The following is a 65,820-nucleotide window of genomic DNA, read 5'->3' on the forward strand; positions in this document are numbered from 1 at the left end:
TTATGAAATATTTTTTTTAAAGGTTTATAAAATTTTAAAATTCTATTGATGGCGGGTATTAGGAACATATCGCAACCAACATTGTGCTGACTCAATTCTGTAAATACACTCTATTTTTACCAAATTCACTGAGGCATATTCAGATCAGAAAGCTGACATGCAATTTATTGATAATCTCGAATCTGTTTACATTATATGGTTTGTTTTTGGATTTTTCCCTATTTAAGGAGAAAATATTTAATAGTTTTATTGAAACGACCTTAATTTTGATGAAATAGCTGAGCTTATTAGATACATCTGTTAAAATTGTATATGTATGCCCATTTTTAAATCGTCAAGAATTGACCTCCTGGAATTAGGTCCTAAAACCTTGATGATAGCCTTGCTCATTTTTGTTCTACAAGTATAGTTTTCATTTATATTAGAGTCGTTAAATATTATGGGGAAAAGATTCTACCAACATTGTGATGATAAGTATCTCTGTGAATGTTGTACTACAAGATAAATGATTACAATTCGCAACTGTAGTTTCATCTGTATTATTTCTTATTAATGGAGTACCTGATTATGTATTAAAACGTGATAATTAAGCGTCTTTCCCTAAAATGTTATACACACACGATAGATTTCTAATTGCGGTCGTTTTGTGGGACATTCGCATAAAATATTTTTTAATTGTAAAATTAAAATAGTTTTTTTTATAAAATTTTATCTTGTTTACATTCTTTTATATTTAAAAAAGATCGTTGGTTTTTTTTTATAAATTAATATATTTTAATAAATCAAGATGTTAAAATAGTTACCGAATTTGTATTTATATAAACTAAATAAAAAATAACAGGCGGATAATTAAGTCAATTGCGGGCCTTCGGTCCGCTAACAAATATTTTAAACAATTTTCATATTTCTACCGCAATTTTTATATTTCTCCCGCATAATACCAAATTTCTTCCCCAATTTGAAAATCTTGACCTATCAAACCTGGTCTCGAGTAAAATTTTTAACACAAGTATATTTTTGACATTATTACAAAACTATTATTTTAAGATATAATATACAAACTAGAGGTGGTGCGACAATAATATATAAAATCTTAATTGCTTTCTTCATATCACTCAGATTCTTATCGTATAGTTAAAAAAGGTTTAATTTCTAATATGGCATCATTGCCGTGTAAACTACTCAAGCCTTCAATATATTTGCATAATTTCTTCTAAAGATTGTGTTTTTGTTTGATCAATTTATCTAATATAATAAATTCTGATATAGGTTAACATCGTGAGTGTCATGGCCATGACTTCAAATTAACCAGCATCTATTATTTGTGTGGCTATGTTATTTAAGTTTATTACTACAGCTATTGGAGCATATAATTGCATATTTTAGATATGCTATATCAACTGTGTAGTCTTTTATATATCACTAAAATTGGAAGATATTGTTTAAGAAATTTAATATCTCACCATGATTTTCTCGATTACTTATCTAGCTTCCATCATATCATCTAAAGGGAAGCTCTAACCACCATATAGTTCTATGATTTGGATTGGTGATTTATATTCTCTTGTTTAAGAATTGTCGATTTGGTTAGGCCTATAAGTTTTTCCTATTAGTTCATTCTATAAAACATTGTCAAAAATGGTAACAGAGAGTTATATTAGTTACATGACCTTTTGTCAATGTAATTTGCTAAGAATTATATTATATTATGCAGTTTTTAAAAACCACTATCAATTGAGGCATATGTATGAATTAATTAACGTTTTTTTTTATCACTTGTAAATCTTTAGACCAATGATTTAGATTTTGTATTAAAAATTATTATTTTTAGAAATGTCTTGTATTGTTTTAATTATTTATATGCTAGTTTATTTTGTATGCATAATATAATAAATGACAAAATATGAAATTCAGAGTAATTATTCAGAGTTAGCAAATATTAAAAACTATAATATATTATTATACCTGCCGAAGGCCGGACAAAAGCAGGCCGAAGGCCTGCCCTGATAGCGTTTTACCTTTGAAAGCTAGAGACATTATTTGAAAAGGGGGTAGGTTTTAGGGGTTGCCTCCAGTAAATTTATGTAATGTAGACGCTGCTCATCAGTTCCCTTCATTTTAAACATTATCATAGCAGCGGAAAGGCCAAAAATTAGAAGTCATTATCTTTTAGATTCATTTTAACCTAATAATTATTCTCTAATAATTAATCCCATCATTAGATTGATAAAATGTTTATCAGATCAATGGATATTGTGGATCCTCTTTTAAAATTTTGCAATCGAGCTAAATTGTTGCGTTTCGATACCATAATTTTTTTAGGATAAAAGGCCTTGTTTTCAAAATTCATTGTTTTTTCCTATGAAGGATGTTTTTTTAAATATGTTTTTAAAATTTAATTATGAATTTAAATAGTTCACATGTTTTATATTTTTATTAGTATATTTTTTATAATAAAAGTTTTTAAATGTCAAAACTAGTGTAGGAAATACACCTTTATATATAAAAGTTGGATTAATTTTTTTTAAGAGTTGGGCTATCTGTGATATATAAAGCTATCTAGGCAGTCTATGTGTTATGCGCTCTAGAAAGGAGGGGGGGGGTTTGGATAGTGGAAAATATGTTTAACATTATAATAATTATAAAATTATTCTCCTTTTCCTTCGAATAAATAAATTGTAAGCTTGATATAAAATTTCAGTTAGATACTATAATAATATCTAATAAAATTACTAGAATAACAAAAATCTCAACAAAAAAAAATATCAATCATTTTATTTTCGTAAAATTTATATATCTATGATATTCATAATATTAAAATTTTGAAATGGGAAAAAATTCTCTCGATAAAGCCACATTATTAATTAGAAACAACTGTAACCATAGCTTAGAGATAAAAGGACAATCAAAATGGTGCTATAAGGTATGATATATAAAAATTTTACTAATATAAATTAATTTATAGTGTTCCCTAAATTTTATCGCAAATATTCCAGCTTTTAAAAACACTTCTATAAGGGTTAATACTACTCATCCTTCCTCACTCTCCGTTCATTACCAATATAATAATAGTGATAAAACAAAATGCGAGTATTTTTTATGAATTATATATTTTTATTTCTGATTTTAATTAGACTTCAATATCATTTTGGTGAACGTGGCATTTATCTACTTAATGTAGATAATAATGACATCAATTGTCAGTTTAAAACGGTATTAGATCCTATAAGATCTAACTTTCCTGTCACAATTTTTTCAGTTATATTAATTTTATTAATTTCATTCTGGAATGCTAAGTTAGTAATATTTTTATACAAATTATATCTACTATTTTTAGAAAAATTGGAATTAATAATATAAAAGAAAAAATTAAAAAAAAATTTGCTAAAAAAGTAAATTTAAAAAAAAATGATTATATATTAATTTATTCAATATACATTATTAATTTAATGGCTTACTTTATATCAATATGTTACTAGAAAAAGAAATTTAAAAACAAATCTATAGGTTTGGCTTAATTTTTATTTTTATACCCATCTCTCAGTTGATATTTATCATTTAAATCTCACTGTAGTCTCTTTCTTGAGGGCATTTTATTTATAGAAGATTGCCCAATGGTTGCATTATGCTATTGTTCCTATTGACAAAAGGATTAAGTAAATTTAATTATTACTTACAAATTTTGAAATGACAAAGTTAAGACTTTATTCTGAGATAATTTATAAAAATTTGGAAAATAAATATTTTTAATATAAAAATGTTGACAATGAATATATCTCAATATTAAGACTGACAAATAAAATTTCATAAATTATTCTTAAAAAATATATGTATTCTTTCTTTTATTTAACCTCAATAATATTAACCTATTCTAAAAAACTCTACCCAAAAAAGAATTGTCTTATATTCCCTAAAATACCAACAAACCATCATAACTTTAATGTTTATTAACATCATTATTAACACAAATTGGACTGTGCTAATATTAAAGATCAGACTTGGGCCAATATTTAGCATTTAAAAATCATTGGATATCAGGCAGATATATTCAAAAAACTGATATCTTATAAAGAAAACCTATCCGATGTGATATTTATTATTATTTTTGGTTATTTTTTTGATTATATTTATAATTTTATTTTAGACATAATTTCATAATGATAACAAAACAACTAAAGAAAGCAATAAATACAATTTATTCGTAGTGTTTTATGAAAAACTGAATTATTTAAGAAAAAATATGTTATTTTATCTACAACAAAAAAAGGATTTAAAAATATCAAACAAGTCACATTATTTGTTATTGGTTTCATTTGACCAATTTTTAAAAATGGCTAACTCAAGATATTAGCTACAAAATATTTAAAGCTTTGAGATTTTGCCCATAGATGGTAAAAAGGCTCAGGCATCATGACAAAATTTCTAGTTATAGCTAATAATAGTTATGACTAGCTTCTTGATTTTGCCCTTTTTAAAAGGTGGCTAAATGGAGGTGTTTAACAACTTTATATTATTTTAAATTAGTTATTAACTTTTGGAGAATAAAAAAAACAAGATACACTTAAATCATTCATGAAAGTTAGCTATTTTTTTGAACAGACACATATTTTATTATGACATTAGTTCAAAGATAGATAAATTAACATCAATATATATATATCGTTAAAAGTTAATGGAACAGGTTTGTAGTAGGATTGGACTAGTGAAAAATTTGTAGATTGGTGCAGCCCTAAAAACAAATAAAAACTAATATGAAAAAATAGATAAAATTATTGATACATTATTTTTTTTAATTATTGAAACAGCTAGCTAGTGTCCAAAAAATTGGCTTAGGCTCAAGCCTACTCAGGAGTTGGGTCAAGCCTTTTAACCCTTTATTGCTATATTTCAACATTAAAAAAAATCCTCTATTGCTCACCTATAAAAACTTGAATAATAATCACTGAGATTGTTTAAAATGTTATTTTTTGATATTTATTGAAATTTTATAATTATAAAATACAAAAATTACAAAATAATTTATAACTGGAGGAGGGACATATTTTTCCCACTGTGTATTATATACATTATTTTTTGTTCTGAAAAAAAAATCAATTTCTTTTAGCGTTAATACATAGCGAAACTTTACAAATAGAACATTCCCAGGATGTCCTAGAACATTCCCAGGATGTCCTAGAACATTCCCAGGATGTCCTAATATATTTTCCCAAGGGATTACGAATCACTAGCAAGAATATAGAAATATGATCTGATCCCTTTTCCCTTGTATCATCAGCGACATATTTTTTATGAAATTTTGAAGGAGTTGATATTAGATTGCTTTGCAAGGATGATGATACACTCAAGTCAAGAATCTTTTGAGATAGAAGATTTTGGATAATTTTTAATCGAAATAGAGACCTCTTATATAATCATCAGAGCCGTAATCTGATAAAAAATTTGGTGGGGGTATTGTAATTGCCCTCCAATTTAATTCAATTAGGTTGTCCTCGACTTCCTTTGAGTATATTTCAAAAGAAGAATCCGAATCAGTTGAACATATATCAGACAAGAAAATTTTTTTGAAAAATTTTATAAAAATATAATATTTTTAAAATATAAATGTAAAATAAGCATTATTATACAATGGGACATAAAATGACCAGATACATTTTTTGTAACTGCCAAAAAAATAAATGATCATTTTTAAAAATATTGATATTTTGTTTAGAATATATAAATGTTTCTTATCATTTTTTATTTATCAAATATACCAGAATTTTGCTAAAGTAGTTTTAAAAATTTTATAAAAAAAATTTTACATAAAATAAAATAAAAAGGTGGGATTGATAAAATAGTAAAATTTTTGCGCACGAAAATATTTAAATAAACATAAATAATATAATTTTTTAAATGGGGTAAATTTATACCATCTGTGTATTAAATAAAATAAAAAAATCAAGCTGGGTTAAATATGTCCCACCATGTCCTTTTTTAGGTGGGACAAATTTCAACCGGCTGTGTAATAAAGGGTTAATTATTGGAACAGCCAGCTAGTGTCTGAAAAATTGGCTTAGGCTCAAGCTGGCTCAGGAGTTGGGTCAAGCTGGCTCAGAACTTGGCTCAAGTCCTGAGCTCAGGAGTTGGCTTGAGTCCAATTGTGAGCCAAAATTTATTTATTTAGATATTTTAAAAGAATATAATAAAAATTAGAATTCGTGTGCCGCCATATTAAGTTCCATCATTTATATTTTAATAATATTTATATTTTTTTGTTTAAAAAATTTTTTTTAAAACAATAATTTATATTATGTTATGAAAATGGATTTATTTATTTGTTGTTTTTTTGATAAAAAAAAATGATATGCTGTATTGTAATTAATATTATTTATGTTACAATTTATTAGTGATTTTCATGCCCAAAATTTAAGCAAAAAATATTTTTTGAAGTTCAAAAAGATTTTTGAACATATTTTGATTTGATAAAAATTTTAAATCTTGTTTGTAAATAAGTCTTTTTTAATGATTGTGATCTTTTATAGTTTTTTTAATCATTTTTATATTATCTATTTTTTAAATATATAAAAAGAGGTGGTTTTTTCTAAATAATATATTTTTTTAAAATAGTTATTGACAAAAACAAGAGAAAAAGAGAGATTCAAATGTTAACTATATCAAAAATTACTAAAACGAAATTCTAATATAAGAATAAACTCAGAATGAAAACTATCAAATTAATGAACTAAATTATGACTTAAAAAATAAATGCAACACGAACTAAAATTTGGACTTATATCTTTATTGAATAAAATGTATTCATCATCTTTATTAAATAAAAAATATTCATCAAATTACAAAGGTCAAAAATTATAAGCGCAAAATGTTATCATAATTCAAAAAAGGTTTTATTAAAATTAAAAAAAAGTTATCAAAAAATAAAAAGTCACAAGTTTTACAAAAATTAAAAAAGTAATCTTTTTTTCTTACAAAAATATAATATCAATTAATTTCTAATATTTAAAAATGACTGACATTTTTCTAACTAAATACAAAAACATAGATAAATAAATATGATTGACATTATCTTATAAATGTATTATTTATGACAGTTATATCAAACTTTTTTATGTTATTTTACATGATCTTTTGAAGGATAATATTTTAATGTGACAATTGTCATAGTTATTTTTCAACATTTTTGAAATTTTTTGGCACAAAAGTGTGTAAATAATATTTATATTGTAAAGATTTTAAATTATAAATTCAATGAAGATGTTCCTTGGAAAAATGACAATTATCATAATCGGTATTTTTAAACATATTTGATTTTTTTGACGCTTATGGGCAAAATTTGTATTAACATGTTAAATTAAAATTTCAATTAAGATGTATTATATAAAAGTGACAATTGTCATAATTGTTTTTTTTAAAGTTTTTTGAATTTTTTTGATGCAAATGGGCAAAAATAAGTATTGCTAACATAAATAAAACTTCAGTGAAGATGTACTCTAGATGAGTGATAATTGTCATAATCGTTATTTTTAAATTTTTTTTATTTTTTTTGACGCAAGTGAGTAAAAATATAGATTGTCAACATGTTAAAATAAAATTTCAGGGAAGATGTACCATAGAAAAGTGACAATTGTCGATCATTATTTTTAAAGTTTTTTGAATTTTTGGGTTAAAATTAGTGTTATAATTTATTTTATAAGTAAAGAAATTAAAAGATAATCATTATTTTTTTTAAGCTAAAGATATTTTGATAAATAATCATTTATTAACTCAAGATTTTATTTCTTTATTCTTTCAGTAAATATTAATTCATTTTTTTATTAAATATTTTTAAAGGTGGTTTTAATTAATATTAAGTATATGAATTTTTAAATGTGGTTATTTAAATAATAATTATTTTATCAGATAGCTGCAGAAATATTATTTGAATGGCCCAATTAAAAAAATTTTTTTTTTATCCCGGCTCCTATTTTCAAAAATAAACTAGGCCTGGCCAGGATTTAAAAAAAAATATTTAGACATAGTCCGTGCTTTTTTAATGTTGTTTTAGGTCTAACTAACCACCATCTTTCAATTGTTATAGCTCATTATTAATATTTCTATATTCAATATCAACAAAGATTTTACCTTATAATATATATATACATTTTGTCTCCTGTTGGAAAATTCTCTCGTTGAGCCACTTGAGTGGCCTCCAGAACTCTTAGATAGCTCACATGCTTATTTTTAACTACAAGTATAAATATATTTAAAAATTCTTCCACTCCAGTCTAGTGCTTTGTTTTGGATAATTTTATGAATAATATTTTAGTTTTAAAAATAAATTATACATTTTAAGAAAATATTAAAAACACAAAAGTATCAGAGTAATTTTTCTTTAATGCCGCTTTTATTTTATTTTATATTTTCAATTAATGTCTAAAAGTTTTATATATTTTTTTTATTGTTTATAAAAATGTGTTAGAAAGTAAATAACATTCAATACTGGAAAATTCACAATTTAAAAAATTTTTTTATTTTCTTTTTAAAATTCTTGGTTAAATCTTTTCCATTTTTACTTATAATTTACTTAATTTGAAAACCAATTTAAATAAAAAATAGCCACTATAGTTAACTTCACTTATTTTTTACTTGAAATATTTTATTTAATTATTATATTAAAAACTATTAGGCCAAAATAAACCAAATATATGAAAATATATTTAAATAATAAGCCTTACAAAATTCTGAGTCAATTTTCGACTCAAATACAAGCTGAGTTTAGAGCTAAGCAGGCTTGGCTCAGCCATTTAATAACACTAATCGCAAATTAATAAATTTCGGCTCAAAAGTCGGCTTGAGCCAACTCCCGAGCTAGCCTACTAATATGGCTCAAAGAGCCGAGTTAAGCCTGAGTCAATTTTCGACTTAAAAACTAGATGAGTTTAAAGCTAAGCCGGCTTGGCTCAGCCATTTTACAACACTAATCTCAAATAAATAAATTTCGACTCAAAATGTCGGCTTGAACCTACTCGAGCCAGCCGACTAATATGACTCAAAGAGCTGACTTGATGAGTTGATTTTCGACTCAAAAACTAGATGACTTTAGGGCTAAGTCGGCTTGGCTCACCCATTTAACAACACTAATCGCAAAAATAAATTTCGGCTTAAAAATTGGCTTGAGCCAAATTCTGAGCCTACTCGAGCCAGCCGACTAATATTGCTCAATGAGCAGGCTTGAGCCTAAGCCCAATTTTCATCTCAAAAACTGGCTGAGTTTAGGGTTAAGCCGGTTTGGCTCAGCCCTTTAACAACACTACAGCCGGCCACCTAAAATGAATGTTAGTCATTGGGTAGCACAGGATTATCAAATTTGCCTTTTTATATTTTTTTAGGAGCTTGATATTCATAGGAAACTGGAAATGTATCAGCTCATCTTTTCTTTATCTGGATCTTGAGTCTAACCCCATTAAAACTTTATGTATGGATAAAGCATGGTAGCTAATAGCAATTACATACTCATATAATGATTTCCAGCTTCATAAGATCATAAATTAAAATTCATCCAAGACTTCATTTTCATTTCTTATTTCATTATCATACGGAAATCTCTAAAAAGCAAAATTTCAAAAAAAAATTTTTAAACAATTTTTGAAGATTTTTTGATCATATTAAAATACTTAAAAACCTTAATGAAGTCTTTATGTCCATTGTCTTGTATATTTTATTTTGAATACAAAAACACCTTTCAAATATTTTGATATCTTATCAAATGTATGCACCATTTAATTTTTCATGGACAAAATTTTTGTAAACACAAACTATGGAAAAATATGGTATTGTTGGTTAATGATTTATCAACTAGTTTAATTTAAATTAAATAGACAATTTAAAATAATTTTAATTTATATGAAAATTATATATTTTTTTTATTTTCAAACTTGAACTTAAAAATATTGAGATTTAACTGTAATTTTAGATAAAAAGTAATGACTTTTTTCTGATCCGGACAAATTTTCGATACATTGAAATGTCAAAGGTATTGCTGATACCTACCTAACCCTCAAAAATCCCTTTTTAACCTTGTTATAACTTATATGTTATAAAAGTTATCATATTTGAGTAAGATATTATTTGAATATTATATGTTTTAATATTATATAAACTTAAAAGATCAATTGAATTAATTAATTTTATAGTCTACAAAGCATTTAGTAAAGATTACTTTCATCATCATGTACATTTTAAAATATAGAGCGTAGAAAACCTTACCAATATAAACTAATAAAATATCAACTCTCGGAAATTTCATGATATATATTATATTACGAACAAAAAATTGCATTATACTTCTTTTATCAAATTGAGTAGTATAGTTATTATTTTCTTAAGAACTTAACAATTAGCCCCTCATGTTTCATATTGAGCCTTTTTTTATGCTGATCAAAATGTAACTGCCAGAGGTTTTACAAAAATTAATCACATTATACTGGATTCTGTGGGATAGTGATTAAAAAGTTTAAACATTACAAATATATCCAAACCAGCTTTTTGTTTAACCAAATACACCTATTGTTATTATAATCATTCTCGTCCTGACAATGAAGTTGATCAGGATTTTAGTCGGAGTGGGGGAACCTCCTAAGTTTACTGGACGGCTTTAGAGCTCATTTTTGAAGGTTGCATTAAAAAAATTATCTTTTACTTGGCAAAGGGATTTTGATTTTTTTGAATCGATCGGAATAAGCTTCCAAATCTTTGCTGATTAACCTTAAGCTAGCATTTCTTAAAGGCTAGACAATTCGAAAAAGATTTGAACCTCAAAAGGATTTAGGGTAGAAACTTATTTTTTTTATTGTGCTCCATGATATTTTAGGGTCGATAAATTTTCATTTATGATCACATTTTCCCTTATCACAATTTCAAAATTATAAGTTTTTTAGTGTAAATTATAAATAAAAAATACGCAATTAATATTGCTGACAAGGTTATTATAAGATTTATTCATTGAAATAAATGATTTATCCTCAAACGTTGCAAATAGGATTAAAATTAAATAAGAGATTACTATTTATGTTTCAATTATATTTAAAACTGATCAAAAGATATTTCATAATCTGAATAAGTGATAACATTCACCAGCATGATAGTTGTTAACTGCAGAAGATCCATTTATATGTTAATGGTCATATTTTTTTACTTGAAATTTCAAAACTTAAAGTGAACATTTTATTTTATGTAAGGTGCCATGCCAGATTTAATATTGTTTTTTATTTTTGCGAGTTGCAAAATTAGCCAAATCTAAAACAATTGTCCCGACATATTTATTGAAATAAATAACTTTATAAATTTTTTGGGAAAATAATAATTAATTGTTTTTGTAAGGGAAAAATCGAGAAAGCTAAAATTATGAACTTTAAAATTTTTTATGAAAAAAACAAGAAATGATTAGTCATAGTCACCCATTTTGACTATGAATTAAAATTGGCATTTTATTCTATTTCAAGTTTTATTTTTTTTGAGTTTTGAATTTTAAATTATTAACTATGTGTTATTTATTCATTATTTTTGAATTAAAAAAAGTGGAGATAGGGGTTTCAATCCGAACCGCCTCATTGTGAAAGTTTTTTGGTCTGGCTAAAATATTTTCCACAATAGATTTGCGATTAAAAAAATATCCTATGACAAAAATACCCCCGAAACAGTGGGAAAAATATACCCTCATGTGGGTGATAACCTTTTTTTCTCACTTTCAAAGGCGAATATAATATTTATGGTAAATAAGTAGGTCATCAAGTAATATATTATTTATTTATTGGAGAATGGGGGGGGGGGTATTTGAAATTTGAGGTAGCTCATCAATTGTTCAGAATGAAATAGAATTAAAAATTTTATAGTTAAACAATTTAAGGGTTATACAAAAATTATAACATGAAAATAAGGAGAAAAATACATAGAATTATAATGGCTAAAAATTCGGGCAAAAGCACACAGAACAAAAATAATGCTGTTAAACGGCTCGATTTTTTAAAATGGCTAACCTAATATTTTAGGCAAACAATATTACACAAGCTTGGAGATTTTACTTATTGATGGCAGAATGAATTGTATGTCTATTAACGAAATCTCTAGGCTTGCATACTATTGGCTAAAATATTGGGTTACCGTTTTTAAAAAATCGAGTCGTATAACAACACAACCCAAGGACAAGAAAACACAAGAATATCCCAATTTTAGAAAAAAATTTAAATGCTTAGAAAAAGAGTAATTTTAAAAATATCCTTCCTTGAGCTTTTTTTTTTTAAAATTTGGATATTTTTGTCTTTTTGTTCAGTATATTTTTGTCGGGGATTCAAAGCAAAATCATATGATATTAATTATATTGTTTGCTAAATTATTTAAGCATATACTTCGGAAATTTAAAAAAAATTTACCTTCACGTTTCCTTAAACCGAACCGTTATAATTTTCTGAACTGTAACGAACCATTAAAAAGAAAATATAAAAACAGCGAACCGAACTGTTACAAATTTTTAAAAGCGCTTATAACGGTTCAGTTTAAACCAATTCATAACGGTTTTTAAAAATATTTTAAATTATTAATATAAATTTGAAATTTTAATCTGGGGACAATTTAAATTCGTGATTTCTTTTCAAATTAAAATTTTTTTACAATTAAATCGCCATTATTTTTATATCAATCATTACCAAGTTTATTTATACTTAATATACTCAATTGCAAATTACTAGTTAATAAATAATTTTCATGATTAAATTAAATAAGGAATTGTAAAAGTATAAATTAAAAAAATTTTCTCTAAGATTAATATTTTCTTAAAAATTAAATTTATAAAAAGCGGAATGGACCGAAAAAAATCGTTATAAATTCTGAACCGAACTAACCGTGGATGTCTTAAAAAAAACCGAAATGGAACAAAAGCTTTATAGAATTTCTAACCAAAACCTAAACGAACCGAACCGCCATATATAACGGTTCGAAGCCCTGATTAAAGGTGCCACCTTAAGATTTTTTTCAAAAAAATCTTCATAATGCATTTGCACTTCCGCACTGCCATATTTTATTCTAAAACGCTTTTAAAGAATGAGTTAAAGATTTATTCTCAAATTTATTATCACTAATCTTTTGCTCTCATTTGGCATCTGAAATGGATTTTTTTTTCTCACTTGAGAGGAGTGGGATGAGGCTATCGATAGTGTTCATTTTTCTTATTTTTGAGTTTCTTATATATTATTTAGCAAATTAGTTGGTTTTTTTAAATAAAAAAGGAAATATTTTATTATGTAATTTAAGGGAGGACAAAATGAAAATGGCCTTCCAATAAATACTCAATGTGATACTGTACAAGTTTACGATACAAACATTTTGGTGATTTCTGAGCAACAACCTCTAATCATGACTCCAAGTCATTCGATAAGCAACGTGAATACCATTATTGGAACAAAATTTCCGACCTTGAAGTGCGAACAAGTGATGACTGGTAAAGAAAGCGCTACAGAGATACCATATAAATTCACTCTTAAAGAAATAGCTGCTATTCATAAACTTCATAACGACAGTTTGTTCAATAATTTTATTTTTAAGTGTAAAATAATATAATATACTAACTCAATATTGGGAAAAGTATAACTATCAATTATCCAATACAGAATTTAGAATATTTATGTTTAAGTCCGGCATTGATACTTCTCAAAACCGGTCCTAGACGTTCAAATTTTTTCGAAAGCTCAGGCATGATCCGAACTACGTTCTTATATTAAGAAATTGGTAAGTCGTCTGACTTGGATTTTAGGTCTCTTTTATCGAGATTCTTTAATTGATAGAAACTTTTTCTTGAAATATAAGGTCAGGCAGACTAGATTATTATTATGACATAGAGAAGATCAAACGAAGTATAACGTTTATGGGACGCGTCCCATTTTTTTAGAAAAAAACAACCGGATATCCGTCTAATTTTTTATAACAAATTAACGTGTTAAAATTGGTATTTTTTCTGAAGTCTTCAGTTGTCTCCATTAAATTTATTATAGAAAATATATATTATATTCAAATTTTGTTTATCTTACTTCATTAGTTTTAAATATGTAAGCGTTTTATGAAGAACATGAGTAAATTATACGTTATGCCACATCAGAGTAGCATGTTTTCAACCTTATTTATTGAATATATGGGGGAAAATGACGATATTACTTTTTTTTGCCACTTGAATTATTTTTAAAAAATAAAAATTTTCAACAATAGTTAAATACGCAAAACATCTTTTGAAAATAAAAAGTATGTAATATATTCATCCGTTAAATGTTAGGAACTGAAATCACGACAATTTACCATTAAAAAAACTATATGAAAAATCAACGCATAATTATATAGAACTAAATTTTATTGATTCTTATTTGATTATTTTATTTTTATTAATTTTTTTTTTTGTTTCAATAAACAATTTTACGAATTCTTTATATAAAATTCTTTCCCAGGCTGGAGTAATTCATAACTAAAATTGATGTTTTATAAATCATTAAATAAATGATTGGAAAAAAATTTAATGTTATGTGGAGTTTTTTTTATGTAAACAATATTTCTTTATATTAATAAATTGTCTTGGTTTCAGTAGTTTGTATGGGTAAAAAGTTAAAGTATTAGTCATTCATCTCTGAAAAAACTAGTGTCTACACTGTTTAAGGCCTCGGTTGAACGATGCGACACGCATTATTGGGTATTTTTCAAAAGCAAGCAAATAATATGTAAAATTTATAACAACTACGATGCGATGAAATAAATTACATCGCTATGGATTATTAAGATTTACCTTTGATTTATTTACTTTTTAGAAATACCTAACAATGGGGGCCGCATCGCTCGAGCAACTCGCGCTTACTATAAACAAGGCCTAAGGCTCCATTTGTATGTATAATAAGTTCAATGCTAGTTAAGCGATGCAATTTATCGCTAAATGATAGCGTCGCTCTATCATTTATCATTATTTAAATGAGGTTTAACTCTTTTTAAAAGTTTTCAGGATCTTGAACTTAAAATATCTAAGTTCTTAGAATATGAAAAGAGTATTTTATTATTTTTCTCCAATGGCATGTTCAGTATTTCATTTTAAGCGCTGAGCTATAGCATATTTGTGGACAAATTCTGTCCAATATATAACGTCCCTGAGACGTGTCTCGTCTCGGATATACTATCTTTGGGACGCACCCTATTTTTTTTCTACGTAACATAATAAATTTTTCATATAAAATCTGTGATTACGCCTTTACATGATTTTAGTCTATTAAATTTTATTACTTTTTAGACGATGAAATTAATGCATTGGATACCAATAATCACCTGTATATTGATAATGAAGATAACAATACGAATATGGTAATAGCTAAACGCGACGCCATCTTGGATGTGGTCGATTTTGAAAGTGTTGGGAAAAAAATAGATAATCCGCCAGTGATCGAATCAAAGTCCCCACCATATAAAGAGAATAGTAGATTGACGTTTTTGGACACTTTTAGAGGGTAAGAATTTTTTTGAAAAATATGTGTTTAAATTACTAACGGGAACCTATTTTTAAGTGAAATAATATAAACCTAGAATTTTTATATATTTTGTATATTTTTTTATCCATATAAAATTAATATCTGACCATAAATAAAGAATATCAGTATTAAATACAAAATTGATTAATATTTTTTGATCAGTTAAGAAAATAATTTGATAAGTAAAAAAAATAATTTATCAGTAAAAATAAAATTTGTTCAGTAAAAAAAAAATTCACGTTTCTTTATAACTAATAATGAAATTGACTTGTGACGACAGAAGTCATTGAATGTCCTAAGAACAATGCTTTTTTTAAAAAACTTCTCACACCGATTTATGCGCATTTCTTAGAGTATTAGGCATCTTTCCCCATCACGGAACATGAAATTTAAACTTATTAGATGAGGTTCGGGCAGTAAAATTAAAAGGTTAGATATGGGTTAGGTTATGGTCTAACTAAACTATGAATACTCAGGGGTAATTCCATGACAAATCGACCGATTCCGACAACCATCTCAAAAATGAATGAAATTTGGCATGTTAGGTATTTATGTTGTTAATGTTAATAAAATCAATTTTAGAGCGCTAGCTCAACCAGATCCAAAGATATGAACCTTCATGAATTAAATCTTGTTTTTTAAAAAAAAATACTTAAGATAGAGTTACAATTAGAGGTGGACGCGGGCCTAATTTTTTATTCACGGCCCGCCCGCTCAAGGTGGCAATAAAAAAATTCACGCTTACCACTAAATAATTTTCGACCTGCTCGCTCACCAAAGGCGATATTTTGCACGCTCGTCACGCCCGAAATTCACGGTGTTTTAAATTTTTCAAAATTATTGCTATAATTTTACACTTTTTTGAATTTATTCTATTTATTTCTCTAATTTCATAATCCATATTAATAACAAAAAATAAATACAATCTATAATTTGAATTTTTTATTTAGAAAAAGAAGAATGTTTATCTTTTTTTTATTTCAATTGTATACGCCTTTCCTCTAATAAGAGATTAGCTACAGAAATAATCTTTCACTAGAAGCCAAACTTGCCGGGGCTAACAAAATTTTACTCGCTAATTTTCTCAAAAAAGGAAATCCTGCTTCCAAAACTTCAAAAGATAGGAACTAAATAGTTCTAATCCATTTTTGAGGGATCTCTTCATTTCTTAGTTTTATTGTCTTGTTATTTGTTTTATGAGCGATGAATCTTTTAAGTTCATCCTCACAGCTTTCACTGGTAGATGTTAGTGCTTCATCTGAATCATCTAGAAATTCTCTAAATTTTTCATTTAGAATATACGGTCTTTTATGAGTGTAGTGTAAGATGAATTAGGAAAGTTATAAATGATAGTTGGCATTGATCATTTAGAATATACGGTTTTTTATCAATGAAAAGAATGATAAACATAGGATGGAAAATCCTAGGAAAGTTATAAATGATAGTTGGCATTGACTTATGCATATCATCTAATTTTATATCATTATTTTTAAGGTTGTTTTATATATATAATCCTTTTCTTCTTTTATTAAACTTAAGACTTTTGAAATTCGGATCTAGAATTAAGCCTATCTTATGTAATGGCTGGATAATAAATCTTTCTTTAAAAGAAATCTTGTTTTGTTTTTTAAGGTTTTGATTATTATTGCATCACTTTCAGAAGGTTAACAAAATTTTTTTTATTTTTGTTTCCATAGATAAATTTAATTGAGCATTCTTTAAATATTGATAAAAATTTATCTAACTCGCATATGTTGTTGATATCAATTGGGGCTAATTTTAATTCTTGCTTGCTAAACAAGTATACCATTTCAGAATATGATTTTAAGAAACACTGTATCATGATATATACAGAGTTATCTCTTTATTAAATATTGTTTAAGGGTGTGTCTTAGCATTCTATTAGCTGTAGATTGTTTGAAATATTATACTCTTTTTTTTACACCATTTATATTTAAGACTATTTCTTTGAACAATTGTCAAAAATTCCAAAATTATTGCTGATCCAAGATTAGTGATATAATATCTCTTTTACCACATTATGTTAAATATTATATATAACTGTACTAAAATTAATATATATTGCAAGATAAAGAAATAATAATGACAGTTGCATAATAAAAATGAGATAACTATAAGTACCTAGGAGATTAATTACATATCAGAGATAAATTTTATTTCTTACCAAATATTCACAATCATAATTATAACAAAAGTTTCAAGAAACGTATTTGCAAAAAGGAGAATAGATATATGCAAAAAACATATATAAGATCAATAAAGAATTAAGAGACCTGTAGAGGTCAAAATCTTAGGTCCAGAAAGGAATTTTTCAAGCCAAAATCGGCCCGGATTTTTAGAGTTATATATTATTTTTCGGGCTGGGCCTATGAGTCTCTTGTAGTAATTGTTGATTTAGTAATATAATATAAATTTGATTCTATATTTCATTATTGAGTAAATAAATATCAAATTATCACCCCCCCCCTAAGGACGAGGGGGGGGTTCTAAAAATTTTTGCTCTCCTGAAAATTTTACTGTAGGATGACTGCATCCTACCTCTACTCTGAGAATTTCTGACGATCATTTGTCTCCCCCCCCCACTATGTTGGAAGCCATTGAATTACAGTTAATAGTAAGTAATGTTTGTAAAAAAGAATGATTTAATACCATTGAAAAGAATGTGTTGATAGATCTAAAATAAACTATTTTAAATATATAAAATAAATATCTTTTAAGACGAAATTGGATCTTTAATTATTGTTAAATATAGAAAGCTTGTAAAGAATAAATTTATAATAATAAAAGTCAACGTATAAAAAAATTTAATTTTATGATATATCGATGGAAGATATGTTTTATCAATAAATGCTATTTAAATTTTTTAATAAAATATTGTTTTAAATTATTTTTATAATGGTTTTATTCATTAAAATATTCAACGACTTCTATAAATATACACCAATTTTTTTTACAAATTTGTTTCAAACTTTCCCTTTTGCATGTAATATAAATTAGTAATTATATTTCAGTTAATCTATAAGTATTTGATCTGTTCAAATACTCTAAGAAATCGCAAGGAAAAAAATTAAAAATATAGACAAGAATTAGGCATTTTACAATGTGATGTTGATCAAAATATATTGATATCATAAATTTCAGAAGTAAAAGCTGCATGTTTAATAGCAAATTATGTGTAAAAAATTAGCTTCCTTAAGAAACAATTAAATCAGGCCTTAAGTTAGTGGAATGGGCTTTGCCACCATGCCCCTTAAGAGATGGCATTTTACTAACAATTACTAGTTCTACTTCTTCTTCAGAAAGAAAAATTGATCGATTTGGGTAATCTTACTAAAACAGAAATTGATTGAAGATCTCAACAACAGGGTCAAAAAATATTAAAGAAAATTATAATATTGAATATGAATCAGAATAAGACTGATACGGAGAGCGAAACATTAGTTATTCAATGACAATGAATTTAAAAAAATATTATAAAATTAATAATATTGATTCATTTTACTATTATATGTAAGGACCGGCCAAATACAAACCCTGGTTTTTATAAATTATATCTTTAGATATTGAATTGGGAGATTTTAAGTGGTTTCTCAAAATTCCCTTCGAAATTGGAACGCTCATGTTTATATCCATCTCTGTCTTCATTTTTGACATCACGTATCTTTTACCACCCCTAAGATAATCTTTTAAATTCGGCCTTGAATGCTTGGAAATCTTTGGCTTTGCCAGAAGCCACAGACTTAACACGCCAATCAATTTTTGAGCCGTTGATTAAAAATTTTCTTAAAATACTCTCATCGAATTTCCCGCTTCAATTCATATTTAACTATCATAAAATACCCATTGTACTAGTGTTTATGAATAGTAGGGAGCATTACCAACTCGTATAGGTCTTTTTATCAGATGAACAATTAGGAGTTGTCATATTAAATTGGATGTGGCATCGTTCCATCTCATGAGTTATCATATTAAATTGGATGTGACATCGTTCCATCTCATTCAAATGTAAAAAGTTGGTTGATTCCAAGTGACATCGTCTTAATTGTATATATAGTAAAGGCCGATATGCAAGGTATGCGGCTATTAATTCAATATAGCCATAATCTTACGAAGATCCGAATACCAAACATCCTGGAGCCTGCTAATTTATCATCAGTTGATGGCCTGAGCCCAGATGGTTTAACTTTAGTAACTTAGTCCTTTAGCTAAATCCTTGATTTGAGTTCACAATCACATACATTTCTTCTTTTCCAGAAAATATTAATTTAAATTAGGATAATACTGCCGAGACAAAATTATAAATAAATTCTCTAAATTTATTAATTAGGCTTTTATACCAATCCTTATCTCTTCCCTTGGACATGTGTCATGTGAAACTAAGTTTTTAAAAAAAAATATAGGCGGATAATTAGAGCCATTCGTTTTAAAAGAAATAAATTATTTAAAGAAATCCCGGAAACGATATCCAAAATTCCCTAGTATTCAAAATAATTTCTAACATTTTTATTAATTCGAAAAATGTTTCCCTTCCCTCGAGGCATATTTTTTCGGTCAATTTTTTTGCATTCTTAATGAGATTGTAATAGAATAGTTGCCCTAAAAAACAAATTAACTTTGCATCACAAAAATTGGCTTTTTTCCTATTAAATATTTATTTATTGGAACCAATACGATTCACTTGTGCCGGGAAAAAGAATTCTCGGTCTGGGCAGGTTTTTTTGATTTTTTTTTTGCAAACTTAGGATGGGAATTTTACATTAGTTGACAATTATTCAAATAATTAATTATAATCTTTCATTCCACTAAAAAAAACGCAAAAATTAGGTTTTCCATAGTGATGATGATATTTAGCAATTACGGTGGGGGAAAATACTGGTATTTCAATCACGCGCCTTGGAATGGATTTACTATCACTGATCTCGTATTTCCTTTGTAAATATTTGATATTTCATATATTCTTATAGGGCATACGTCCAAACCCCACAAAATAATATGTTTTATATATCTTTACCTGTTAATTGGGCGGATGATGGTAAAATGCCTAAACCTTTTATATTCTTATTTTAATCAATTCGTGCTTTATATCTTTACTAGATAAACTAGAGAAGTAAAGAAACATGATTCAACGTTACAGTTTTTTTCAGAAAGATACTTAGGGTTTCTGGAACCGATTCCGAAGGATTCGAGATTCGGCAGAAAATTTAATATTGCATCTTATATTTTCTAGTATCAATTGAAACCAGTGACCTAATTATATAATTTACTTTGATATCTATTGCGCATTTAAACTATAACACAATATTTATGATTTTATGTAAAGTTTTGTGTTTGCTATGGGTTTTTCCTTTGTGATATCGCTGAGAAAGAAGTTCAGCGCAAACTTCATATTGAACAAATGGAAAATTGTAAGGCAAGTGATTATACGGTCTTTGTTGCTTTTCTTTCTTGGATTCATAGTGAGCAATATAAAAGGTTTATTTTATTTATTTTACTCAAATTATTAAATTACATGAAAGTTTATTATGCAATCTCATCATTTTATAAACCATAAATCATTAACCACTATTTTGGTATAGTTCCCATCTTGCAAGATGACCCAATCATGAACCGAGCCGCTTTTGAATAGTCTGCAGTTTTAAAATATTTTATAAAAATGTATAACATTTGAAATATAATTTTAACGTTTAGCGGAAAATTTATTAGAATTTAGAATAATGGGCGTTCTCCAAAGGCTAGCATTCGTGTATCTCCTTCTGTCATCTATCCTATTGCTTCCTTTATTCCCTAAGGTTAATTCTTATATAAGCTCAATTAATATATAATATACAGAGTTGATAAAATATAATTTTTGAATCAGGAGCAGACTGGCGTGGTTTTGGCTTCTTAGCTAAATTACTTTATCGACCAACCCTATACCCATCATCTTGCTGGCCTTCGTCTCTCATTTGCACCGGGTAGAAACCTTTTTAAAGGCTTTTTTATATTTTTGGTTTGACGAAAACATGTCCAAAACGATGGATTAAAAATTATATTACATATTATAGCTATTATAATTTTTTATCCATAAAGAGAAAAAAACAGAGCATGACTTGGTAGAGCTAATAATTTATTTTAGGAATTTTTCATATAAAATAAAATGTACCTGCACTTCGTCCAGAGCCAAATGCCAAAACAAAAAGTTTGGAAGAACTAAATTTAATACCAAATAGGCAAATTTAATCATGCACGAAAAAGTCATTCTCATTCTACTACTTTTAATAAATGAATTTAGCCGTTTTGGTTGTCACTATTTCCTATAAGTTGTTGTATTTTTGAGATTTTTTAGATCACTTCACAATATAAAATCATACTTATGGTATATATAAAATTCTAGACATTTTACAGAGGCCTGTGAAAGCCCGTTTTTTTTGAAATTTTTATTTCCTTTATTTCTCTAATTTTTATTTGGGTTTCCTTAATTGTGGTTTTTAAAGTGTAACCGAATTTATTTCCCCCAGGCTGTCAAAAATCCCATGGCCTATACACATAAAATAGTTAAAAATGATACATATTGCACAGAGAAATAGACTTTATTGCACATATTAAATCACTCATATTACAAATATTTAATAAATTTATCATTTAGTTATAAATATGGACAATTAATAAGAATTTCTTCTAGTTCAATTTGCTCCAACAATTCTCTTTCAACGGGCATCAATAAAAAAATTCCTCCAATATATATTGTCAAATACTCCCCCCCCCCTTTTCACAATTCACTTACATAAGTTGATAATGTCAAAATACATTGGCAAAAAAATGAGATTAATTAATATTTTTTTCATCAAAATGTCACTGAGGCAAATATTGTGTATTCATTATAGGCTCTTTATTCACCGAAAACCTTTTGGTCAGACTATTTTTAATTTGATCAATTATTGACTCGAGTTCATCTTTGCATTTGTCACTGTACGTCCTCCTTGTTCAACTTAATCTATTTGGCATTTCATTATGCACTCATATATCTAATAGCTTTAAGTCGAAAATCTTTTAAATCTATAGCCATTTTTATAGATTTATTGTGGATAGATATGAGGGTTATAAATGATATGGAGAATTTGTCATTTTTAATGATTTCCCAAGCTGATTAAATATCTATAATTTTTCAGATAAAAGTGACCTCCCTCATTCATTATATAAAATTTCCAAAAAATTGAGCTTAGCGATTTATATTTGCACAAATTTTTAATCAAGATTGAGTTTAACAATCAATTAATACTGTATTATTATTAATAAAACATCCATGCCAAGCTGATTAAATTAATTATATTATACCTAAGGTTTTGCTTAATTCCAATGCAACAATATTTAATATTATTTACATAAAATGTATAAATCAATTAAAACTTATTATCATTCAAACGGAAAATGGATTTTGTATAAATGAATAATATAGCCAAATGATAATCCTCGATGTTATGTATTGATTAAAAGTATGGGGGGGGGCTATAAATAAAAAAAATAGCCATAGATATTATAATATATATCTAAATGCTAAAAAAATGAAATTTTAATAATATAAAACATGAATTAAAGAAAAAAAGCTATTTTTTATTTTTTAGGTCTCATTTTTCTTCTATCAACTATAAATATCGACATTTTTGCAGCCAGGTAGCCAAAATGCCCACTTGGTCTTATGGTCAGTCCGCCACTGTTTTGAAATTTTTTTAACCTTTATAACCCCACCCTGGGCTTTATTATAGGGTAACGTAATAAAATAGTACCGAATTTGCATATTAATTCTATTTTCCCTAAATAATTTACTATATTTTTGAAAAAATGATTCTTATATGATCATATATGATGGCGTACATATTTATAGTTTAATGTTGAAAGTGGCAATCACGTGAGACATATTTTTCGCGTAACCATACATAATTTATATAAACGAAGTATTTATAAAAATGTGACATTTCATTTTTTAAAAATGTTTTTTAGAACCGAATATTATTTCGTCATAAACTGTCGGACATATTGGAATTTTTATCAATGGCTTTATTATGTTCATTGCAACTTATTTATATATTCGGCAAAGCTCTGAATTGCCCTAGGTTTGACGAAATTTTTTTTTAAAAAATTATTTATTATTTATATAATCAGCTGTAAGTTAAGGTTTTATTTATTTTTTTCAAGTTTTATTTAAAAAAGAAACAATATATGCTTATGAAGACGGTGCAGCCCGAATTGACCCTTAGTAATTTTTGAAATGGGTTTTCGACCCAGCCGGATGTACTATGATAAGTTCAATACAGTGATATTAACAAAATGGTATTTCTTTCACTATGAGTAATGCTCTCATTACCATTATTGACAAGAGTAATACACATGATAAAAGTAATGTATATTAAAGGTCCTCAAGGCCTGGCTCGTTTCGGCCTCTTAAGATTTTTGCTCTGCTACCTCCCATTATTTAAATGTTTGCCCGGTTGTAAGAACCCTATAAATAAATTTCTAATTCGGCTCGAAAAATTTAACGAAAAGTCTGGCACAGTCTTTTAAAATTTTATAAAATCGAGGCCCGGCCCTTTAATATTAATATGCTAAAAAATGATGGAAAGATGTTACACTCGATTCCAAGCTCTAAAAACCATTATTTCATGAACTCAGAACAAAATTAAGATTAATTTTGCACATATACAGTTTACAAAAAATATTTAGCTACTAAAAAATATCGAATAAATTTTAAGTAATGGCGATAATTGGGTTTGGAATATGTTTTTTTATAACAAAGGTAAATTTTTTTTTTATTTACTAGAAAAGGTTCAATAGAAAATTAAAATTTGCTGAAATATTTATAGAACAAAATTAAATAAAATATATAATTTATTATTTTAATTCAATTACAAAAAAAAATATATGAAATAAATCTAGCGCCAACCAAATCTAAACATCAACTAATTAATCCTGCTAATATGCTTTAATGCCCTAAGGCCTAAAACCAGGAATTTTTTTATTGGAAGAATAAAATATTTATTATTATTCTAAAAAAGATTAGGGTTAAAATTGAAGGCAACAATGATGCGGGTTAGAATTAATATTATACTAAAAAATGGATGTTATTACATATAATAAATATATTACCCTATAAAATCATGTGTCTAACCAAACCTTAAAAATTGATCTAAAACTATATAATATAATATTTATTACCGAACCAAATTTTTTAAAGAAATTTAAAGCAGCTAACGGATCCTCTATAAACCTATATAATCCGAATTTGCATTTATTTTATAAGTATTAAATAATATTTCTTTTTATTGTGTCTTATCTTCTCTAGGCCGTTATTTTAAACTAATATGTATTTTAAAAAAATGAATCTATTATGTAAATAATACACTTGTAGTATTATTTAGTATATCCCTAAAAACAATATATATCAATCTATATTGTTAAATAAGTATATATAATCATTTTATTGTCTGATCCTAGTGTATAATTTTCTATTCCATATTTCCAAATAGAGGTGGGCGCGGGCCGTGAAATCGGCGTGAGTGTGAATAAATTTTAAATTCCAAGGCGTGACGGGCCTTCCCAAAATTTTCCCCGGGCGTGATCGGGCGTGAACATAAATTTCCCGTGAATCACGGAAATTTAAATTTTTAAAATTGTTTTTTATAAATATAAATTTGCAATTTTTTAATTATATTATATATTTTCTTATTTAATTTAGTTATTTTTTAAAAAAAAATAATTTATGAAAACTAAAAATCTTCCGCATTATATAAACAACATCCGGTATCATTTTGTTAGTTCAATTTTCTTTTTATGTTTAGGTGTTTTTTATCGCGAGACTTTATGCTAAATTTTGCTTAAACTTTTTACAGAAAAGTCAGTTATATTTTATTTGTAAAGATCTTCAATCTTTAAATGCAACAGAAAGTGAAGGATTTTAAAGCTAGGCAAGAGATAAATGTTGGTGTTACATATGGATAACAAAATATAAAAGTTGTGAACCGGAAAACTCTCATGAATACTATAGGTCCAAAAATATACCATAAAATAAAATTTAAGATTAAAAGCATGATCAATAATAATTACTTGTCCATAATCACTGATATTTGACGGATGACTATAAAAATCTAAGTTTTTTAACCATTACAGGACATATTATCATTAAGGATTTTAAATTAAAAACTTGGCCACAAGGGCAATGGATGAAAAAAAACGTCAAAATTAAAAGTGTAGTCAATTCAATTTTAGGAGAATATTCAGAAGTAGAAAATTATTTAAAATGTAGTTGTGAGTGATAACGGAGCAAATCTTATAAGTGCATTCAAAGATGACGAAACGCTAGCATGTATATGCCATATACTAAATAATATTATGCATTATATTTTTGACAATTGTTTAACTGAAATAGCCTTAAATATAAATGGTGTAAAAAAATAGTACAATATTTCAATCAATCTACAGCTAATATCAAACTAAGCCACATCCTTAAGATGTAAAAGCGAGAATAACGAGATGGAACTCTAAATATATCATGATACACAGAGTTTCTTAAAATCATATTCTGAAATACAGGTGTACTTGTTTAGCAAGCAAAAATTAAATAAATTTGCCACAATTGATATTAGTATCATACGCGAGTTAGATAAATTTTTATCAATATTTAAAGAATGCTCGGATAATCTGAGAGCAGATTCTCCTCCCACAATAAATGAAGTTTTTCTATGGAAACAAAAATTAATAAAATTTTGTTAACCTTCTAAACGTGATACAATAATAATCAAAACCTTAAAATACAGAACAAGATTTCTTTTAAAAGATTATTATGCAGCCACTACATAAGGTAGGCTTAATTCTAGATTCGAATTTCAAAAGACTTAAGTTTTTAATAAAAGAAGAAAATGATATATATATAACAATCATAAAAATGCTAAATGATATAAAAATAGATGATATGCATAAGTCGATGCCAATTATCATTTATAACTTTCCTAACTTATCCTAAACTCATACAAAACCGTATATTCTAAATGGTCAATATCACTTTCCAAATTCATCCTACACTCATAAAAGACCGTATATTCTAAAAAAAGAGAATTTCTAGATGATTCTGATGAAGCATCAACATCACCTATGAAAGCTGTGAGGATGAACTTAAAAGATTCATATAAGATAAATAACGACAATATTTTGAAGTTTTGGAAGCAGGAATATTCATTTCCTTTTTTGATAAAATTATCGAGTAAAATTTTGTCAGCTGCAAGTTCGGCTTCTAGTGAAAAGTTATTTTCTGTAGCCAATCTCTTATTAGAGACGCATACACAATTGAAATAAAAAAAGATGGACATTCTTCTTTTACTAAATAAATTTCGATTTATAGATTATATTTATTTTTTGTTATTAATATGGATTAGGAAATTAGAGAAATAAATAGAATCAATTCAAAAAAGTGTAAAATTATAGCAATAGTTTTGAAAAATTTAAAAACACCGTGAATTTTCTGGCGTGACGGGCGTGAATCAAAATATTGCTTGTCGTGGAGCGGGCGGGTCGAGTCGAAAATATTTTAATGGTAAGCGTGAGTGAGCGTGAATTTTTTATAGCCACCGTGAGCGGACGGATCGTGAATGAAAAATTAGGCCCGCGCCCACCACCTCTATTTCCAAAGACAAAATAATATATTCAAATTACAACAAAAAAATAAATAAATCTGTTTTTTATTTCTTTTTCCATGGTCCTTTTGTTTTTCTCCTTTTCATTCGTCACCTTACATATTTCCATATATGACACTACTATAATATTACTAATAAATATTAATCTTTCTTAAAATGAACGATACTTTTATCATGGTATTACTTTTATCGCATTGTTCCTTGTGCCCTACACCGGCCTATAAATTTTTTTTGCCCGGCTTGGCTCGTAAAATAATGCTATGATCTGGAATAGATTATGAAGGAAAAAGACTTAAATTTAAATTTCCTGTCCGAATTTTTTGGAATTTGGGCCATAGCGCTCCGATTTTAATGCTTAAGGAATAAATTTTATTAATTTATTTTCAGCGAATTTATGTTTAATAAATTAACATTGTTTTTCCTATTTTTTAACTAAAAAAACCCAGAGGTTATAATAATCCAGGAGGCCTATACGATAATTCATCGTTTAAACAGTGTGTAGGTGGGATAACTGGATATATAGATAGAGTTATTTTGACTCCCAAGCATATGTACCAACATCCTACATTTAAAGTAAGCCAGATGGGTCTATTAATTTTTACTAAGGAATAATCATTTAATTTGATTGAGTTATAAAATTTGCACACAGCTCGGCCCAGCCTAAAAGATATTTGACGCAGTCCGATCTAGTTCGAAAGCATTTTGGGAGTTTGGGTCGGGCCGCGCAATCTAATATAGATTATTCGTTATATTTATGATAAATTATGCAAACCGCTATTTTTATTTTAACGCAAGGAATTATATATGACCGATATCCCTTTCGACCCTGAGGGAATACTGGGAACTTTTTCAGCTACAATTTTAGCCTATATTGGAGCACGAGTATGTTTATTTATTAATAAAATATTTATTGCTGTTTCTTAAATAATAATATTTTTTATAAAGATTTTAATTATAATTTAATAGGCATTTTTCAAGCTAAAATGAGTTTGAATAAAAATGATTTGCATAATTTTATATACTTTATAGTTTTTCCCAACAATGGTGTGTAGTTACGTATTATTAAAGAAAGAACCCTATTAACAATGGCATATATATACCACTCAACAGTAACGCGTTATTTTTTTTAACTTTAAACGGCGCTATTTATTGATTTTTTAAGTATCTTAATTAATTAAAATATTATTACTTAAAATAAATCCTTTTATTTATGAAACTGGAAATTATATTTTACAAGATAACAAAATTTATCTCTGATATACAACTGTTAAAAAAAATAAGTAGCAAGACAAATCTAATAAAATATTTAATGATATATAAATAATAATTTGAATAATTTTTTAAAATAAGAAATAAAAGTTAACTTAATAAAATGCTATGATATGAAATAATATAAAGATCCAAATAATGTAAAGTTATTTGAAAAACAATATCAAATAAAATGTTTTAAGAAAAATAATTAAATAATGTAACTTATAATTGAATATGTTAATTTATGGTTTTAAACATAATCTAAAAATGCTTATTAAATTTTATTAAGCTCATATGTTTTAAATTATTAAAATTAACCATCTCAACAATTAAATTTTCAGACAACCTACAGAGGTCAAATTCTTTAGTCCCCGGATTTATAAAAATTCCCCATTAGCTTGTGTAACTAATTTTCGTTTTAGAAATTGGTTTTAAAAGATCAAAAATATCAGAAACGAATGAATGACTAAATGATTTCATCTCATAAATTTTCCAGATGGTAAATAATTCATTTTTTAAAAAAAAATTCGGCCAGGTCCGAGTTTTACACATTTTTAAAATTTATAAATTTCGGTAAGACTTTGGGTTCTGTAAATTGGTTCAAAATCCGGGTCAGGCACAAACTTAAAAAAATTTCTAAAAAATAAAAATGCCAAATGATGTTTTCGCTTTTTATTCAAATTTTTCTTTGTTAATAGCGGTTTGTCAGGGTAAGCCAGTTTCTATTATGGTCCTGGGCATCGTGATTTGTGTGACCCATTATTCTTTTAGTTTTTCTCGAGTGTTGTGGTCATAACGTGATTTTGGAGCGGTTATTCTTTACGATCGCGTTTGATTCCTGAAATCACACTTTTAGGTGTCTTAAGACGTTACCACTTTCCCACCACTTTGAGATAGAAAATATGATTTTGAAGGAGTTTATTTAAATAAAATGATAATTAAAATTTATCTCCGACTACAAAACAATTCGATATCTTTTATTTAGCTTAATAAAAATGTACTAAATATTTTATAATTTTTTCAATTATGAATTCAGACCAGCCTCGGGCTTGAAAAGTTTAGTAATAATTAGTAGGCTTTTACTTTGAACCTGCATCTGATTTTTAAATATAATCTTTCCTTAAAACAGCAGTATAAAATGAGTTTTTATTTGACCTGGAAATTGCCATTAAACGGAGAAGAAGATTAATATACGCCTAATTTTTACCAAACGATAAATTTATTCAGGCTGCCAAAGTATTCGTATTATACAACAAATCCCAAAATTATAACTCGATTATGAAAATATGGGGCTTATCAGCTTGCATAATGGTAATTTTAATTTAAAAGATAAATGATACTTATTTGTAACATTTCATAATTATCACATAACTCTCTTCTTTAAGGGGGGGGGAGTGACTAATCCACACTACACCAATAGCTTTTTGCTCCCGAAATATTTTATTGTAATATTTTTCGAAAGAAATCAGGTATGATTATGACCGTATCAGGTCAATTCAGCGAAACTTTTATCGCGAAAAGTTTTTATAGCGAAGGTAAAATCGCGAAACCAATTCTGCGAATTTGTCTCCGCGAAATATTTATAGCGAAGACAATTTCGCGAAGCCATTGTCGCGAATTTATTAGAGCGAATACATTTTAGCGAAACATTTTACGCGAACACTTTACAGCGAATTTTTTATCGCGAATATGTGCGCGAAGTCATTATCGCGAGCGCATTACCGCGAAACAATAAATATATTGCGAATGCATTTATTTAAAAGAAAACAACATATTATTTATTATTTGATGTTTTTTAATAAAAAATGATATGCTACTATTGTAATATTATTTTTGTTACAATTTATTATGATTTTCACGCCATATTTCTTGAAGTTCAAAAAGATTTTTGTACATATTATGATAAAAATTTTAAATCTTCTTTTGTAAATATATCTTTTTTGAGAATTCTTTTGTGAAATTTATTATAAATAAATATACAATTTTTAGGTGAAATCTTTTATAGTTTTTTTTTATCATTTTTGTAAAATTATCTATTTCTTAAGTATATTAAAAGAGGTTTTCTAAATAATTTTTTTAAATATTTATATTTAACTTATTTATGTTATTTTATGATCTTTTTAAGGATAATATTTTAATGTGACAATTGTCATTCGTTATTTTTAAGATTTTTGAAATTTTTTAACTCAAAAGGGTAAAAATATCACTTATATTGTAAAGATGTTAAATTATAAATTCAATGAAGATGTTCCTTGGAAATATGCAATTATCATAATCGGTATTATTAAACATATTAGATTTTTTTAACGCTAATGGGCAAAAATATGTATTTTTAACATGTTAAATTATAATTTCAATTAGGATGTACCATATAAAAGCGACAATAGTCATAATCATTATTTTTAAAGTTTTTTTACAATTTTTTGACGCAAATGGGCAAAAATATAAGTTGTTACATATTAAAATAAAATTTCAGTGAAGATGTACCATAGATATAAGTTAAAATTGTCATAATCGTTATTTATAAAGTTTTTTGAATTTTTTTGTTGTAAATGGGTAAAAATATAGATTGTAAACATGCTTAATTAAAATTTCATGAAGATCTACCATTGAAAAACAATTGTCATAATCGTTGTTTATAAAGTTTTTTGAATTTTTTTGTTGCAAATGGGTAAAAATAGATTGTAAACATGCTAAATTAAAATTTCATGAAGATCTACCATTCAAAAGTGACAATTTTCATAATCGTTATTTTTAAAGATTTTTGAATTTTTTTGACTAAAATGCGTTAAAATAAATATTGCTGGCATGTTTAAATAAAACTTCAGTGAAGATGTAACCTAGATAAGTGACAATTATCATAATCATTATTTTTAAATTTTTTTAACGTAAATGGGTAAAAATATAGATTGTAAACATGTTAAATTAAAATTTCATGAAGATGTACCATAGAAAAGTGACAATTGTCATAATCGTTATTTTATAACTTTTTTGAATTTTTTTGACGTAAATGGGCTAAAATAAGTATTGCTAACATGTTTAAATAAAATTTCAGTGAAGATGTACCATAGATAAGTTACAATTTTCATAATCGTTGTTTATTTTGAATTCTTTAGTTGTAAATGGGTAAAAGTATAGATTGTAAACATGCTAAATTAAAATTTCATGAAGATATACCATTGAAAAGTGACAATTGTCATAATCGTTATTTTTAAAGTTTTTTGAATTTTTTTGACCAAAATGGGTTAGAATAAATATTGCTAGCATGTTTAAATAAAACTTCAGTGAAGGTGTACCCAAGATAAGTGACAATTGTCAAAATTGTTATTTTTAAAGTTTTTTGTAATTTTTTAACCAAAATGGGTATAAATATAGATTGTAAACATGTTAGATTAGAATTTCATGAAGATGTACCATAAAAAAGTGACAATTGTCATAATCGTTATTTTATAACTTTTTAAATTTTTTTTGACGTAAATGTGCTAAAATAAGTATTGCTAACATGTTAAAATAAAATTTCAGTGAAAATGTACCTTATTTAAGTGACGATTGTCATAATCTTTATTTTTAAAGTTTTTTGAATTTTTTTGACGCAAATGGTTAAAAATATAGATTGTAAACATGTTAAATTAAAATTTCATGAAGATGTACCATAGAAAAGTAACAATTGTCATAATCGTTATTTTATAACTTTTTGAATTTTTTTGACGTAAATGGGCTAAAATAAGTATTGCAAACATGTTTAAATAAAATTTCAGTGAAGATGTACCCTAGATAAGTGACAATTGTCATAATCGTTATTTTTAAACTTTTTTGAAATTTTTTGACGCAAATGGGTAAACATAGATAGTAAACATGTTAAATTAAAATTTCATGAGGATGCACCATAGAAAGGTGACAATTGTCATAATCGTTATTTTTAAAATTATTTGAATTTTTAGACGCAAATGGGCAAAAATATAAATTGTTTATATGTTAAAATAAAAATTCAGTGAAAATGTACCTTATTTAAGTGACGATTGCCATAATCGTTGTTAATAAGGTTTTTTGAATATTTTTGTTGCAAATGGGTTAAAATATAGATTGTAAACATGCTAAATTAAAATTTCATGAAAATATACCATTGAAAAGTGACAATTTTTATAATCGTTAATTTTAAAGTTCTTTGATGTAAATGGGTTAAAATATAGAATGTAATCCATTTTAACCATAATAAAATCTTAACATTAAATTTATATTATGTTGATTGTATCATATTACTAAATAATATTCATATGGTTTTTAAGTTCTTTCTATAAAAATGCTACCCTGAATTCAGACTCAGCACTATTTTGCCAGGAGTATACAAAAATATTTGCTAACTGTGAATGCAAGGTTATACATTTTTATAATGTAGAATTAAAATTTATTAATTAAAGGAATAAGATTGTGAATCCATAGCTTAAAAGTTTAGAATTTAACATAGGTTACAACTATCTTTAATAATCACTTTGCATATTTTTATCAAATTTTAAGCAGGATAAAAGAAACAACGATTATGAGAATGAAAATATCGATTTGTTTTTTTTGTTTGGACTGAAATTTTTTTAACATGTTAACAATTTATATTTTTGTCCAATTGCGTCAAACAATTCAAAAACTTTAAAATTAACGATTATGACTATTGTCACTTATCTAGGGTACATCTTCACTGAAATATTATTTTAACATGTTAGCAATTTATATTTTAGCCCATTTGCTTCAAAAAAATTTAAAAACTTTTAAAAATAACGATTATGACAATTGTCATTTTTATAAGGTCCGTGAAGTTGGCCCCACACTTTTTGATTTCAATGGTTTATCAGTTGGACTGATTTGTACCGTTTTCAGTTGGATTTGTACCAGCACCGTTTTTGAGATATTCAAAGAACAAAATGGGGGGCCAACTTCACGACAGGCCCCCAACTTTTGAACTTAAAAATAAAAAGTGCATAGGTCGATAGAGAATGATTTGTACCGTTTTCAGTTCGATTTGTACCATCACCGTTTTTCAGCTATTCCGTTAAAAATATGGCACCAAAAATAAAAAACACTCATAATTTATTTTTTTTAACGTTCATTATTTATTTCAGTAATCAAATTTTAAACCTTATATTATAGCGTGAAGTTAGCCCCCCCCCCCGATATTCAAAATGTGAGATTTTTCAAATTTTTAAAACGGGATTGATTTGTACCCGATTTGTACCGTTTCAAGCTCGATTTGTACCATCACCGTTTTTGAGATATTCAAAGAACAAAATGGGAGGCCAACTTCACGACAGCCCCCCAACTTTTGAACTTAAAAATAAAAAGTGCATAGGTCGATAGAGAATGATTTGTACCGTTTTCAGTTCGATTTGTACCATCACCGTTTTTGAGATATTCAAAGAACAAAATGGAGGAAGGGGGGGGGACTTCACGACAGCTCCCCAACTTTTGAATTTTAAAATAAAAAGGGTATAGGTCGATAGAAAATGATTTGTACCGTTTTCAGATTAATTTGTACTATACAATTTTCCAGCTATTTGAGCGTTTAAAATATGGCGCCAAAAATAAAAAACACTCAAAGTTTTTTTAAAAAAAATTTCTTAACGTACAACGATTGAGAATTTTTTTTCTCTTCCTAATGATACCTTAAATTAAGTTTTAGCTCCATTATATATTTCGGAAATCAAATTTTAAACCTTATATTATAGCGTGAAGTTAGCCCCCCCGATATTCAAATTTTTAAAACGGGATTGAATTGTATCTGATTTGTAGCGTTTCAAACTCGATTTGTACCATTACCGTTTTTAACTATTGACCATTAAAAATATGGCACCAAAAATAAAAAACACTCAAATTTTTTTTTTAAAAATTTCTTAACGTACAACGATAGATAATTTTTTTCTCTTCCTAATGATGCCTCAAATTAAGCTTTATCTTCATTATTTGCGGAAATCAAATTTTAAACCTTATATTATAGCGTGAAGTTAGCCCCCCCCTCCGATATTCAAAATTTGAGATTTTTCAAATTTTTAAAACGGAATTGATTTGTACCGTTTTAAACGCGATTTGTTCTATTACCGTTTTCCAGCTATTTACCGTTAAAAATATGGCGCCAAAAATAAAAAACACTCAAATTTTTTTTTATAACCTACAAACGATAGAGAATTTTTTTCTCTTCCTAATGATGCCTCAAATTATGCCTTATCTTTATTATAAAGCTTTGTGTATATTTTAAATATTTTTACAAACAAAGTCATTAACATGTTGTAATATTTTTCAATTAGTATACATGTTGATATATTTTTAACGTGGGTATTAATACGATAAAATTATCAGTGACCCGGAGTGAACCATAACGAACCGTTAAACCATTATAAACCGTTTATATAATAATTTTTTGAAGGAGTAAAATTATAAAAAAAAGTTAAGCCGGTTCAGTTTTTATAAAAAATTTTCTATCGTTTGTACGTTAAAAAATTTTTTAAAAAAAATAAATTTTGAGTGTTTTTTATTTTTGGCGCCATATTTTTAACGATCAATAGCTGGAAAACGGTAACAGTACAAATCGAGTTTGAAAGGTACAAATCGGCTACAAATCAATCCCGTTTTAAAAATTTGAAAAATCTCAAATTTTAAATATCGAGGGGGCTAACTTCACGCTATAATATAAGGTTTAAAATTTGATTACCGAAATAAATAATGAAGATAAAGCTTAATTTGACATCATTAGGAAGAGAAAAAAATTCTCTATCGTTACGTTAAAAAAAATTTTAAAAAAATAAATTTTGAGTGTTTTTTATTTTTGGCGCCATATTTTTAACGGTCATAGCTGGAAAACGGTAATAGTACAAATCGAGCTTGAAACGGTTCAAATCGGGTACAAATATATCCCGTTTTAAAAATTTGAAAAATCTCACATTTTGAATATCAGGGGGGGGGGCTAACTTTACGCTATAATATAAGGTTTAAAATTTGATTTCCGTAATAAATAATGAAGATAAAGCTTAATTTGAGTCATCATTAGGAAGAGAAAAAAATTCTCTATCGTTGTACGTTAAGAAATTAAAAAAAAATTTGAGTGTTTTTTATTTTTGGCGCCATATTTTTAACGGTCAATAGCTGGAAAACGGTAATAGTACAAATCGAGCTTAAAACGGTACAAATCGGTACAAATAATTCTCTATCGACCTATCCACTTTTTATTTTTAAGTTCAAAATTTGGGGGGCTGTCGTGAAGTTGGCCCTCCATTTTGTTCTTTAAATATCTCAAAAACGGTGATGGTACAAATCGAACTGAAAACGGTACAAATCGGGTACAAATCAGTCCAACTGATAAACCATTGAAAATCATAAAGTGTAGGGCCAACGACCTACTTTTATATGGTACATCTTCATGAAATTTTACATTTTTCAATCTATATTTTACCCTTTTGTATCAAAAATTTCAAAAAACTTTAAAAACAACGATTATGACAATTGTCACTTATCTATAGTCCATCTTAATTGATATTTTATTTTAACATGTTAGCAATTTCTATTTTTTCCCATTTGCTTCAAAAAACTTTAAAAATAACGATTATGACAATTGTCACTTATCTAGGGTACATCTTCACTGTAGTTTTATTTAAACATGTTAGCAATTTATTTTTTGCCCATTTGCGTCAAAAAAATTTAAAAAACTTTAAAAATGATTATGACAATTGTCACTTATCTTGGGTACATCTTCACTGAAGTTTTTATTAAACATGTTATCAATACTTATTTTGGCCCATATACGTCAAAAAAGTTTAAAAATAACGATTATTACTTTTCTGTGGTACATCTTCATGAAATTTTAATTTGACAAGTTTACAATCTATATTTTTACCCATTTGCATCAAAAAAATTCAAAAAACTTTAAAAATAAGGATTATGACAATTGTCACTTATCTAGGGTACATCTTCACTGAAGTTTTATTAATACATGTTAACAATACTTATTTTAACCGATTTACGTCAAAAAAATTTAAAAAACTTTAAAAATAACGATTATGATAATTGTCACTTTTATATGGTGCATCTTAATTAAAATTTTAATTTAACATGTTAAAAATACATATCTTACCGTATAAAAAATCTAATATGTTTAAAAATACCGTATATGATAATTGTCATTTTTCCAAGGAACATCTTCAAAACGAATATAAAAATTGTCAGATTAAATTATTATCCTTAAAAAGATCATATACATAAATAAGTTAAATAAAAATATTTAAAAAAAATATTATTTAGAAAACCCACCTCTTTTAATATACTTAAAAAATCGATAATTTTACAAAAATGATTAAAAAAAACTATAAAAGATTTCACCTAAAAGATTGTTTATTTATAATAAAATTCCAGAGTTGTTAAAAGATACTTTTTAGATGTATCTAGATACCGATACAATTTAAAATGCATCTATATACAGATACAATTTAAAATGTATCTATATACAAATACATTTTATATTATACTCTTAGATAAGGTTTGAATATACCTAAATTAGGATTCTATTATGAAAATTCATGAAATGATCTAAAAAATTATTGACTCGATACCACATTTATCAAAATATAACTAAAATAATGATTTAATATAAATAATTATTATATATCATTAATAAAATAATATAATATATGATTAAATGATTATAAATAATTATTAGATTTCAGTAATAAAATATTTTCAAAATTTTGGTCATTAAGACATCTATACTAAAAAGTCTTTCAACAGGGGCGCTGGAAGGGATTGTGGTGTTATATTTAATGAATAACATTTTTATATCAGGATATTGTTTAAAAATACTAAAATCTATCTCGGCATTCATTTTTGAAAAAACTATTTAAAATTATTATCAGAATTTAAATCATTAACAATTATATCTCCGCTGGGATACTGAAAAAAGATATTAAATTATTGGTTTTTTTACACAGGTTTATGATTCTGATATTCCAAAATCCTGAGCAGTAGTATAAAGATCTGATATTGATATTGGTGCAACTGTTTCTTCATCTTCCAGATCATCTATGGATTCACTAATATTTTCAATTGGCTTGAAAACTCTATCATAAATAAGTAATATTATGTTTATATTTATAATAAAATAAACCTAAAAGACTTAATAAAGTTTTTGCATTATTAGTAATGCTCTTTGAGATTTTATTTTGTATGCAATAATCCTTTGCTATATCTTGTAAATTTTTTGCTATTTTATCATATGTATGCTTACCAGTCATTCTTTTACAAGCCAACGCTACATTTTTTCTTTCCAAACTTGGATCTATATAGTGTGCAGTGACTCCTATGTATGAACTAAAAATTAACATTTCTTAAAACTGCTCAAATAATTTGTTTGTAATTAAATTATTATACAAATTTAAATGTTAGCTATACCGGCGATAGGCACTCCAACAATCTGCTGTTGTACATATTAACGATGGTTCTATTAGACTTTTAATGATTTCTTTTTTTTCATTCTCCCATCTTTGGGAGATTCTAGCAACCACTGTCTGTCGGCAAATTATATTTTTTTTGTGGAGCTAATTTTTGATCATTTTTATAAATGATGGATTTTCAACAATTGAAAATGGCTGAATGCTATTTATAATAAAATCAGTTATTAAATCATCTAAAGTGGTTTGGGTTAAAGTCTGAGGTCTCTTGTAAAAAAACAATGGACGATGAGCCTAGTCCAATATTTTCTTTAATAGGTTTTTTCTCCTTCCCCTTTTTTATTTAGATTATGAGTGTTTGATGTTTTCTCTTAAAATTTAAAATTGTAAATATTTATTTAGTATCTATACCCTTAAATGTTTTACAATGTTGCAAGTTGAGGTAATGCTAACTGAAATTTGCATATTTTTTGGTAGACATGGCAAACATTTTACTAACAGAGATTTGTTTTCTTTATTTTGAGATATTATTTTAAAATATGGTCTATAAATTGGCCATGGAAGAATGTCGTCATTTTCGTCATCAATATTAATCTTAAAAATTAATATAATAGAATAAAATAAAATACCAATTCCATTGCAATTAAATGGCAAATTCCTTGAGATGGATTGTAATATCAGAATTTGCTTGTTATTGATAACTCGGACATAATATTTAATTAATATTTTTATATTCTTTTTTATATATAAGTTTTAATATTTTATATATATATAATTTTTATATATTAATATTAAGTTATATGCTCATATGAAATAAAATAAATTTTACATTCAAGTATTTTTATTTATAATATAAAAAAGCGTTAAATAGAAGTTTATCAAATTGTATCTTAAAATGTATCTAAAAACAGATATAGATACCTCTAAAATAATATCTAGATACAGATACTTTAATCAAAAATCTATCTAGATACAGATACCACATTTTTATATCTAGATACTTGTATCTAGATATTTTAACAACTCTGTAAAATTCACAAAAGAATTCCTCAAAAAAGATTTAAAATTTTTATCAAAATATGTTTAAAAATCTTTTTGTACTTGAAAAAATATTTTTTGCTTAAAATTTTGGGCGTGTGAAAATCACTAATAAATTGTAACAAAAATAATATTACAATAGTAGCATATCATTTTTTTTATTAAAAAAATATCAAATAAAAGAAATCCATTTTTAATTTCATAATATAATAATATAAATAAAAATAAAAAAATAATAATAGGCCGCGTTATATTTCGCTAAATAGTTTTCGCTATATTGTCTTCGCGATTTATGTTTCGCGATATTGACATCGCTATAAAATTTTCGCGATAAAAATTTCGCTCTAATGTATTCGCTCTAAAGGTTTCGCCATGAGAGTTTCGCTATAAAAAATTCGCGATATTTGTTTCGCTATATTCACGGAAAAATATTCGCTAATATGGATTCGCGATAAAAGTTTCGCTATAAAATTCATTCGCGATAAACGACATTCGCGAAAAAGTGTTTCGCTATAAAAGTTTCGCTGAATTGACATGGAACCGATTATGACATATTTTACAAGTTATTATATTTTTAACTGATTTAATATATTTTGTACTTCAGTTTATATACTTTTTACAAATAATCTAAATACATCAATTAATTAACATACACAATTAACAATATATTTGAAACAATTAATCATATTATTAATTGCCTTTTGATGTTAATTAATTCTATTACATCTACTTTCTCCTTTTTGGGCTCTCGAATTTAAACAGTATAAATTGTTTTCTTATCCTTTTTGGATAACGTCTACTTGTATTTTCCTCTACCACGGGTTGATCTATACTGTCGATTTCCATCTTATCATTTATGCTAGTATATTGGTTATTGAGTCTTGTATCGGATCTGTCTTTGGTCATCGAATCTTGCATAGGATCAATGTCTTTGGTCATCGAGTCGTGCATAGGATCAATGTCTTTGGAAATAGAGAAGTCTTGTATAGGATCACTTTCATCCATTCTTGGTGTAGTTTGCATCTTTTCTCCTTCTCTTCCTTCCTCTATTTTTTAAATCGTAATCTTCTAACCTATGTTTTAACTGATTAATATGTCTTCTCCATAACCCTAATTTAGTTTTAGCTAAAAACGTTATTGTCCTGTTCTTTTAACGATGATACCTGGTATCCAAATATCCTTTTTAAAATCTTTTGCATATATTTTCTCATTTATATTAAAAACCTGGTAACTGGGGTATGTAATGAGGATTAATTAATTTTATTAATTGTAAGGGTCCTGTATGTTTTTTTTGTGGTTATTTGTGGCGTATTTCGATAATTGAACAGAAAATCTTGTATTTTATTATAATCGATATATTTTTAAAAAAATTTTTAAAAAGTTTGTACTAACCACTCCGCCTCTCCGTTGGATCTAGGGTGGTACGGGGCACTATATACATTTCTAATTGATAATTATTTGCAAAATAAACTGAATTCTCAACTTTGAAATGGGGGCCCATTATCCATAACAATCGTATTGGGGTAACCGAGAATAGCAAAAAGTCTTAACAATATTTTTTAAAAATTAATTGTCGACAGTTTTTGTATTTCAGGCCATTTACTAAAACTATATTATTACTAGATTTAAATCTCCGTTAATTGGTCCAGCAAAATCTAAATGAATTCTTCCCTATGGTTTATTTGTGGAGGGCCATTTCCCTATGATCGTTTTACCCCCAGGGTTATTTGTTTGACCTAATTCACAATCCTTACCATGTACTTCGATGTCGTTAATATTCGGCCACCATACGTTCTCTTGGGCCAATAATTTTGTTTTAGTATGACCCTGATGCCCCATATTTAAAAAAGACAATATTTTTACTTGTAATTTTTTTGGAATTATGGTTCTTAATCCACAAAATACCCTGCCTCCATCGTGAGTTCATTTCGGCGCTGGAAAAACGGTTTTAGATTTTCCTCTATTATCTTCAGCCACCCGATTGCAATGTAACGTGAAACCTTTGATAATACCGGGTCATTTCTTGTGTATGATTTTATATCTAACGCTGAAATAAATTGTGGAGCATCCGATACTATTAAATGGTTTACCCTCAATTGGGAAACTAGACAGCATTACTATTTTTTTTCGTCCCTCAAAGTTGCAATTCATAATCATAATTTGCTAGTAATAATGACCATCTTATTAATCTTGATGACATATCCGTTATTCTTTTATGAGAATTAAGTAACGTTATAAGTGGTTTATGATCAGTGATTATAGTAAAATGTTTACCAATTAAATATTGTTTAAATTTAATTAATCCAAATGTAATTGCTAAAACCTCACGCTCTATCTGACTGTAATTCCGTTCGGCAGTATTTAATGTTCGAGACACGAATCCAATCGGTTTCTCCTCTTTGTTAATGATATGAGATAGAACTGCTCCTATTCCATGTTGGGACGCATCAGCAGCTAGAATTATCTGTTTTTCCGGATCATAATGATATGAAATTGGTGCTTCTGACATTAATTTTTTAAATTTATTAACTACTTTTGTTTCATTATCTGTCCATTTCCATGGCACATTTTTCCTTAAAAGCCTACATAACGGAGCGGCGAAAGTCGAAAAATTGTTTATAAATTTTTGATTATAATTAATTTTACCGATAAAAGCTTGTAATTTTTTAACGATTTTTGGTAACGGTGCGTCTAAAATTGCATTGGCATTCTTATTTGTTTTTGTGATTCCCTCTTCGCTAATGGTATGACCTAAAATTTCAATCTCTTTAAAAAAAATTTATATTCAAAATGGAGACTGCCTATCCTGTGTCAATTAAAAAATTAATATATCTTTTATCTATCAATAATTTCACCTTAAATTTTTTTCGCGACTTCTCTGGAGAATCCCAATCCTCAAAACTTTCTTGCTCCTTTTCTGGGACATCTATCGTTCCAATATATTCTTTCTTACCACGATTTCTTCTCCATATATTTTGTAGATGTTTTATTCCACAGTTACGATAAATTGTATTTAAATTTGGGCAATTTGGTTTTATATGTTTTTTTAATCTACAACAATAACAAATAATTTTTCATACTGATTTATTTTTGTCATACGGCTCCCTTGTCACTGTTTTCGCAATTTTATTAATCTTCTTTCCTGCCGATAATTTTTCATATGAAATCATTCCGTTGTCTATATTGAGGTAGCGATTTGTACAGCCTTTTCCCATGTCAAATCTGGCGTGTTTATTTATTTCATTAATATTTTTTCATTAGTAATTCCCTACACTCGTTTATCCCGCTACTGTATTATACATCTCTTTAAAATCACAACTTTTCTTTTATCTATAATTTATTTATATATTCTGTAATCGTTTCTCCTTTTTCTTGTTCCGTTTTAAAAAAATAATATCTCTCTTTATTTTGGGTTCCATTTTAAAATTTTGGATGCTTAGTTTTAACGTCGTAACCTTCCCCATTTGAAGAAAGTTTTAAATTTTACTCTTCCTTTAAGGAATACCTTATTAAATTCGTTTTTCAAAGTGATTTCAAATGTAAAACTGTATTTTTATCCTTTTTTTTATATTAAAACTTTGTAAAAAAATATAATTTAGGGTTTGATTGGCGGATTATTGTGCAATTTTACCGTGGAAGAAGGTTGGATACCAATCAACAAAAATTTATGGTATAATAAAAAATAATTCGGCGTATAAATATTTTTTTCTTTAAATTTTCACTTAGAAATAAGTTATAGTTACAACACTAGCCATCATATTAGAGACCTGCAAGAGATCCATTTTTTCGCCACACCCTTAGAAAAATAGCATTTACCCTATAGAAATATCAAATAACCTAAAATTTATGAATTTTTTACGTATATGTTATGAGAAAGTATCTAAAATAAACGAAATAATAAAATATAGATAATATACAAGCAAACCATGATTTATCATTCCTAAAATAAATAATAATTTTCTCACCCGGTTTTAATTTTTTGATTGGGTCTAGTTTTGCAAAGCTTTACTCAAACTAGATGATAATCGGTCAATCATACGAATACGCCTTATTCACCTCAGTTGTTTTAATTGACTACTATCTCTACACTATTGAAAGACTCGCTTATTTTTTCTATAATCTATTACACAAGTTTTATCGATACATTAAAATATCCATATATTTTTTAGGTCTTTGTCTTATAACTTTGTCACCGCATCCTTATCTTTTCTACTTATATTGGTTTGCCTTTTCCTAATTCGCGTTTTAAGATGGTGGGATGGAACACCTTTTCAATATGTCGGTAAATATTTTTTACACAATTATCATATTTATTGTAAAATTTATTCTATAATAATTATCTTTTTAATTTCAAATATTTAATTTTTTAGTCTAGCATAAGGATCTATTAATAATAGGATTAAAAAAATAAAATAGGAGAATATTTCATTCGCATAGATACAAAAAAGATGATTTTTTTAAAAAAAACAATTTTTAAAGATATTATATAATTTTATTAATCAGTAATCTTAACAATACATTTTTATTCACATTTTAGCATAAAGCAACAATGGAGTAATTTGGACATAAACCATCATTCAGGTGTTCTAAACAAGCGTCTTTTCTAAAGACGCCATTGTTGAAACAAAACATTGCTATCACAATAATTCGGCCCAATTATTTAATGAAAAATTCTTGGCCCGAATTATTCACTTAGCATCTCTTTATTAATTTTTTTTATCGGTTTAAAATTTTATTATATTTGTTTTTTTTTTAAAATATTTTTTATGTGTTATTTTAATATAAATTAATATGTAAATTTTTAATATATATTTTTTTATAATATAAAATGATTTGTTAAGACAAAAATGAATTAATGACATTGTTTTTAAGGCCCTTTTTTCGAACCGAATTTGTCCTGGTTTTTTATTCTTTTATTTTTCTTTATAATGCAAGGCCAACGATATCAGCGTGATCGCTAAAGGGAGACCTCTCCCTTAGAGCGCCCCAATCAAGTAAATTTGACTTTTTCTAGGGCGTCTGAATGAAATGCTAAGTCGTCGCCATGATTTGAATATTAGGATGATAATTAGAATACCAACATTTTAATTAATATTGTTTGATTTTTTTATTTCAATAAAATTTCATTTTTATTCAAAATATAAAAGGGTTAAATCCATTACTCATATATATTGGACACGAAGTTATGAGAGATTATTTTCCGTTCAACTTGCACCTAACGAAGATATTTCATTCACTTCAGAATTCACATTTTTTCTTCTTTTCGCAAGATGTCTGGGCCACCTTTTTATGGATCATTATAGGATGGAGACTTTATAAAAAAAGATTATTCATCTCAATTTAAGAAGCTTTAATATATTTAATATTCTTTATACACAAATTATAAGTATTTCAAAAATATTGTTTCGCATATTAATATAAATGTTAAATTAAAATATTTTATTATAAAATTGTATCGTTATACATATTTTTAAATTTATTTTTATATAAATATTATATTATGTTAATTATGAATATAGTACGTTATATTTTTTTGTCAAAATTAGATATTACTTTTTAAACAATCATTACTTTTATATCTCATTTTTTAGAAATAATTATTAATTGAACTTTATTATGCTCATAATATATAGTTATTCAAATTAAAATATTTTTGAGGTATTTTTGTATTAGTCGAAATAAAATGTTTTCGAAACAAAACCGCAATTAAAAAAACCAAAAGATGCTTTTACACCAATGCAAAATATACTTTGGTCTAGCTCTAATCACACTTAATAAATCTGGCTAGCCTTAAAGTTGGCCTCAGACTAATTATTCGATTCACATTTTATATACAAATGAACAGCACAATTATTAGAATCGAACACGAATAAAATGGTATATATAATTGATATATCATCTTATTAGAAATATCTTAGACTGGAATGGAAATGATTTATTAAACAATATAAATATAATATTATAAACCTTATAATTTCTCTCTTCTATTTCCATAAACTTCTAAAATATGAATAGAATAAAATAAAGTTAATACGATAATGAATAGTTAATGATAAAAAGCTTTATAGGATAATTAATTTATGATTTTCATTTTAAATAGAAATATATTATTTGCTTTTTTAAATATTATAATTTAAAAAATCTATCTGTTTTAGTTGGATGCTTCATGAAGGATAGGATTGGGATCGACATTCGGATGGACTTTTACCATCTCAATGGTTTTATATAATATCTGTTGAATTAATTTTTTAAAACTATTCATAATCTAGTTGGGTTTTATTTATTTAACATTACTGTAAAGTTGTTAAAGCTCTATTCGGGTCGATTTTAAAAACGACTCGAATAACATTTTAAGCACAATGATATTATGTAAGCCTTAGGGTTTGCCAAATAGAGATCCAGAAATATCCAAGCTTGCATTATATTATTTTAGCTAAAATCTTATCGTTTTTAAAAAGCGATTTGAATCGGGCTTTTTAACAACCCAATTACGGTAACTACAAATCTATTCATGGGATGCTAATAAAGAAAACATTATGTAATAGCAACAACATATTTTTATTCTTGGTAAAACAATGCAATATTATAATAAGTACATAGACTGGCGATTCATAGATTAAAATGCATTTTTAAGGGTTGTGAAATGCAAATCAGGTGGCGAAACTTATATATTAAATTCTTGATTAATTTTTACATAAAATTTTAAAATTGTTTACACGGGAAATCAAAATTGCTAGTCACGATTTTTATTGAAACACATTTAAATGAATGAATCGTTTGTTTAGGTAGTATTACATGTAGAGCTGCCGATTAACTTATTATTGTTATGTTGCATTTTTTATGTACCGAGATTTGTGCATAAATTATTTTAATTTTATCTCATATTAAGACGTTTGACGTATTTTTCGTAAATTGTTGTTAAACGGCTCGATTTAGCCTAAATTAAAATTTCTAGCCAAAATAATATACTATTTTCAAGATTTCGTTAATGTGCAAATTTTCTACCATCTTCATAAGATAAATCTCCAGACTTACGTGATATTTTGGGTGTTAGCAGTTTTTAAAAATTTAGCAACACTAGTTATAAGAGACGTCAGGTGATTATAATAAAAATGAACCTGTTGTATTAAAATTGAAAATATATTATAATATATTTACATAGGATTAACATTTTTTAGTTAAAAAAAGAGACGTTATAACATTCTTAAAGGTCCCTCGGGTGTAGTTTTAAATAGTTCGATTTGAGCTGATTTTTAGAAACGACTAACTCATGCCATATATGAGCAAAATCTGGAATAAAATAATGAATTAGCCATTTTTAAAAATCTGCTCAAATCGAGCAGTTTAACAGCACTACTCGGGTGTTATTCCTAATGCTTAAATTTTCATTTTTTTAATATTTTGTATAATAATTAAAATAAAATATATAATTTATTTCTTAAATATTAATATTTATTTACTCTGTCTACCAAACAGATCGACTCACCAATTTAAGATATATTATTACCATATTGTGCTTTTAAAAGTTAAGCAGACTTCATGCTTAAGGCTGCATCACTAGATTCACATTTATATAATATTTTAAAATAGAACTCGATTTTAAAGAAAAGATACTTCTTATCTTTATTTACCTTTACTTAATGGAATAAAAGGATTGAGGCAGAGAATGATTTTTGCATATGGCACAGTTAATTCCAGACGAAAATCTATCAATCATGAAAGATGATAAAAAAATAGTTAAAAACCGCATTATCGTGAAATAGATGAAGATGGCATCGTTGCCATTAAAATGGAAAAATGATCTATATAGCTTAAAAATTTTCATTACTCAGATTATGTCTTGGAGTATGAAAAGAATCAGAAAGATTGCGATTATAATCAAAATATGAATTGTGTATTTGTTTGACCATTTAAATTGATATTATCGGACGAATATAAAAAGTATCAAATGGTATAAAAAAAATAATTTATTTTGTCATTATAATAAATTCACATTTTAGATGTAGGAATTATAGATTATTTGTACAGCAGACAAATTATCCAACACCATCTAAAAAGCGCCCATGGAGATTAGGAAATGTGCCTCCTCATCTTTACCTATTGGATCAGAAAATGTGTTCATTGTTTAACAGTAGAGGATAAACATCGTTCAGATAGGAGATGCATAGTTTGTGACGTGGCGCTGTCTTTTAACAAAATTGTGTTAAATCGTAATAAATAATAAATCTTGTAAAGTATAGCAGATGTCATACTTTTTGGTAATATCTTTAAAATATTTACTTTTTTGAAAAAAATTTTGATTTTGCAAAATAGGACCTTTTTTGTTAGTAACCTCTGTGCAAGGAAGGGTTAAAAAATATATATCTTTAGATAAAAATTTGAACATTCTGAAAATCGAGAATTTTTATAAATAAATGGGTTCCACGTCAATTCGGTGCAGAAAATTCGGCGCGGCGTCAATTCGTCGCATCGACAATTCAGCGCGGCGACAATTCGGCGCAACGTCAATTCAGCGCGGCGACAACTCAGCGCGTATCTAATACAGTTGCAATTTATTATAAATTTATTAGTATAAAAAAAGGATGATTAAATAGAAATGATTTTGAATGTTGGTCATATTAATTATTTTTTCGTATTTTTTTTACAAAAATCTCAATTTTATTTACTAAATGTGTAGTATCAATAAAAAAAATTAACAACCAATATTTATACCGATTTCCTTGCTGGACCAATTTACCACATTATAAGGTAGGGGAGACAGGGGATAGTCGGACCGATTTTTATAAAATTGGCTATAGTTCCTGGTAGGGGTGGGACCAATACCAATATAATATTGGTTTACAATACCAATACCAATATAAACCAATATATAATTATATATTGGTATTGTTTTTACAACCAATACCAATTACCTAAATATATTGGTTTTGAAATATTGTTTAAATACAATTTTACTTAATACCAATACCAATATTAAAAATTAAAAATAGATAAATACATAAAATTATTTGGTTTTATCGTGGATAATTATATCGTGGATAATTATATCGTGGATAATTATATCGTGGATAATTATATCGTGGATAATTATATCGTGGTATTTTTTTTACTTTCATTCATAAACATATTACATCTGTTATTTCTTCCAAATATTCCTGTGATATCAATATTGGTGTTATTTATAATTATAGTTTATTTTTATTATGGAAGTAAGTTTTCTATATGATATCTATCAATTTTATCTATTTATTCATTTAGGATATTATAATGAATGAAAACCAAATCGAGTTAATAAATATAGATAATGATGTTGATACTAATAATAATATCGATAATGAACAAGAAGAATCAACGATATCTAATAAAAGACGAAATACAGCAAAAATCTGGGAATTTTATACTAGTTGTGATAACAAAAAAAAGGCTATTTGTAATAAATGTAAAAAAAATTATCTATTCCCAATTTTGGAACCTCAGGATTATGGACACATCTTAAATCCATCCACCCAACTTTATATAAGAAATGTGAACAAATAAATAATGGCAGTAAAAAAATTAACACCATAAAATCATTTTTAATTAATGTAAATAATAAAGCTAATTTAAATAATTTAATTATGGACTTTTTTATTCAAAATAATTTAGCCTTTTCAATGGTTGAAAATGAGTCATTTAAAAATTTAATAAGCTTTTGCAACCCCTCATTAACATTAATTTCTAGAAAAACACTTAAAAAAGAAATTATGAAACATTATCATAGTTCTTTTATCAATTTAAAATCTGTACTTTCTAAAATTACTTCTAAATTTTCTTTAACAATGGACATTTGGTCCTCTCCAAATAAAATACCCTTTATGGGCATAACCATTCATTATATTGATACTGATTTTAAATTAATTAATCATTTATTAGATTTTATTCCTTTTTAAATCAGCACATAATGCTATTAATATTTATAATATTTTTAATTCTGTATTAAAAGTAAAATTTGAAATTGATTTTTTTGTATTACATTAGATAATGCTAATAATAATTTAGCATTTTTAAAATTTTAAAACTAAAAGACAATTTTGATAATGTGTGCAAATGTTTTTGCCATATTATCCATTTGTCTATCATGGCTGCATTGGAACCTCTAAATCCAACTTTAAAAAAAATAAGAAATTTTTAAAAAATTTTTAAACTTTCTATATCTAAATTTAATAAACTTGAAAAAATATATCTTGAAAAAAATCCAAATTTAAAATTTCCTCACCCTATTTTGGATATATTAACACGTTGGAATTCAACGTACCAAATGCTCTCGAAAGGGCTATATTTCTCAAACCTTATCTCACAATATATACCAATCATTAACAAAATACTAATGAAGAATATTATATTAGTGCCTTAGCTTGGAATAATATTGAAATATACCGAGAATTTTTAGAACCATTTAATTTTGCTACAGAGAGGGCCTCATGTGCTAATACTCCATCAGTTTCAAGAATCATTCCTTTATATTCCAGTATTTTTGAGCACGTTGAGAGTTATAATAATAATCCTAATGCTATTTTAAAGACAGCTTCATTAGCTGCCTTGACAAAACTTAATAAATACTATAATTTTAATAAACACCTATATATTATTTCAACAATGATTGACCCAAGGTTTAAACTATCAAGTCACTTATTAAAGCATAATAGTATAGAAACTCTTATTGGAATATAATATTTATAAAACAAATAATTACAATTCAGCTGAACCTACAAATGAAACACAAAATAACAAAAAATTATTTTTTTTTGACAAAATATATCAGGTTGAACCTAGTCACAACAATAATAACTTAGAAATAAGCAAATATGTGGATGAAGCCACAATTTGTAATGATACAAATCCATTAGACTGGTGGAAATTAAATAAAAATAGATATCCAATATTATCAAAAATTGCCAGAGATTATCTTGCAATTCCAGCTTCTTCATCTAGCTCTGAAAGGGCTTTTTCAGAAGGAAGGTATATTATAACAGATCAACGTTGTTCACTACATGAGCATACTATCCAAGCTTGCCTGTGCTTAAAAAGTTGGATGCGCATGAAGGATTCTTCTTAAATACATAAAATTTTTTCTTTATATTACAATCTTTTGCACTATATTTTATATAAATAGAAAATTATGTTACATTTTTAGTGTATTCATTTTGCTATATTCTTTGTGCTAAATAAAAAGTTTCAAAATATACGTTTATTATTTGATTGGTTTGTTGATTTCAAAAATATATTAGTTTAAAAAAAGAATTTGGACTTAGTAAAATTTTGGGAGTTGGTTCTTAGCCCTGTTTTTATGGTAATGCTTCATTTTTTTTCCATGTTTATTTAAAACTAGAAATTAAGAGTTTTATAATCACTATTTCTATTCTTTTAATTAGTAATTTGAATTTAAACCAATACCAATATAAACCAATATATACCAATATAAACCAATACCAATAGCAATACCAATACAAGAAATAGAAAATATTGTTTAAACCAATACCAATATTTTAGACCCAATACCAATACCAATACAATATTTTGTTATATTGGGTTTTTAATATTGGTTCCCAGCCCTAGTTCCTGGTTTTTTAGATATATAAAAAAAATATATGATTAGATACCTAAAACTATACTCTATAAAGGTTCCTTATAAAAAATTTTAAGAATATAATCATTTTTTTTTGAATTTTACTTTTTGTAAAAGAACAATTTTGTTCAACAAGCCCCAATAGCGGGTAAATTAAGGCTTATATATAAAAATTGAAACTTAATTTTGGTTAATTTAATAAACATTTTGTATTTTTTTCATTAATAACTGCCATAATTGACGTGTATGGTTTAGCAAGCCCTGTTAACTCTGAATTTCTGGATATAATAAATACTCATAAAACTTTCTCAAATTATAAAAACTTCATCAATATTTTATTTCTTAAATAAAATTTTTAATAATTATTTCAAAAGATTTTTTGTCTATAGACGTAAACTAATAAAAACTATATTATGATAAAATTTTAACCTTCTGGTGTATTTAATTTTAAGATGAGATTAAGTGGTTTGCCAAGCCCCGGTACCTAACCCCAGTCTCCCCTATTTTGATTAGTAGCCAATATTATGTAAGCGAGATTTTGCGCTAAATGTAAGAAAAGTTTGGACTTCTATCTCTAATCTTATATGTTATTATGGCTAAAATCTTAATCGACCCAAATCGGACGTTTAACAACACTAATGTTGATCCAATAAAATTCAAATTAAGACTGATTCATTTTTTAGATTTATTAAAAATCCTTAAAATAATTCTATTAATCATTTTATATATATTATGTTTAACTAATTTTTTCTATTATAAAATAATCAAAAACGAATTAACGCACAAAGGCAATTTCATGGCTGTTTAGATGCTAAGAAATCATAATATCTCTTTTATGTCCAAAATGTTTATTAAATTAACCTAAATTAAGTTTCAATTTTTATATATAATTTTCTTCAATTTATAAGTATTATGATATTTTTAACAATAAAACAATAAAATTATTCTATACGTATCATTATTAATAAATAAAAATGCATTTCAATTTATTATGGCTAAAAAACCAATGATTTAGGAAGCCCCTTGAATTTGCCTCACCCCGTTATTGGGGCTTTTTGGATATTATTTTTACTTTTTCAAAAAGTAAAATTTAAAAAAAATGATTATATTCTTAAAATTTTTATAAGGTACCTTTATAGAGTATAGTTTTAGGAGGTATCTAATCATATATTATTTTTTATATTATCTAAAAAAATCAGGAGCTCAATTTTGTAAAAATCGGTCCGACTAACCCCAGTCTCCCCTACCTTATAATGTGGTAAATTGGTCCAGCAAGGAAATCGGTATAAATATTGGTTGTTAATTTTTTTATTGATATTACACATTTAGTAAATAAAATTGAGATTTTTGTAAAAAAAAAATACGAAGAAATAATTAATATGACCAACATTCAAAATCATTTCTATTTAATCATCCTTTTTTTTATACTAATAAATTTATAATAAATTGCAACTGTATTAGATACGCGCCGAATTGACGTTGCGCTGAATTGACGTTGCGCCGAATTGTCGCCGCGCTGAATTGATGATGCGCCGAATTGACGCCGCGCCGAGTTTTCCGCGTCGAATTGACGTGATACCAAATAAATGATTTAGTTTTATTATTAATTCGATTTGGCCACATTTATTATTTATACTTTGAAACAAGACTCTTCGATTATTACTATAAATACGGCATAAATCAATATTAATTAATAAATCCTTCCAACTTTGTTTATAAATATTTTATAATAGATAAAAGATGGCGTTTATTATTGAACAAAAAATAGAATCTTTAAACCATATGGAATAGTATGATTTTTTTGCAAATCTGGGGTGACCTGTGTAATTGGTACCTATACGTCTCTGATATAGTATAATAATTATTATCTTTTTAATTTCTAATATTTAAATTTTTTTTAGGATATGATTAACCCTTGAGTAATATAAGAAAAAGGAACTCGATTGAATTGGGTATGTCAAACTTAATAACTCACTCAGAATTAAAAATTTTTTAATCTCTACATTAAGCTTTAATTTTTTTTAAACCAATATAGCGAGTTTGAATAAATAATATTAATTTTAAATTCTGTAAATATTTGTGCAAAGTATCAAAAATAAATCAATTTTATATTTTTACCATAAATATACTTAAAACATGCCATAATTTGATTTTTAACAAAAATTATAGGGACTAAATATCTGTTTTTGCTTCCAACAAGTTTATATCTTAAAAACTATTCAATAAAAAAAGCCTCAAACTATACAGTGACAGTTTATCTTAGCATGGTTTTTTATAGTAAAAATTTAAAAAAATTTAAAGTCAAGGGTTAAATTTGTATTAAAGAGAATTTCAAAAACAATTTTTAATTACTTAACGATATACTTTTATTTAGTGTGGCCTATATTCATTTTTGAAAAATCAGCTGTACAATATTTATTTTGAGGACCCAACCCATCATTTAGGTGTATTAAATAAGCCTTTTATCTCCTCCAGCGATGCAGTTGTTTTTAATTATATATATTTTTTAAATATTGAAAAATAGCATTCGTAAATCCATATAATGTTGTTTAAAAAGCTAGTTATTAGAACCGAATTTGTCCTGGGTTTTCTTTAATTCATCTTTAAAAAGCCGATTTAGACTCAGCGGAAACGTTAAAAGGAGACAGAATTTCCTTTAGAACACCTAAGTCAAATAAATAAGATTGTTCTTTAACATCTGAAATAAATGGATGCCGGCTCAAACTGATTTGGATATTCAAAGAAAGAATGCCAAAATTTTTTATTGTTATTTTTTTAAAGGATATAATTTATATGTTTTGATAAAAAATAAATTTTATTCAAGAGAATTATTTAAGGATTAAATCTATTACTCATGTCATATATATTGAGCACAAAGTTTTTAAAGATTATTTCTCGTTCAACCTGCACACGGCCTAGTCAAGGGGGAAGAAATTTGTCTGTTATCGTTAATAACTTTTTAGATATTAAGGTTTCCTCCCTACACCTCCACCCCCTTCTCCTCTAAAAATGCATACATTGTATTTTATCACCATAAACAAAAATTTAAAAGAAAAATTTGTAAAAGTTAAAAATTTATTAAAATAACGACTATAATTTAGAATTTTTAGAAAAAAAAGCGTTAAAGGTGAAAAACCCAAATTATTTTTATAAAAATCTAACATAGCCAAAGTCTTACTATAAGTTGATCTAAAGACCCTCAATAAAATATTTGTGGGAAAAATTTACTTAGTGCCCCCCCCCCCATTTTAGCTACGCCTATGAACCGCATCTAATAAAAATGTTTAATTCACTCTGAAATTCCCATTTTTCCTATTTTTTTAAATGTCTGGGCCACCATTTTATGAGTGGAGACTAACAATAAAAAAAAATTTCTGATTTGAACTATAATATATTTAATTTTACACTTTATAGATTGCTCAAAATAAAAGTAACTTTAATGTTTCTCGTATGAACTCTGAATCTTATATTAAAAATATCATATATAGTATTTTTTATAAATTTATGTCTTTTTGGGATATAAAATACAGGGGTATTTCGGAATCTCGAAATTTTATATCATCTATTAAGAGCAATTTTTTAAATTTTATGTCTGATTTGACTAAAAATGTATTCCAGCATATGTAGAATAAGGGTTCGTCCAAAGTCAAAATTTCATTTAAAAAAATTAGTTCATTATTGAAATTTACGAAATCGAATGAGAATCATTTTTTAAAAGGAAAAGTTTTAACCATGAATTTAAGGCATATTTACATTTAAATTTGGTGTATTTTTTAATTTATATGAATCTATTAAAAAGTTAACTACAAAATTGTCTAAAAATCAATGTTGGTATTCTATTAGTACCGGAATACATTTTAGTTCAAATCAGATTTTGAAATTTAGAAATTTTGTCTTCAGAAATTGATATGATTCCGAATCCCAATCAATTACATATAATAATATTATCACTGACGATGGATTCATTACAAGTGTACATCGATTATGACACCATTTTGATTATGCCTAGCATATATATATTTAAAATTTTAATGTACGTTATAAAATAACATACTCTGCCTCACAATTATTCCAAGACTATTCTCACAAGAAAATATGTATTTACCAAGCCAAATTTAAATTTAAACCTTTATGGATTCTATATAAGTTACCAACTACACTTTAAAATACATTATTATAAATGAATCGTCTGTCTGGGTATTATTATATGTCATATATCTAGACATGTGCGCCGCCGCCGGTGGTTTTTGAGCACGCCGACGCCGCCGCCAAAAAAATGTTGGCGCTCAATACGCCGCCGCCGATATAAAAATTCGGCGGCGTGGCAGCGTGATACATATTTTTTTTTATTATAAATAATATTTATGAATTGTAATTAAAGGAAAAATATTAAATATTTTTTGAATTATTAAAAAATGCGATTTTATTTTTTAAAATCAATTAATATTATTTGCTATAAATTTGATTTGTAACAATCCATATAATACACTTTCGCTCACTTTGGGCAGGTCTATGACCAACGTGCTAGATAAAATAAGATTAGGACATTAAAATAGAAAAGGTATTGATACTATTCTAGCTTTTATTCTTTTAATTTTTGATGCTTCAAATATTTTTAATAAAACCATAATGCAATTTACAACTCGTTATATAAAATTTATTTTTTATCATAAAAGGTAATTTTAATTAATGATTTTTATTTTGTTGCCATTATAACATATATAAAAATAGCTGGACTAAAACAATTATAATGGATGCAGCATTGCAATACCAGTGGCGTAGACAAGGGGGGGGGGGTTTGGGGTCGAACCCCCCCTTCCCCCCATGGAAATTTTTTTTTTTTTTAAAAATGTTTTTTTTTAAATTTTTTTTTCTTTTTTTTTTTTTTTATAAAATAAAAAATTATTATTTTTTTATTGCGAATAATTATATTTAAAAAACGGTTTCAATTTAGAGAAATAAGATAATATATTATATATAATACAATATGAATATGAATATCACAATGAAATATATTTATAAAAAAAGGAGTTTTAATTTTAAATGATCACATCGTTTAAAAATATATATAAATTATATGAACTAAAATATTAAATAACAATAAAAGAATAAAGATATATTGTATGTAAATAATTTCTGGCATAGTTAAATTTATTAAATAACAATAAAGATATTTTGTAAATATTTTCTGGCTTGGCATAGTTAAATTAGATATTTAAAAATTTAATTATTAAATATATATTTTTAAACTATATAGATAGTTTGTAAATTTTAATTTTTTATAATTTTTAAATATGGATATCCGTAAGTTTTTTCGTCAACAACAAAAAGAAAAAGGTAAATAAAAATTTAAAAATTTAAGTTGTGTAATTTGAATTAGAAATGTATATAGATATAGATGTTGCTCTTGCTAGTAAAAATCAGCCATCAGTTGAGTTTGTTTTCGTTGTATCCTCAGATGACGAAGGTAATGGTATTATTTATAATATCTTTTATTTAAATCTTGCAATTAGAAAGACCAAAATCGATCAAGAATAATTATAATTATTGATGCTATCATTTGGTAGGGAGGCAGGGCTTGGCGTTAAGAGCTCATAGGATATCTTCTGGCCCCCTAACGCTTACATCCCCTTCTCACAATGAAGGAAATTTCAAGGAATTATTGAAATTTTTATGTAATAATAATGACAACTACCTAAAGCTTTTTGAAAGCTCCTCTAAAATGCTACTTACCTAAGTCTCACTATTCAAAATGAAATAATATCAATATGCAATCAGTTTATATTAAAGGAAGTTTCTTCAAAAGTCAAAGCATCACCATTTTTTAGTGTTTTGGCGGATGAAACTTCCGATATTGGTAATATTGAACAACTAATTATAAAATGAAGGAACTAATTGTTCAATATATTGAATTACCTGACACTAAGTCAGAAACGATTGCTAATCAAATTATTAAATCACTTCAAAACCTGGATTTAAATTTAAATCTACTGAGAGGCCAAGGGTACGATGGAGCTCCCTCGATGAGTGGGCATGTTAAAGGGGTCCAGTCAAGAATTAGAGAGCTTTATAGCACAGCTCTTTATGTTCACTGCAGTTCACATTGCCTGAATTTGATGATAACTGAGGCATGTGAAATTAGAGACATCCGGAACAGTTTACATAAAAAGATTTTGATTTAATTGAAATTTATTAGATTTTATTATGTATTATAGATATCTTTATATAATTTTTATATATTTTTCAAAATTTAGAAACAATATCGTCGGTTTGTGACTTCTTTACCCCACCCAAGAAGAGGGAGATTTTTACCCAAACGTTCGATGAAATTGATTCAAAAAATTCAAAAAAAAAATTCAAAAGATTTTGTCCCACAAGATTCATTGAAAGACAACAATCGGTGAAGGTTTTCATCGAGTTATATGAGGTTATTTTTGCGGCAATAGAATCATACATATTACGCAAAGAAAAAGATTCCGCAGATGCGGAAAATCTTTTACAGGCTATTACGAAGCCTCAATTTTTAATTTCAATTCAATGTGTTTATTTTTTTATTTAATTATACATATGATTTTAGCAAAATGTTACAAAAAATTGATTTGGATTTAAGGGAGGTTATGAATAGGGCAAAGGATATTGTTGAAATATTAACAAATATCAGAGATAATGCGGATGAAAAATTTCACGAAATATATGAGAAAGTAAAGGAGATCGCTAATATGTTTGGGATTGAAATTTTTAAACCTAGAGTAGTTTCTAGACAATCCAATCGCGCAAATATTGATGCATCTACGATTGAGAATTTTTATAAAATTAACATTTTTATTCCACTTATTGATACATTTTTATTTCAATTAAAGGAAAGATTTATAAGTCACAATTTTATTTTAAAAAGCTTTTATTTTCTTTTGCCGGTTGAGTCTGAATTGTTGATTACACTTGAAACGCGAGAGGATATTAAGAACATCTCAGAGTTTTATTCTGATGATTTATTAGGGTCGTATGATAAGTTACTTTGTGATGTCGAATTTTGGTATAAAAATGTACTCTTTGAGACCAAAAAATGCTTTGCAGGCCCTTTCCATGTGTAATTGCACTTTAGATTCCCTGCCCAATATCAAAACATTGTTTTTTATTTTAGCTACTTTACCGATTAGTACCTGCACTAATGAAAGGTCTTTTTCAACTTTGAAAAGGTTAAAAACCTATTTAAGAAATAGCACCGGTGAAAACCGTTTAAATGGATTAGCCCTATTAAATATTTATAAGGAGATTATTCTAGATAAAAATTTGATTCTAGATGAATTAGCCAAATCTCAGAGAAAAGTAGACCTCTCTTTATAAATTCAAATCATATAATTGTAATATTTTCTTAGTCATAAAATTTTTAAATGTAAAACTTAATTATAATGAATTTTTAGTCATGATATTTTTATACTATATTTAATAATAGTATTGCACCTGCAATAAGAATTATTTATATAATATACTCATTTGTATTAAATATAACTGTTAAATTATATTTTTTTAAATTGCATACAAGAATTACTTATATTTTATTGTAATTTTATTTTTTTAAAATATGGATATTTACAATCAATTTTTAAAATAGTAATCTGTATAAAATTTCTAATTTTGAAATTTATTTTTTGTATATAAAATAAACACATAGTTAAATAAAGGGTTTATACTAAATAAAATTGTTAAATTGTATTTTTTTAGCAAGAATTACATATTTTATTTTTTTAAAATATAGTTATTTACATTCAATTTTTAATATAATAATCTGTATAAAATTTATATATTTTGAAATTTATTTTTTTATATATTATTAAAATAAATACATAGTTAAATAAATAAAGTTAATAAAAAATAAAATCTCTGCAAAATATTGTTATATGCAAAAATTTAATTAAAATAATTATTTTTAACATAGAATAAGATATATTGAGTTGATCACAAAATTGGAAGGTTTGGGGGGAGGCAAATTTTTTTTACATCGAATAGATTGAATTAATATACAATTTACTAAACATTGATAACATTTTCAAAATAATGCTTTCAGTCGCTTATTAATTATAAATTTGGCAAAAATTTTAATTCTAATATTTTTTAATAATTATGCTGGCCTGGGTATAATACACAAAATATTGGCAAATTTTGATAAAAGGGTTTGGGGGCGAAGCCCCCCAAAAAATTTTCAACCCCCCCCCCCCCAAAAAAAATTCCCCCCCCCCCCCCCCCCATGGATCAATCCTGGCTACCCTGTAACAAAATATAGTATATCCTTGCAACTAAAACCTTCTTTTGCATGGAAACATTTTAACTCCTTAATATTAAATACTGACACAAATAATAAGAGAACCAATGTTGCTACAGATAAAGTCTTTTGTAATATATTGCAAATAGAACTTGATAAAAATGTCTTTTGTAATATATGCTTGCAAATAGAACTTGATAAAAATGGTGAGGATGAAAATAATTATTCATTTTCAGAGTAAATTTTTTGATTATTTTAAAAATATTTGTGAATTTTTTAATTAGTTATCCAATCAAATCTTTATCAAAAAATATCAACATAACTTATCATGTAAAGAAGAAATATCTAAAAAAAATTAGAGTTATTTTTCAAACCCATTGTAAAAGATACAACTGACCCTATAAAAGATAAAAAAATCTGGTAAAAAAAATTGTTGAATTTTTATCCATCCAAAAAGGAATTACTATAAATTTATCCTTATTATTTCGTAGTGAAATTAAAAATCATTTAATTGTAAAAGAATATGATAATCCTCCCATAGCATCCCTTAAACAAAATATGTTTACTAAATTTGATCATAGATTTCCAATAACCGATCTTCAGGTAGTATTTTAAAATACATAAATTATTTTTTATATTATTTCCTTTGTTTTATTTTTTTACTTAGGTGTTAAGAGCACATTTGGATCCTCTTTTTCAATTAATAAACATAGTAAATGAATATTTAAAGGAAAAAAATATTACTCCGGTGCAATTTTTATGTCAAGTTAATAAACTACCAAATCAAATTTATTGTATAATTTAGAACAAAAAATAATCAGAAAATATTAACGGGCAAGAAGTCAAATTATAAAATTAGCAAGGAATATTTTATTCACTCTCTACGGCCTTACACTGACGAATTAAACGAATGTGAAACGACGGAAGTTGCTTCAAAACTCGATTATCTTAAGTCATTAACTACGAAACATCCATCTATTCATAACAATAACCTGGAACAACAAGACTATTTAACTAGTTTAGAAAAAGAGTGTTATTCATTATTTTTGCCTTATAATTTAGAGATAAAAGATGTCTTCGATTTTTGGAAGATAAGAGCATTGGATCTTCCTAAACTTTCAATATTAGCTAAAAAGGTCTTGTGCGTTCCAGTACTAGCACCCAGTGAGCGTGTATCTTCCATAGCTGGACTCACTAAAGATCATTATTATGATAAATCTAAATAAAATAATATTTATACATGATAATTATAACTTAATAAAATCATTAAATTATAGTTATAAACATAATAAAGCATAAATTTTATTTTAAAAGTGTTTCCAATGAATTTTTAATTTTAATTAAAAAAATTTAAGCTAGAAAAATATTTGACGCCGCCGCCGATTATTGTGGCGGCGTTTAAATCGATTCGCCGCCGCCAGCCGATCATTTTAAAAAAAGAAGCGCCGCCACCGAAATGCTGTCGGCGCACATGTCTACATATATCCCAATATTATTTAATATAATATCTTCTGTTAAAAAAATTAAGCTTGCCCTTCGACTTAATTTGGATTTTAAATTGCGATTTAGTATTGTCTAAATAGCGCTAAGTTAGAACACCCTATTTTAGTTTGTTTTAAGTATTTGGCGGCATTTGTTATTTTTTTCTCGTTTAAAAAATTTTTTTTTTTGGCCTTTTAGAAATAGGCTGACATGAAGACGTCCCTAACATTTTATATTCGATTATTTTTAAAAATATATAGCTTTATGCTAAGTAAAATATTTGTTATATAAATATTTGCGAAACAAAATCGACATTTTGAAAAGTAAATATTCACGTTTTGCAAAGTGTAATGAAGGTGTGAACTTTTCTATTGGTAGCGGAGCTCTAATCACACATAACAAAACCTGGATAGCCTAAAAGCTGGCGTAGAACATTCACATTACGAATACAAATGAACAATGCAATTATTATACGAATATGTATATCATTATATTTAGCAAAAAGATAAAATAAAAATAAAGTAAACATTGTACAAGTAATAAATATAAATCACGAAAAATAATTGTCTATATTATTCTCCAAATAATTTATTATATATTAAATTGTTAAAAATAATCTCACCCCCCCCCCCCCCCCTTTCCCCAAAAAAATAATAAATAAATTGCAGTGTTACATAAAAATAATAATACTCTTATATTCATTAGAAAATAGAAAAAAAATACAATAAAAAAATATATGCAGATAAAAAGCTTTATACGATAATTCTATTAGCACGGACTAGGGATGTAAATTTCCAGGGAACAACGGGTAATCTCCTTTTTAAAAATATTTTACAGATTTTATAAATATATGATTTTGATTATTTTGTTCGTTATCTTCATTTGACTATGAAAATGATTACAGATAAGAGATTGAACACCGAAAATCGTATAATTTGTCATTTGCAGAAGTTGTTTCCCCTAACTAGAGATATATTCTTATAAAAACCAATTTCCTGAACTTACAAATTTTTAAAATTCTATTTAGAGATTCCGAATTATAAGTATAAAAATATAAAGTATTACCATAATTTTTTAACAGGCTAATTCTCAAAACTCTACTTGACTATCAAGTTAGGCTAAATAACTTTAAGGAATCCCTCCTAGTTTTATCTATAAACAGTTGTTTTCCTTAAATGAGACTAACAATGTTGTTGGAATATATATTTCAGAGAACTTCAGGCCCATGTATGTATTTTAATTTTTTTAAAATATACCTGGGCAGACCTAAAAATTTTTTAAAAAAAATACCCAGGTCGGGCTCTATATTTATAAGAGAATATTTTAAATTGCTTTTATTAGCTATAAAAATTAAAAATAAATGTAATATATTTTAATAAAATCCGGGGCTTGAAAATGTAAAACAAGAACAGTGCGGAAAAATTTTTTAAATGCCGGCCTAACATGCAAATGATATCTCTGCAGGTCTCTGACATATTTTATAATTGGCTTTCTACTAAATTTTGAATTGGCAATTTTTTATTTGCAATATCCTTAAAAGCAAATTAAGTCCAGGAGTTAGTTGCAGACCCGATGAATTCAATATTAATTTCTTACAAGTGCCCATGCTTTCTTCTTATTATTGCATCTTCAGTTATTATGGTGTTATTTTTTGTGTTTTCTATTCTCTCAATCACTTCCCCCGTAGGCATATTGGCTCCTGTTTCAATTAATTTATAGAATATGGGGCTGCTATAATAAAATTTATAATACCCCCTCTTATATTCGCTCACCCATCACTAATCAGATCAGATTTTTATTTTAATCTAATCTTATTATTATTATATTTTTAATTCTTCTTCATTGTTTAACAAATTTATACTGATTAATAAATATCTTAAAGGTAATGCAAATGAAGGTTTTATTAAAATAATTTCTCCCAATACATATAATGAGTTATGAAAAATTTGACTAAAAACGGCTGTTGCAAATTAATATCAAGTTTACTTTGATTTTCAGATGATTCATTAGCACTAGGCCTAAAACGAATTATTTGTTATTTGATATTCGATTCGTATTTTACGAATACGAATAACACAATTATTCGATTCGTAATTTCGAATCGAATATGAATAATGAGGAAAATTATTCGTATTATTCGAAATTATTTATATATAAATATTCGTAATTATTCGCAAATATTTTATTGCAAGTAAAATAAAAAGAAGTAATTAAATTTTCCTAGTGGATATCATTTTGTTCTATTTTTCCTATTATCAAATATCAAATCATAACAAGTTATATTTGCTGAAAAAGTTTAATGGAAGAAAAGGAAAAGCTTCAAAGTAAAATATAATTATTTTATTTTGATTTATTTTACTTTGATTGTTTTTCTTTAATCATTTTTGATGTTATGAACAAGTCAAAACATTTTTATAGAGTTTTCCTCTTTCCCATATTCTCGAGCTCCTGGCAGATAAATAACTAAATTTTTTTGACTAGTTCTTATTATTTGATTAGGAAAATCCTTTTCCCATTTAGCAACCTTATTTTTGGCAAATTTTAAAGACAATCTAATTCAGATAGTGCATTATAATATCTTCATCCTCTATTACATTGTCATAATCACCTCTAAAAATTATATTAGTAATTTAATAAAGGAAACTTATGCGACTAAAGTATTTTTAATAAATTCTATAAATTTTGTTATATTTTATATGCAAAAATGACAATTAGTTTAGAAAATCCTTAAAAGTGTCATCTTTAAACATCTGTAAAAATTTTTTTGCAAAATATTTTATAAGCTTTAGAAAAATTTTCGAATCGAATATTCGACGAATCGAAACGAATAATGATTTTATTATTCGTACGAATACGAATAGCGCAATTATTCGATTCGATTCGTTTTTTTGTAGGCCTAATTAGCACATAAAATGTTTTATTTGCATTGTATCCTTTTATTGGAAATAATTAATAATCTGTATTAAATTAATTATAAATATATCTCCTAGTCTAAGTGATCAATTAAGACGAGTATTTTGCAGAGCTCCGAACCGTTAAGTACGGTTCGGTTTTTAGTTGTTTTTCCATTTCGGCTTTTTTGAAGATTTCTTTTTGGTTTACATAAATTTGATTTTTTTAAAATTTAAACCATACATTTATTAATCTTAGAGAAAAATCTTTTTAAATTATATTTTTATAATTCCTTATTTAATAACCATGAAGATTATTTTTTATTTACTAATAACTTGCACAATCAAACAATAAACTTGGTATTGATTGATATGAAGATGCGATTTAATTGTAAAAGAACTCACGAATTTAAATTGCCTCCAATATAACGACTCGGTTATGGTTCAGAAATTTATAACGGTTCGTTCCGGTTTGAAGCCCTGGTATTTTGTAAAATTTTAATAATCAAAATTGCAAATGAGATATAATAATAATTTATATTTGTCTATAATCACATGACCTGCCAGATGTGTTATTAAAATATGAATTATCCATAACTAATCCATATCTCCCAAATTTAATTAACCGCCAACCCTATCTCATATCTTTCTAACCTATAATCCTACTCCCTTTCCTTACCTCAGTTATTATGTGCTCTAACTTTAAATCATTTCTGCTAATTAAAAAATTTCCTTCATATGAATATAACTTGAGTTGAGTTATTATTATATTATCGAGAATGACCGATGCATACAAAAACAAAAAATATGTTACACAGAAGGCGTTCCTAATAATATATAATTTTATTTCTACTTTAAATTATATTATACCTAGTGTTGTTAAACGGCTAAGCCGAGTCGACTTAGCTGCGACTCAAGCCTAGTTTCTAGTCGATAAAACGAGTTTGACTCGAGTCGACTAAATGAGCCGCATTGGTCGGCTCGGCTCATTTAGTCGGCTCGTTGGGTCTGCTCAATTTTTTTGTTTTTTTATAAAATCTGGTAAATTGCTAAATTTTGGGGAAATGATTAATGTGAACAAAATTATAATAAGAATATGTTGTTTTAGTTTTTCGTATTTTTTTGGCATAAATGGGTTAAAATAAGTATTGCTAAGGCTAACATGTTTAAATAAAATTTTAGTGAAGATGTACCATAGATAAGTGACAATTGTCATAATCGTTGTTTTTAAAGTTTTTCGAATTTTTTTGACGTGAATGGGCTAAAATAAGCATTGCTAACATGTTTAAATGAAATTTTAGTGAAAATATACCCTTGATAAGTGACAATTGTCATAATCGTTGTTTTTAAAGTTTTTCGAATTTTTTTGATGTAAATGGGCTAAAATAAGCATTGCTAACATGTTTAAATGAAATTTTAGTGAAGATGTACCCTAGATAAGTGACAATTGTCATAATCGTTGTTTTTAAAGTTTTTCGAACTTTTTTGATGTAAATGGGCTAAAATAAGCATTGCTAACATGTTTAAATGAAATTTTAGTGAAAATGTACCCTTGATAAGTGACAATTGTCATAATCGTTGTTTTTAAAGTTTTTTGTATTTTTTTGATGTAAATGGGCTAAAATAAGCATTGCTAACATGTTTAAATGAAATTTTAGTGAAAATGTACCCTTGATAAGTGACAATTGTCATAATCGTTGTTTTTAAAGTTTTTCGAATTTTTTGATGTAAATGGGCTAAAATAAGCATTGCTAACATGTTTAAATGAAATTTTAGTGAAAATGTACCCTTGATAAGTAACAATTGTCATAATCGTTGTTTTTAAAGTTTTTTGTATTTTTTTGATGTAAATGGGCTAAAATAAGCATTGCTAACATGTTTAAATAAAATTTTAGTGAAAATGTACCCTTGATAAGTGACAATTGTCATAATCGTTGTTTTTAAAGTTTTTTGTATTTTTTTGATGTAAATGGGCTAAAATAAGCATTGCTAACATGTTTAAATGAAATTTTAGTGAAAATGTACCCTTGATAAGTGACAATTGTCATAATCGTTGTTTTTAAAGTTTTTCGAATTTTTTTGATGTAAATGGGCTAAAATAAGCATTGCTAACATGTTTAAATGAAATTTTAGTGAAAATGTACCTAGATACAAGGTTTCCCATTCTAAATAAGAAAATCATAATATTTTTTTAATTTTTGTCAATTTTTCTTTAACTTTTATTTATTTTAGTTATTCCTTTTTAATTTTTTCTAAATTTTTGCGATTTCATAACGTTTTTTTTTACTGTATCTTTTCTCAATTTATTTCATACCTTTTGTGATTTTCTTTACTTTTATTTTTCATACTATATCTTCTCTCAATTTATTTTTCTTCAATTTATAAATTTAGGTCTATTTTTTTAACAATTTACGTTTTTTTTCATCATAGATACAGATATAATATTCTTTATATGATTTATACATTTTAATCTTTTGTATATATTTTAACCTTTTCAATCTGGTCATTTTTAATCCTTATTTTTTTGAGCATTTCTCAATTTTTTTCTTCTCATTTTTGATAATTTTAAAAATAAGAATTTAAAAATGATTATATTTTATTAATTTAAATATCGTTTGGTATTACAGTTAAGGTAAACCAAACGATTAATTTATAATTTAGCAATTGTTATA

General features: G+C 26.2%; 1 protein-coding gene across 8 annotated transcripts; it reads left to right on the plus strand.

Moving 5' to 3' along the window:
- Positions 1–2,790: 2,790 nt before the first annotated feature.
- LOC135922857 (heparan-alpha-glucosaminide N-acetyltransferase-like) lies at positions 2,791–44,440 on the plus strand. Of its 8 annotated transcripts, XR_010571054.1 has the most exons (18): positions 2,791–2,923; positions 2,966–3,090; positions 3,135–3,296; positions 3,338–3,392; positions 13,282–13,546; positions 15,287–15,500; positions 20,367–20,474; positions 20,863–21,014; positions 21,231–21,331; positions 23,520–23,632; positions 27,649–27,775; positions 27,998–28,084; positions 29,681–29,764; positions 42,510–42,580; positions 43,080–43,192; positions 43,448–43,491; positions 43,846–43,904; positions 44,058–44,198. XR_010571054.1 is itself a non-coding variant. In XM_065457355.1 (17 exons), the coding sequence occupies exons 1-16, from the start codon at positions 2,828–2,830 to the stop codon at positions 43,450–43,452; spliced, it is 1,878 nt and encodes a 625-aa protein (XP_065313427.1). In that variant the 5' UTR covers positions 2,791–2,827; the 3' UTR covers positions 43,453–43,491; positions 43,846–44,185. The 8 variants fall into 8 exon arrangements, 6 of the variants coding, with proteins under 6 accessions (XP_065313427.1, XP_065313425.1, XP_065313426.1 ...); XM_065457355.1 differs by having other exon boundaries at positions 43,846–44,185; XM_065457353.1 differs by lacking the exons at positions 43,448–43,491; positions 43,846–43,904 and having other exon boundaries at positions 44,058–44,440.
- Positions 44,441–65,820: the final 21,380 nt, after the last annotated feature.

This window comes from Gordionus sp. m RMFG-2023, chromosome 1 (assembly GCF_954871325.1).
Source record: "Gordionus sp. m RMFG-2023 chromosome 1, tfGorSpeb1-WG-v2, whole genome shotgun sequence".
Lineage (NCBI taxonomy): Eukaryota > Metazoa > Nematomorpha > Gordioida > Chordodea > Parachordodidae > Gordionus > Gordionus sp. m RMFG-2023.

Bases quoted from the DNA above. Each gene is read 5' to 3' on its own strand.
- LOC135922857 (XM_065457353.1), top strand. From the start codon at position 2,828: ATGGGAAAAAATTCTCTCGATAAAGCCACATTATTAATTAGAAACAAC. The intron at 23,633-27,648 runs GTTTGACGAAAT...AAAAAAACCCAG, and splicing joins AAAGCTCTGAATTGCCCTAG to AGGTTATAATAATCCAGGAG. The intron at 29,765-42,509 runs GTAATTTTAATT...AATATAATTTAG, and splicing joins GCTTATCAGCTTGCATAATG to GGTTTGATTGGCGGATTATT.